Raw genomic sequence first — 72,089 nt, forward strand, 5'->3', positions numbered from 1 at the left:
AATTTTTTTTTTAATATTTTAATGGCCAAAAACATGTGTTTCAAGAACATCTCCCTCAACTAAATTTAACTTAAACACAGGGATACATTTTCTTTCAAAAAGCTAGTAATATTGTGACTATGTTAGTTAATCTTACCCAGAATAGTCTTCTATTATAGGTTACATACCATTACTATTGTGGATAATTAGATCTTTGAATTGTAAAATAGCAGAACACAATCTCTGTCAAATTTTGAAACAGGAAAGCGATGCATTTGTAATATTATTCTTTTGAATTGAGATAATTATGCATTGTATTGTATTACTTGAACTGTTTTAAAAAATACAGAATATTTTTTGTAAAATTTTTTTGTCAACTTTGGCAAATAAGGGGAAGCAACTCATATTACCTAAATTTTACTACAAAATATTTGCATTAATTAAACCACTTTCCACAAAATATATTTTGTATAGTTTTAGTATGTTATTCATAGAAAGTAACAGACTTGTTTTTCAGAGAAAAACCTTGTGTTGCAATTAGTTGCAGGTTGTTCACTAAATTGACTAGACTATATTACGTATAGTCTTACATATGCAACCGTACAGGTATTATATGTTAGGAAGGATTCGATTTCTTTTATGGAACACATAATATCATCCTTTGTTCTTTAGTATTCTCTGTTGTGTTTTTGGCACCGTTTGTCCGATGGTCATTTTTCATGTAATGTCGTGGCATTGTCAATTTGATTTCGATATATACGTTTGAATATTTCTTTGGTATATTGCGCTCTATTTTTTTTTATTATTTTTATTATTACTATTGCTTTAGCTGAAATAGCAATTGTCACTATATGCGATATACAATATTAAACTTTGTTTTACATCCCTCATGGGCGTGAGTAATATTATATACCGTTCGTCATATGTCATATTCTCCTAAAGTAAATTGAATTAAAATAATTTGGGGACAACGCCTGTACGTTATTGCAGTTATTACAAATGCTGTTTTAATTTCATCAACTATAAATAATTCAAGAAATTTGCAACAGATACACTTCACTGTTTACTCCCTACAGTAAAACATTCTTTTAAGATTATACAATATATTTTTCTTTGCTTTCGTCGCTTTATGATATTAAGTTGATAACATATTATCGTCTGAAGATCCTTTCAGAAACGTTACGAGGAATACTAAACATGTAATGCACGTGTACTACGAATTGTTCTTTTCAACAGTACATTACATGTGACATGTACCTTAAAAACGGGGTTTTGTGACCCACATTTATATATATTATGCGGATCATCGACCGGTATATATTTATGTATGTGACGTTGGCAGCCGGTTCATTATTCGATATTCGATATTCCATATCCAACCGGATGCAATCCGTCGGTTCGATATTCAATTTTTTTTAAAATCATAAAAAAACTTTATTTGATAACATTAAAATCATGATTTAAATGTGTGAAAGATGCGTAAGAAATCTTTTCATGACTCCTTGAAGTTATCGTAAAAACTTGTTATAACCTCTCATGTAAGTTCCATATTTGTCTGTATGTGATATAGGTTTTAAGCAATAGGACGACATAAAAGATGTAATTTTATATATAATATTTCTTTAAACAAAAACTAAAACCGATCACTCTTGAAACAATTAAAAAAATAATTTTAAATATTAATATTTATGAACCCCCCCCCCCCCCCCAAAGAAAAGTACAGCAAAAACTAGGAGACCGTTTTAATGACGAAACTAACCTCTTTTTTTTCAAGTTAAGACTTCAAGAGTATTGATTACAGTATCAACAAAATGTTAACATTGTTGTTTTTATAAGACAAAAATGTGTATAGGATAATAAGTTAATAAACATCTATCTGTGTAGAGGCATTTAGTGGTACAAATGTACTTTCGTTGGGAGCAATTCTCAAGGGAATGCACTTACTTGAGATCAAAGTAACCTGACATACAGTTCTAGTTGGTTATGTTTGTAGTATATGTAGCATGTAACATCGCTAAAACACTTGTATGATGAATTTACAATAAATAAACAAATAAATTAAGATAAACACATTTTACCACTGATGGTGCATTTGATCTCATGTCTCTTATTATTTTGTATATTCTAAAATGTATTCTTTCTTTCCTTCATGAATAGATGTTTCTCATATTTTCCGTGTTATTTATTCAACAAACTGTATTAGAAGCATCTGCTAGCTGTCGTTTATAATACATTGATCAATTGTCTCTATTTAGATGCGGTAATAGTAAATTTGACTCTGAAATTCCTTTAGTCATAGTACTTACCACATCATCAATTTAAACTTTTCATTAACTTAGTCATTAGATACAATAATTGTCAGAACGGGTATCAACTATTAAATATTAAGTGACTAATTACAAATTGACATGCGCAATTAAATCGGAATTTAATAATTGTGTTTTACCGCGATTTGTTTAAATATAGAGGGGAAATATTGTATTGACGGGTACGGGTCGTTTGAATATATAAAAGGGTCACACACGGGGACCAATGGGTATACTTTCTGGTAGTAAAGCATAGAGTCACTTTCTAGCTGTCGTGCAACCTACTTAAGATGGACGCCGAAATTCGATTTGAGATACAAAATGAAGTTCAAGCTGCATAGCAGACCACCCAGACAAACATATTGGATAGCATGACCACCTTTATGGGTAACCGCCTGAGAGGTTTCAAAAAAAATTTCAGGCCTACTCAAAAGGCATTAGCGGAATCCCAATTGGTAAAGCTAGACGAGACGTTGTCCGATAATTATAAGTTCAAGAAAAAGGAGAACGAGGAACAAAACAAACATAACAGTAAAGTTCTGGTGAAGTTCAAGGAATCTAACATCTCACAATTGACAAAATCGAGTCAGCCAAGGACAAGATAACAGAAATAATGAGTTTAATTAGAGACAGATAAAAGTTAATAAAACTATCTGACTCATCAGAAGCAGGTTGGGGAGTCGTTAAAGAATATACCGCTAATCCGTTAGCTGGAAATTCAGAGGACGAGAAAAGAATGTACCAAGCCCAAACAAGAGCGGAGGCGAAAATAAAGAAAATAAGAAAAAAAATGAAACCAGCTTCTATTTCACAAGCTCCGTACACTATTCCAACAAAAAAAATCCCATACCAACAGACCAGGGAAATGTTTTAACTGAAACATGAAGGGTCACTGTAAAAGAGAATGTCCAGAGGTGACAAGAAATTCAAGTCAGAGTCGACCAAGTGATACGTAGGTTTAAAGATTAATGAACATGCAGAGGCAGCTGTTTTGGAGAGTGGTGTTACAACAGACAGTCCTTTATATCAGCTTTATCCTAAGATGTGCAAATTACTGCTAGGAAGCAGAAGTGACAATAATATTAAATCTTATTTTTACGCTTTTAGACGTTGGGAACAGTATATACATAAGCGAGGTTTTGCTGCTTTACTAGCCCAACCTATTCATATTGCAATTTATTTTACTCATTTACTTGATCAAGGTTCGACTTTTCACCCTTTTGGCCATGCTAAATACGGGATTAAATGGGCACACGAGATCAATGGTTTGGTCAATCCTACAGAAAACTGAATTGTTTCATCCATACAGGTAGCTGTGGAACCGTAGCTCTTAGGTCCTTGTGCTATTTTTTGACTATTTGCGGACCATAGGTCCGCAAATAGTCAAAAAAATAGCATAAGGACCTAAGAGCTACGGTTCTGCAGCTACCATACAGGAAGCTGCACAGCTAAAAGCTTACATAATTGTTACTAAAAAAGAACCGGTTACTACTGATATGTTGATACAACTTTAAAAAATATTCAGATTCAAAAGATTTCTTGATTGTAAGGGATTTAACAATGACTTCATAAGGGTTTGCAGGGTTTCTAAGATATGATGAATTACGCTCTTTACTTTTTAGCAATGTTAAAGTTAAAGATGACTTCCTAGTTTTATATTTAAACAAAAGCAAGACTGACCAGTAAAGGTAAGGACCCAAAGTGTTGATTTTCAAAGGTTTTTCATGATCAGTGGCTTGTCCTTTTAATATGTATTGAAATATGTTCGGTTAGCAGGCTTATTATTTGTTTTAGCAGGCTTATTATTTACGGTTAATATGTACATAGGAATTGTATGATGTTTGAATATGCATTGTAATTGTAATAATGATGATAATATTTGGGAATATTTATAATACTGTCTGGCGTCCATCGAGCATGCCAAGCTGTCGGCAAACTAAGATAATGTTTGCGTTGTTATTTGTATGGAGAGTTGTCTCATTGGCACTCACACCACATCTTCCTATATCTATTATGTCACATTACTTTTTTCCTGATCCCCCGTTCTTTGTGTTTTTCTATCAAGCATGAAGGGCTGTTAGCAAACTAAGATTATGTTTGCATTGTTTATATTTGCCACGAGTATGTAGTTAATACTTGTGTTTTCCCGCGTTTCGTTAAAGTATAGCGGGAACATATTGCATTGACGGGTATGGGTCGTATGCATATATAATAGGGTCACACATAGTGACCAATGGGTATACTTTCTGGAAGGAAAGCATAGGCTCACTTTCTAGCTGTTATGCAACGAGTGAACACTCAATTTTTATTGTTGATGCACATGTATATACGTTGATATTTTTATTGCATTTAACTTGCCAATACACACATGTTTAAGGTGTAGGTCAGAGCACCTGGCCCTGGAGACGGGATTGCGGAATTGGCATCCACAGACACAGGTTTATCGAGCTTTTTGGTCGATTATATCGATTGTTATCTCTAATTGTTTCTGGCCGGTCCCGACCGTCTATGAAGGTATCCTTTTAGTCGGAAGTTTGGTGTATTTACGGTTAATATGTACATAGGAATTGTATGATGTTTGAATATGCATTGTAATTGAAATAATGATGATAATATTTGGGAATATTTATAATACTGTCTGGCGTCCATCGAGCATGCCAAGCTGTCGGCAAACTAAGATTATGTTTGCGTTGTTATATTTGCAACGAGTATGTATTTAATATATCATGGTAATGCCGATTGTAACTGATTGTCGAAAGGTGTGAATATAATATAAACGAATAAGAAGAAAAGGATCAAAAAGGTGTTACTTTAGTATTTTTTATTGTTATTATGTTGAATTTTCTTTATCATTTCATCATACAATAAAAACCACTTCCATTTTAACGTAAAATTCAATTCTAGATAGTATGATATATGAATGACGTTCAAAATGTTTGTTGTAGTAAATAATAAAGACCTCTCCTGTCCATTTTCCTGTGTAAAAAAAGCTAAGTATTAGGCAATACATTTCTAAATACTGATATTTGTTTTCCTACTGTTGCAAAGAAGAGGGGCAAACTATACCAGAGGGACATTCAAATGCTTCAATGGAAATTAACTGACAACGCTATGGCTTAATAATAAAAGGACAACCACTTGAATAATAGTAAACAAAACACAAATTGAAAATGAAGGACTTACCAACATACTAATACAAAATATATTGACATGTAATTTATCTGTATTCATTGTATTGAGCTTCAGCAACAGGACAAGTTGTTCTCTTATTTCGTACCGAGTGCAAGTAAATTGTATATTTTCGACAAAGACCAAAGTTGTTCTCTTATTTCGTACCGAGTGCAAGTAAATTGTATATTTTCGACAAAGACCATTCGATAATATATATTCGACAGTTGCATCAATCGCTGTTAACATAACGTGAATTATAAAATTCGGTAAAAAGTAAGTTAACGACTTTGTTATTTTTGCAATCAATACTCTCTAAGCAAAGTAAATACGCAAACCATAAGCCTCTGACTACTCCCTCTGTATTGAGAATTGAGGAAACCAATTATAACGAAGAGAAACAAGAACTTATTGATGTCCTGCTGGCATTGATATATTTTCAACTAAGCAATGTGCTACTATAACTACTTTTTCTTTATTGTTTGCAAAACCTGACACTAAAAGTAGCTCAAACGTTGCATGACTTCGTATTAATGTGTTTTTTCTCATTCTTAACCTATTTAATTATCATCGACTTCATTTAACCACATGTCGTATTGCGTTTCATTTTTCATTGATAAAATCCTAGCTATGACGCCGTTTTGCATGCCGTCTTTTGATTTCAGGATGTTAGCAAAAAAAGCAATCATTACTAATGACGTAAATTTTCAAATAAAAATGTTGTTCAGTTCATTTCAAACATGTCAAAATAAAGATTGAACTCCCTAACACAGCGTTCAGTCATCATTATAGGGACACATTGCTCGTATCTGGTGATATTTATCTTCCTCGGCATGCATGGAATTGTATTGCTATGAGAAAAGACATATCTTATTTTTAGTTCTAATAGATATGAATGTTGTAAATACCTACGCCGCATATGGTCGATTAAAGTCAAAGGTCAGCGACCTATTGTTTCTTTCAAATGATATGTAATTCAATGTCTGTAATAGAAAAGAAAGAACATTTTGTTTCTAATTTTTGTTATACTTATTAATTAAATTCGTCCACATTGCACCCATGAGATTCTTACAAAAAGTACAAATTGACATATGTGCTTCCAACGCATCATTGAAAATAATGCAGGAAAAAACTATTTAACACTAAAATGCCTCTTTTGTAAATATTGTGAGGTATTAAGGCTTTGCCCGAAGAGCATGTTGTTTTTCTTTAAGCGCTTCAGTTTTAAAATGTGCCCATAACTATTGCTTTTACATCCCAATAGCATTGCTTAAGAAGCATTCAATATTTACTATGACATTTTTTGCAGGGATATTGAAAAGAGTTTCTCTGTTTCACCTGTTCATTTTATTGTGGACGCTCGTGTCATCATGAGGCGCAAATTGTTTTAAATGATTTGGTAATGGTCTATTTTTAAAAGTAAATGCCGAGCTATATCGATATTTCCGCGACTAAACTTATAGATTATTTGGTATCTTACTTTTTTTGTAGTAAGTAACCTCATTCTATGAAAAGCATGTTTTTATTATGCTTTTCCTTTTAATCTAAAACTATCAACGTGGTTCCATTGAAATCTTTTAAAAAGTTATGATATATATTTGTATAGATTAAAAGCTGCAACTATCTCGTAGAAATCTTGGATAAACAGGTTCTGAAGATGTGTATATTCTTATAGTTTTGACAAACGTCTTTCAGTCACACTGAGAATTTTAAAATCAAGTGATGTGAAATGTTATATCGTTATATGTAATAATATCAAGCCAAATTGTTTGGCAATTGTATAATTGTCTATTAGTTTCACTGTGATATCCAAATTTAACTGATATGAAATGTTATATATAAAGACGCATGCCATGGATTGTTTTTGTTGTCGAATGTTTGTACACACATATGCCTCTGATAACAAACATATATAATTAAGACAAACCTATTTCAAAATCAGCATTCTTTTTCTTGTAAATATGAGCTGTTGCCTTTTCTACGCTAAACGGATTGTATGCTGGTATTACAGTTTAGAACAAATATAGGTGACATCAGAGTCAATTCCAACTTCGGTAGAGATTCAATAAGGGGCAAATGAACATCATTCGTTGTACTCAATGTAACCAATATCTACAATTTGCAATGCATTTCACACAATATCTAACTATAAAAGTATTACTTATCACCGGTCTGGTAAAATTTACTGACTTCACATATACATTGACACAACGACAAGTTCTCTTGTAATTAAAAAGGAACATATGCCTTTTTAGGGCATTTGAGTTCAATATTATATATAGGTAGGATATGGGAAACTTTCTTTCGTATACTGTTTAATTTTTCAAAATGAAATGCATTATTGACATTTTTTTTCTAATTGGCACAACAAAACCCTGTTGTTGTTATAAAATACCCTACACAATAAAAATGTAACCGATGGCGTACGCTGTTGTAATTTTATAATGTTTTGTTGTGCCAATTGTCAGTAATGCATTTCATTTTGTAACGTCGAGTTCCAAAATGGATTCTTTTTAAAAAAAAATCATGCGGCTGGTACTTTATAAACACATAGTAATTATATGTGTATACATATTTCCATGTGTCTTGAACAGTCTAGTTAACATTGTGTATGGTCATGTTCAATGGGATTTTAAATGATGCTTGAAGTTTTTACAACAAAAATAGAGCACAACACTTTTTTTTGCAACAAGTTACTATTATTATGTTGTGTTTTCCTCAGTTTAACTACCGGGTAATTAGTTGTATCTACAATGTTACTGTCAGAAGATAATGAGTTTACAACACACTATACATTATACGAACTTATACATCTGTCATTTTAGGGGATTAACTTACAAAAAACTCAAAAGCATTAATTGGCATTTAACTGTAATTATGGATACATGTATTACGATAATATTTGTAAGGTACCTCATATTGTCGCTGGGTTTCTAAAAAATGTTTTGCTTAGCTTAGACAACTCAAATGACTGGACATTTTGACTTACACTTGATAACAACTGACATGTGCTTGATCGGTACAGATATTATTTCTTGCAGCAAACCACCCACGGATCCATCAAACAGTTGTTGCAATGGATGTTTTACACACAGAGAGCGTAGATAAGGAGATTTAAAATTAATAATTATTAAAACTCATATCAGGAAAAAACATAAGAGACAAATAAATTACACATATCAACGAGTATACACTTGGTTTTTCTCATTTGATGATTTTTTTTTACGAAATTCAATCTACTGTTACTCAAAACACATATTGCTAAGTTTATGTCAATGTACAAGTTGCGATTGGTGGCGTATTGCAATAATAAAAACTTGCATTATAATATCCAATAAATTTATCTGTATGCAAAAATGGTGTTAACAATTTGGATAAGCTGTCATCATCTCAATTAAATTACAAAATAGCATTGATAAAACAAACATTTTCCAATAATATCTTTTCTTCACGCAGTGTGATATTTCTGTAGTTATTCTAACATCTATTAATCGGTGAATCTATGTTCATGATATGTGGGATATAAAATGATGTTATAATGGTTTGACGGATTAGTAATAGAGCTGATGTGGTATGCTGTCAATAACTTTCTTCATAATGTGTTTTAATAGGTAGTAGACACGATCAACTACATACGTGTCTAAATATAATAAACTATCACAAATCTTTGTGTTTGAGGATATACTGTATCTGTCTTTGTTCTAACTTTTGAAGATGTTATCTTTTCGAGCATCAAATATCACAAGCAACGAGGAACGTATGAATCCATTTATTGGACCAACCTTTGCAACTGTTGAATTGTATATAGATAGGCAATAACACCACATTGGATAAAATAAGCATTACTGATAAAGTTTTCGTATTATAACGAAATACCTCCTGCTTCTATATAATAATGCAGATGTCTTTCGTTGTAATACAACATGTTCATTATCATCTGTTGTAGCAAGAAAACATCAGAAGCATTGAGGGCCGCATTACATCAGTTATCAGATCAAGCTTTGCAACTGCTGATATTGATATAGGAAAGAAAATAACGTTGAAACAATAAGCACATTTGATATATGTGTTCTTGTTATAACGAAAAATCTTCTACTAATAAATGACAACATTAATATCTGTCATGTTAATAAGAAATGTCAGTTGATAACACTAACATGCAATTCTAACCTTGAAGTGAGAAGCACCATTAGAAGTGATAGCATCCATAATCATAAACAATAAATAATCTTGTCAGTGACTCTCCATTTTAAGTTGCATTTCTTATTCTTTGCAAATAATCGTATATGAAAGATTCCAGGCGGAATTTGATAAATTCACTTGTCATTGGTAGATATTTATTCGAGTTAAAGCTTGACACTTGGTTTAGATACACGTTTAGTACTTGAAAGTTTATGTTGATCTCTATAAGTATGTCATTTATGATGTTTTATCATGTTCTTTTGTGTATCAAATGATAAGCATAGGTTACATATTGCGGACTAGAAGCGAACTTGAACGGAGACTTTATGTTATATATTTACATATATCCGGATTATTCTATCTTGTTCATGTTTTAGATGTCCTTGACTATGCGTGTAATCTAGTTATATAGCTAAGCATATTTATCGATGTCTATCAATTCATTAAGAAAGGAGATACAAGTATTCCCGTATGGGTATCAATCATTTCGGACTAAACGAATTGACATGTAACACTATAATTTGTATTTAATGAATTATGTCGAGGTGAATAACTATTTGTTATTGAATGGTGCTGATATAATTTTCACGGATATAAAGGGAGAAGAATAATGAGGTTAGACTTTAGTATTTTTTATTTTATTTTATTTGATCTTGAAGTCATGTAATTTTTCTAAAAAGTATTTAAATATCATTTCATACCTTCCATTACACTAGTTCCATTTAGAAAAAAATCCAAAACAACCAACGTTGTTGAATATAACCATTATATCTAAATGCATTGAGGTAGAAATTTTAAACTGCATTGTGCCACCTGCTGACCCTTTAATGATTGCAAAGGTAATATACTGTTCCAGTACACTTTATCTACACATAGCAAAGGATTTGAAGTTCGCAATTAAATCGGACGTCATTAAAAATGTATGTATGCATTCTCTTCATGTTCATGACTTTGAAAAGGACTGCATTGCAGGTCAAGAAACGGCGAATATGACAATATTTCAAACGCCCTGCATTTAGAGTCTGAAGTGATAACATATAAGATAATAAACATATGTGGCTTTGATTACCAAACATATGCTGCTTTAAGAAAAAAATCGTCATTGAATTTCTAATTATGCCATTAACAATGGCCCATCACATGATGCATGTTAAAACACAATATTAAGTGTACAAAATAAAACAAAGTTTTTAAAGGTCTAGCGATCTCGTTAAATATCGGTTAGTTATATTGGTATACATTGTACAATCATATCTTGCAAACTAGTGACAATTTCATCATTGGAAATTGATAAACATATCTACTTGACTTTCGTATATCCCAAACAATTGATTTGTTTCAGAAATGTTTAACAATATCTCTTACCATACCCGTTATAGGTAAATTCAAAATGCTGCGGTATTTCAACAGTTCTATTTATGTGTGATTGATTCTATCGTTTGTGACTTAAATATGTATTTTTACCAATTGCTTGCACAAACAAAAGAAATACGGCACGAATGATGAGACCGTTGCTTAATATTACAAGTCTGCAAAATAGATTGAAAATGAATTTAAGGCTATATTAGAAATTGACTTGCTGTTTATACCTAATGATAATCCTACATCTGCTTTTATCTATATCATTTGACTTTTAATCTGAATTTAATTCGTCTCAAATCAAATGTGTTCTAATTTGAATCAACTGTTAAGCTTTTTTACTTCAAGGGAAACAAACAGCTTGATACTGTGCACTAATTGTATAAATAATTCGGTGAATGATATATCTTTATAGATCAAATTCGATTTATTTTGGAGTTTTTGCCGACATTACTGGCAGCAGGTCATTAATATATATTCGCTTTTCATTTGAAAGAAGTGAGAGTGCGAACGAATAAAACCATACTGTGATAAATTTCATAACTTGCCTAGTAAGTGGTTCATTTATTGTACAATGCTTACATTTCTATATACATATAAACATATATATTTTGGTACACTTTTATGTGTCGTTTGTTTTTTCCTGTTTTTGTAATTGTGATGTATGGTTATCTTTGACCTTTGTTTATTGATCACTTGATAGGTCATTTATTTTGCAGTAAGTCTTCTTTATTTGACAATTGATAGTATATTTGTTACTGAGAACAATGACCTTATTTGACTTTACGTTGATTTTTGTTTGCGTTTTGTCAATTGTTGGTGTACCACAATTTCAAGTTTGACATTTTGTTCAATAAACAACTGTGACATTCGAACAATCTGCAGTAAATAGAGTTGACATTGTGCCGGGTTTTGATTTAGTGCAGCTAACATTTGACTCTCATAACGATGATATTGAGGATGATACAAGCTGGTAAATTTTGATTACTTCGTTACTGCCTTTGTCGCACGAAGCGTTGCAATATTGTCAAAATCAAGTAATCTCCAAAGTAAAAGTCACTTTGGTAAATATAATAAAAATTAATTCGTCATATGCATCTCTTATCACGTAAAACTTCCTGTTAATATAATGTTATCACATCAATAATTAAATGTGGTAATATGAAGCTACTTTGAGCTATATAGCTTAGGAACAAATAATAAAGCATAGCAGCGGATTGCAATCATATTGTTTGATAAGAGTCGAAACAATTTTATCATGGTATGATATATTTCAATTCTATTAAAAATTATAAGCATTAAAGTAATGTCGCTATTACAAATAAAGTAGTTACAAAGATCTCATATGAAATTAAAGTACTACTGTTGTTCAGTTATTCGGTAAATGATCAAACCTGTGGCTGTAATGTGCCTACAAAGCAAGTATTAGAGCAAATCTATTACATTCAACTACATTAAGGAAGGAGGTAAACAAATACTCAGACCTTTACTTTATCAATTGTTCTAAATGGCTTGTATATAAATTTTTGCAAGATTTATGTTCCACAATATTTAGTCCGATGATATTTCTTCACATTAATTAACTTTTGATTATTTCGTTTTGTTACGTTATTGTGAGCCTTTCCTCGGGTAATGGTTATGTATTACAATTTATCCTTTTTTTTCTATTTAATACTTTCATTCTTTAATCTTTATTTTGTATTACCCCATGGTTTTTTTATATGTGTTTGTTTCATGTATCATCACCCGGAAGTAACTAATGAACATTGACATATATGTAACCAGCAAAACGCTCCAACAATTATTAACAGACATGGTACAAAGATGACACTTGTATGAGTTAGTTTATTTTGTTTTACTAGTAAATATATTTAATTATAACTTGTGAGGTGAACAGAAAATCACCTGGAATTCCTTTATTTTCGTAGGTACATGTATCAATGTTCGTGGATTGAGAACCGCTTGCATTTTCGTGGATATTATATTTCGTTGTTTTCCAAAAGTCTTCATTTATTTATACAGCAAACTTAAATTTGTAGTTTCTCGGCTGACCACGAAAATTCGTATCAAACGACTTCTAATGAATCCAAAGTAACAGGACTTGTTCCGTGCGAAATGATTCACCTAAAAACGGAGTACATCAAAATAAGCATCCTTTATCAGTTGATATTAGTTGTATCTTTTTTCTTGAAATCGCCAGTGCAACATTATTGTTTTGTAATTGAGAATATATAGGAAAAGTTTAAATTACAAGTCGTTGATAGTTTCGAAACCAATTGCAAGTGACCCAGAAATCAATGTCAACAATAAAAGATTATCAACGCATTTTACTAGAACAATCAGACGTATTGTCAAGTCTAGCTATTTATTTGCCATTAACAAAAAGTGTCCTTTGTAAACATGATTGTTTTTCTTGCACAGTTATCTACATGCGAAAAAGGATTTTTGTAAATACACTTCATTCTGAAACAGCAATTTCCAAAACGGAATTGATATGAATGTTCGTTGCAATTCAGAAAGCTGTATTATGTTTTTATATCTATTTCCCTCGTCTCTGTAAAAACCTAGTAAACGGTGTAAGTTGATCATGATAAGTTGTTGTTTTTAAATGATGCGATAATGCTTTGACAAACAAGTGATTAAAACATTACACTGATAGGGTTTGTAGCAAATAAATCAATGCATGTTGTGCATTCATCATTAATGCTTCCAGGTCATTAATAACATCTACAACGTTCGTGTCTAAGATAATGAATACACAAGACAGTATTTATGCCTTTACTAAGGTCAAACTTTGTCACTGCCCCAAATTATGAAATAAACCCAAATTGGAATAATAAAAAAAGAAGGTTATTCGATTTTTAAGAAATACTTAACAAATCTGTACGATTTTACCACTGACTCATTCATGCTAACATAAGTTTGTCATATATACATTACAATTGCTTGGAGTAATTTGATAAGATATAAATCCTATACACCATTTGTACATATGTATGATACAAATGTAATCAGTTATCATATAAATTCCTTTTGACATTCTGCATGCTCATACAGTATGTAAGATTCTATAACATATAATCACATAAAGTCGCGTATAACTAACATGAGTTACTTGATTTATAATCAATCAGCTCTTATAAATCATGGCTATATCTGAAATATATTCATTAATGGATAACGTAGTATAAAAAATCTGACATTTCCTAGTAAAATTGAATAGTAAATAAATCGTAATTATGTACTTCTTATTATTCTTGCAAATTTGTCGGTGATTTATGGTCATTAATGTGTCTCTGTGATAGTATGTGTATTCCTGTAAACGTAATCCAAGATTAGAGCTAAAATTCGAATTTGACAATTGTTCACATTGATCTACATTCACATTCGTCAATTATAAACGCCTTCTTAAATTTTATTTTTTGACAAATATCTAATTTTATATCAACACTGAATTGTTAACCTTTTTTTTCTTAAAGTTGATGTGTTGCCCTCCGTTTTGGTTTGTTACCTTAATTGGATTCAGCTAAATCGATTTATGACTATTGAACAGCGGTATACTTATATTGTCTTTAACTACTCCCAGCGTGCAGTTGACATTCTTATTAACCAAGTCGTTTTGTTGTCATTCGCATTAAATATCTAAAACTAAAACGCTTTTTTTATAAAGATAAAAAAAATTGACATGTCCACAAATGTCAAGAAGTTAATGGAAACAATTCTATTATAAACAAATCTAGACAACAACCAATTTAAATTGAATAGATTTCGTCGTATAGATCAAATGTGTTGTAAATGATTTAGCAGCATTGTTTTTTAAATGGAACAAAACAAGTAGGGATGTTTATACAATGATTACTATTACTAATCTTTATTATAAGCATCGTTGTGTTTGCTTAGTGGTAATATGTTAATCAGTCCATGCATCTCGCAGTTCAAATATATGCTCTTTGCGCCTGTCCCAAGTCAGGAGCCTCTGGCCTTTGTTAGTCTTGTATTATTTTAATTTTAGTTTCTTGTGTACAATTTGGAAATTAGTATGGCGTTCATTATCACTGGACTAGTATATATTTTTTATGGGGCCAGTTGAAGGACGCCTCCGGGTGCGGGAATTTCTCGCTACATTGAAGACTTGTTGGTGACCGTCTGCTGTTTTATTTGGTCGGGTTGTTGTCTGTTTGACACATTCCCCATTTCCATTCTCAATTTTATCTGTCAATACATTTGTTAAATACGATTTGATAAGTCGTTTGTACAAAACGAACGTCATGACTTCAGCATAGCTGCTGTATATAAAATATGAAAACTTCATTTACCACTAATCGGTGCCATATCAATCAAAAGTGTTTGTACGAAACGAACTTGATTACTTGATCATTAAACAATAACCTCAGTATATAAAATATTAAAACTTCATGAAATGAAAATCTGCAGCATATGGAAAAATAGTTATCTTTAAACGTTGTAATATAAGAATTATGTGTACGGAAATACATTATTACTCGGGAGGTGCCAAATGATCGACATCCGCAAAACAAATCACAAATCACCGTGTTCATGATAACGTCGATGTTCATTAAATCACTACCTGCATAAGCCATGATAATGAATTTATACTTCAATGTTTATGGTTCAATTATCCAGTAAAAAATGGATATTTCATATGAAGTAATGTCTGTTCATATTCATATGAATAACCTTTAATATACAAATAGGAAAATATGGTATGATTACCAATACAACAGCTCGTTATCAGAGACCAAATGACCTATAATCTTTAAATATAAGTCAGCATACGGCCTACAACAATAAGCAACACCTTTACTCAAGCACAATAAGCTCAAAATGACTAGGAAATGACAACCTAAAATCAATTTTATCGTATTGTGTTATGTATAAATAAGAAAACTGAAATCTAAGCAGCATTTATGTGTTAACAAGGCAATCCAATGATATGTTATTTTTTTATGTAGGTGTGTTGTTAACATAACAAGCAAATAATTTAAATTTCCCTCTAATTTTGTTGTTTTATCGTTGCCTGATTCACCCATACCCACGCCAAAAATCATGGTATAGTCGCCTGTCAATCTCTGTGCGTTGTATTTTGACATCTATATATATGTTTATTGGCATTTTGTACATTTTTACTTTGATCGTACTGCCTAATATCTTTTAAGATTATGGACAGTACATGATACTCGAACATATTAGGCAATGATGTCATGTGTAAGTATAGCGACGTTACGTGCGAAAGTCCATCCGTGTCAATCGATTAAATGCACGCAACGTCAGTTATACAACTGAAAATCTTTCCTCACGTTTTAAACATGTAAAATTTGCTGTACTAACTATTTCATTCTACTTTATATTATCAGCTCTCTCTAGTGGGGTCACTTGATACATTTACTGTTAAAGTCAGGATCAAAAGCAACAATGCCGTTATTCTATATATGATTTGCAATTTTATGATATTATTTTTTTTTTCATCAACGTTTTCTATTAATACAGAACATTGAACCTTTTTTATGGTTACAAATTTGATATACATGATTTTTCTTTTAACATGGCATGATGCTTTTTGCAAATATAAACATGATAGCAGACATGGAATTATTTTACTCACTGTTCAATATATCCCTTAAGAGACGTCACGCCAATCATGTCAATGTTATGTAATATTTGCAGAGGTTTTGAAATTAATAAACACATGTTTATATAACATATGTAATCTATATTTTGACAACAGTTTTATTCCGTTACGTAATCTCATGCTATAGTTTATCGGTTAAAATATTTTTGTTCTTAAATTATAATTTCAAGTCAAATGCCGATTCGAAATTCATTTTCTCCCTTGCACTAACATATAACTAAGCCATTGTTATTTTTGTTCTGTTCCTTAATTCCATAACAAACAATCATTGATGGCCTTTGGCTGTTGTCTGCTCTATGGTCAGGTTGTCACTTTGACCCATTTCCATTCTTCATTTTAATCAAATAAGACTTTACTTCAAGAGCAAAGCAGTATGATTATATGAATTTACTTAATTGCAGAAAAAAAGTGTATACCCTTTAAATTTATTTTTTTGTTTTGTTTGCTCATATCGATTAAGTATAGGATTCTGCTTAGCATTGTCTTATATCTCAATAGTTTAGCAATGATGAGGATTTACAAATCAGGTGTCATCTTGAATTTTAATGTCAATTAAAAGGATCAAATACAATGTACTGTGGATTTAGAATACTCATTGGGTATCAATTTTCGTAGATATCAAGGAAACAGGGCAACCACGAAATATCTAAGGAACGTGTACAAGCTCTTCCATGACCACGAATTGAAATATCTACAAATATGTAAGTTTTCCTGAATCCTCGGAAATTGGTTCCCACGAAAATAAATTAATCTACAGAATAAAATTAAGTAACTTGTATACGTCGTGAAGATGGCTTAACAACGACTTACAGTGAAATGTATATTTTTTTCAACATAAATCTTTAACTAACTATTGACAAACGTCCATTTTGTTTGAAAAACCCCTTAACCTCCCATTCTAGACCTTTGACGGTTTAATAGATACGAAACGTTCCTTAAAAGTAACGGAAACCTAAATCACATCAAATATCTTAAATAAAAAAGTCTGACATTATTCCAAGTCGAATGTAAAAAGAAGTGGGCACGATTGGAAATAAATGTAAATCTTAAAAATAATGATTGGTTGAAACTCTTAGATTCTAAAATTTATTTGTCAAACTGAAATCGATATTAAATGTGGTATGAACCTGATTACGGAGTTTATGTCTGTTAAAAATAATCAATTGTGCAATATGTACAAAAAGCGTGAAAGAAGGAGGAAAATACATCGATTTAACCCCAATGTAATGCTACATTGGGGATAATAATCTAACAAAGTGAAGCAAAACAAATGTTCTATTTGTATTTAAGAAAATACAACACACAACTTATAAATGATGATATTTAATCAGTTTGGTCTATAAAACATATCACAGCGTTGCCTTTTATTTTCAAAGTTATTTTCTAAATATCTGATAAAGGAAAAAGTAAGATGTAGCAATATTGAATCAATCTTTTCGCGCTGTAAAATACTGTAACAATATAACGAAACGGCAAATTGGAAGTTCACCATGTGTAAAGATAGCATAACAATTTTTAGATTGGAGTTTTAGTTTGTTAGATATATTACTAAGTTATCAAAAACGATATGTTGTGATCACAGATATGGGTTTATATTATGTGACTTAATAAGAACGGTTGACAATAAAGTATGATCCATTTTAGTTGGGGGTGACTTGGATGGATAGTTGACAAATTAGCAAAGTTATAGTTAGGACCGCATTCATCTGTAGATTATTATTGTAAGTCAAATATTTACATGATTTATTTCTAAATGCTTTTCAACTAATTCGATATTATGACTATCAAAGATAGAGAAAAATATATCTGCTGATAAATAATCATTTGGACAAAGAAGCATTAACTAACAAAACATATATTTGACAAGCGTTGTGTTCCTCCAGAGAAATTCAATTTGCAACAACGACTTAAATAGGATTTTAACACCGGAATGTTTTATTGTCCCTTCATATTTAAGGTTATAAGACTACCAGAATTTAAAAAAAAAATATCGTTTAACACTGTTATTCTTTATTCTCATTTCTTTATCTAGTTCTCAGTTGCAGTAAAAGAAAATCACATTGTAAATGATCATCATCCGATTTCTTCTTCTGAGATATTTCAAACTTTGGTGGTCTTCGACTGTTTCCAGAGATCGATTAAGTAGAGGACTGTTTTTTTTCTACTTTTTTTTAAAGCAATCAATCATGAAAGATAAATCAAAGCACGGATTAAATATTATCTACAATTTTCTTGTTCAAGTATTTATACCTCTTAAGCCTGGCGGCTTTCTTGACTGTGTGTTATTCGTTACTGATTGTCTTCATGTGTACGGCCTTTTCTGTAGTTGTCCTGTCAAATCGTTGTTTAAGAATTGATGAACAAATATGCCTTGATGCTGTTTGATATATAAAATGTATCTCTTCCCAACTAAACCTATCAAAAGTAAATGAATTAACAGTCTTAACTTGTTTCATAGACCGCGCTTTCTATTTGCAATTTTGTTTATATTATATTTCTTTTTAAATATCTACAATATAACATATAAATGATTGTTGTCCTGCGTAAAATTTTTTAAGGTTTGCAGTGCCTCAAATTAACATCTGCATTTAGTTTTAAAGATGGTGAAATCGTTAATGTGGCGATTAATCTATTTCCATCGTTAAGGTCACTCTGTTCTATCATATATAATCCGTCCAATACTGGTGAAATGCATTAAAAAATGATAAACTTTACGACGTCATAATGAAATATGTACTATGATTTAATCTGTCAGCTCACTATATCTGCTTATATTTACTTCATGAAAAATAAGTTAGCAATTTTTCAGATGCAACATACAGATGTTATATAAACAATATAAACAGAAATGTGTTTTTACTTCGTCAGAGGAAAATTATCATCATCTGCAAATACTATTTTATCGCTTCGTATCAGTTACCTGTGCTGGTTTTTCTTTTTCAGTCTTGCACCTCATCAGTCATTATCCTTATTTACTACTTGACTATTTAGGTTCACTACTTAAGTAAGTAAATGAAAGTATAACAAAATATAAGGGTATCAATTCATGATACAAAAACAGTAGACACAGCAAAAAAGAAAAAAAGAAAATTGAATGGTACTAGCATCGCTGTTCTTCGTCACAATGTCACAATGAGCCGTTCGTTTGGAGCAAACAAACACTACCACCTTACTGCAGTTTTTGTAGATTCATGTACATCATCAGTCATTATTTTAATTTACTTCTTTGATATATTTGGTTCATTATTAAAACAGGTAAATGATAGAAAAACAAAGGATGTAGGGTATCAATCTATTCACAAAAACAGATAACAAATTCACACATCATGTGTTATGTTCTTAAATTAGAACCTCATAATGACGAATTGCATTGTTTCTTATGCTTACTGCAATGTTGACATGTGTATTTGAATAAATAGAGATATGTGGTACTCTTAATTGAGACAAATACCCACCGACAAAATAACCAAAGAACTTAATGTGTATTATCAAACGCCGAATAAAGAATGGATTTAACAGTCTCTTCATAATCTCCATTTCGGTAAAATAGAGTTAAACTATACGAAATAATGAGTTTTGTTTGATACAATGGATTAAGACTTAGAAAAATGTTGATAATTTTCATAGGGAAATTTTGATTTATGATATATGATTGTTATTATACAAACACAGCAATTCATTGCTAAATTCCACATGAAGTTAAATCATTCTGAATTTTATTAACCCCGAAGTACTTTTTTTCTTTTGTTCAATTAATTTGACTTGATATCGAAAGCTTTACTTGGTCTACCAATCCTCTTGTTTAATGACTAGCGTCAAGTAAATATATTTTAACTCCTACGACAAAATAGCGTGGGATAATTACAGATTTGGTGGCTTTATTAGATGGCAAATATATAAATGGGAAATGGGCGGAACTTTGAGTGATGTTACATATCATTTGGAAGTTATTGATATGTTCATAGGTCATAGATAATCTTTTTCCCATTTAAATAATATAATTACTTTTCCCATTGCACCATTCCTTATAAATAATTAATAAGATTGATGGATTCATGTTATATGCTGGTACTTTATGGACATCTTTAAATCTAATGCAGATATTACATATTGTACATATGATAACTGAGAACTGTATGAATTGGTAATGATGTTGCCATGAAACATAATATGAGGCAGGCATTACCTGTGAATGGGGACGAAGTTTGTTTAAATTATTTTTTTTTGTATTTTAAATATTTGTTAAAAAAAAGATACGGAAATACCGTAACGTGTCCGATTTTAGTTCTGTTGATGGGGATTTTACTTGTGACGTTATTTAAGTTATGACGTCATGTTCAATGTAAACAAAGAAACGCAATGCATCAGGTAGGCCTAACGTTTATTCATACCAAAGACAATGATTAAAAATGAAATATTGGTATTGTGTTCCTTGAGTTCTAATTTTACTAGACTAATCAAAGTCTCACGACAACAAGACCGGAAGAAGGAAGTAGAGTTATGTGTTCTGCGCCGGTCCGGGATTTCAAAACACGACAAAAAAAAATTGGAACGATTTTGAGTTCATTAGTACAATGAAAAATTCGGGAAATTTTCCCGTATTTTTTTTTTATTGAATTTTCTACTGTTATTGGGGACTCCGTCCCCATATAAATTGGTCAAAATATGTCGGTTTTAATTTGACTCTCAGTTTTTGATTTCCACTTGGTATCTTAACCCTGTTTTTCTTTCGGAACATTGAACAGGTTGTTTTGTCCCTTATACCAAATTAAAGAGACCCTCATTGTGTTTACCAAAATGCAATGCTAGAATACGTTTCCCTTTACATTAGGCTTATATCATGATATAGAAAGAGATAATATTGAAAATTGTGATGCACGGATTAGTTTTGATCAGGAGGAATGTGTATTTAATGATTTGAAAGTCGTACTTGCAATTAACAACAATTATATGTATAAACGTGTGTGCCCGGGATATATATCACATAATATGATGTATTACTGCCTGCCTTGCTAATAACAAAAACCTTGGTGGTATCGTGGTAGAGTGTTAGCCGCGACTGTGGGAGGTCCTGGGTTCTAACCCGGACGGGTGAAACCAACAACTTAAAAATTTGTTTTCGCTGCCTCTGGGCGAACCACGGTGTATTACTGAGTAAGAATAAAGACAGATCGGAATACAGTCTTAATACTAATAATGTGTCCAGGTAGGGTGGGGACTAGCAGATCACAAACCTAGCAAAGTATGTCAGTCTGGAACAAAGCGATTTAATATTCATTTCGCATTAGCTTATTCTCGTCTTTCATATGTATTCATTTGCCACATGAAGTAAAACAACCATTCATTATCATTTCTGCTACAAACATGTTAGTTTCATTATTTTCGAAAAGACGTTGAAAGAAAAGTCGAACAATGTCTTTAAACAGATTTTTGTTGAGCGGCTAATCACTCAACCTGTTCAGTTTGTATGGCAACTAATTATTGTTGTTTGGTTCAATAAAAAATACAGGGAGTTCTGCACAAAATTTTAAAGATCAGAATTGAATAGTATCTCAATAGAATTTAATCTACTGCAAAACACACTTGTAATCATTCACCTTACACAACTGTTGTTAATATTTAGTATGAAATATCAGATGAGTTCTTCATAGTGTAATGTGAGATCAGCATGTATAATATTCAAATTAAACGTAAATAAGTGGGATATTATAAAACATGTATCAAATATATAGAAATTTCTAATTTCAAAACTATGTTAAAGTTATTGATTATTCTGTATTCTTAATAAAGCAATGTTGATATACATTTATAATTGAAAATTTCAAATGCCGACATCTGTATACTGTACTTGTCTTACTTCAAAAGATAATTGAATCCGTTTGATGTGTTTGAGCTTTTTATTTTGCAATTTTTCAAGGGTAATTCCATTTTGAAGGTTCCTTGGAATCAGCAGGTAGATTAATCGATGAGTGATAGATTTCTCTCATGAGAAATGTAAAGGTCCAAGTGAATACGCTATACAGAGAACAATACATGTTGTATTTGTTAAATGGGACAATGGAACTGACAAAAAGTTTAAATGGACAGGTAACTATCAGATAAATAGTTTGCGGCGGTATTCATACAGCATAATTTAAAAAGAAAAACGGATGCAGGGACTCAAAAGTGAAATTCAATCTAATAAATCAATGACAAACTGACACGCCATAGCAAACAAGGATCAACCAAAAAACGATCAACAATAGTATACAAAACACAAGAAAACATAAGACCGTTAGGATAATCAAACCCTGACTATTGTGTTGCTCTTGTAGTTACAAAACACGGATATAACCGGTTATGTCACATTCGATAAAATAAAACGTGATTTTGGTTAATACAAATTGTCTTTTGTAAACCAGATAAACAGTAACAATCAACCAACTCGTGTTGACGTCCGTATAATTCAAGAAAATGATGCCTTCAATTTCATCCCATGTAACCATTGGTTCAATAACCTCCTTGTAAGCTGCAACCCTCCATTATGGTGGTCCTTATATGCAATACATGCTCTGGAAGATCGTTCTAGCTATTCGATATGCCGGAGCTGGTAGAATATTGCACCATAGAAATGAGAAGTTCACATTTGGGAAACTGAAATCATCTCTTTTGTCGTCAAGTCTTTTTTTGTAAACCTAACCCTTTTATCTATTTTTAGTCAAACAGTTAATTCGTTTCTACATAGAAACAGTCAACATTGAAAGCATTCAAATCAATAAAATCATCATTAATACCAGAATTAAATTTTGTACGTCAGACACGTGTTTCGTGTTCACAAAAGTAAAATGACAAAAATACCGAACTCCAAGGAAAATTCAATTCTGAAAGACCCTTATCTTATCGAATGGCAAAAGCAAAAGCTCAATCACAGCAAACGAATGGAAAACAACAGTCATATTTCTGAGTTGGTACAGGCATTTTCTTCTGTCCAAAATAGTTGATTATAGCTAATCATCTCACCTGTAAGACAGTAGCTTAAAATTCAATTATTTTGACAACAAAAGACTCATAAGTGACGCTAAATTAAAAAAAACAGATGAAAAGGCCAAATGGATTATGAAGTTGAAGAGTAATGCTTAATTTAAAAGATGATAAACTTGTTATATAAGACAATATTATCAGAATGTATTTAAATAACTACTCTTGCTACTGCCATGTCCCATGCACTTATCGAAGCAACAGTCCCGTTATTTTTCAATTCGATTTGGAATTAAAAAAATAAACATTTGTGGTTTACTTGGCCTGAGCAACATGAAAGTCGTGTGTGGAGAAAAGTGCGTGCCATTGTAGAATCGCTAAATTAATATGTTTTGTTTTAGAGAAACTCGTGCTGCTTTGTTTTAGTTGTGTGCTATTTTATATTCCAATATCTTTGTTGTGTCTATAGGAAATGTCATTAGTAAACATAATTTTAATATAATTTACCATGTTTTTTTTTGTGTGCATCAGATTCAGAACGAAAACGTGTAAATCTAGGAAAAGAAAAAGAAACCCCAGTATACGGGGTATATATCTCCCAATTGATACGATATTCCCGTGCTTGCATTTCCTATCATGATTTTCTTGATAGAGGTTTGCTGCTCACAAGGAAGCTATTAAACCAAGAGTTCCAAATGGTGAAGTTGAAATCATCCCTTCGTAAATTTTACGGACGCCATCACGAGTTGGTTGACCGTTATGGAATAACCGTTTCACAAATGATATCGGATATGTTCCTTACGTCGTAACTACAATCCCCTTCCCTTTCATGAATATGACCTACCGAATTAGACTATTTACCGGATTTGTAATCACTTAAGCAACACGACGGGTGCCACATGTGGAGCAGGATCTGCTTACCCTTCCGGAGCACCTGAGATCACCCCTAGTTTTTGGTGGGGTTCGTGTTGTTTATTCTTTAGTTTTCTATGTTGTGTCGTGTGTACTATTGTTTTTCTGTTTGTCTTTTTTATTTTTAGCCATGGCGTTGTCAGTTTGTTTTAGATTTATGAGTTTGACTGTCCCTTTGGTATCTTTCGTCCCTCTTTTAATAAATAGTAATAGTGTGACGTTACAGTAATGGTGACATTTTATATAATCCTCAAATAGCTTTCTAATTCTTAAAAGTAACATTTAATTGGAAAAAAACAAGACAAATTGACCTTTTGGAAATAATTGTTGTATTGGGTTTGTTTTTTAAGATGGATGTAATTTACTTTCAAGCCAGTTGAATTAATCAATACTGACTCCATACGGCAAGTATAACAGAAGTTGTATCAGAGTGTTAGAAGTAAAAGTTTTGAATATGCAGGATAAAATAGTCGTTTTGTGGTATTTCATCTCGCTTTGAATGACGACTTGATTTTTTCCAAACAGGTCAGTTTGTTTAAATTATATTTTTTTTTTTAAATTTGCAGAATATATCTGTTCGATCTATTCTAAGTACGATAATTATATGCTTCGTGATCTGCTTAGGTTTAAATAGATATTCTTACTTAAATTATCATTATAAGAATGATTGTTATTAATACTTTATCATTATTTATAGATCGTTATTACTTAAATTTTCATTTTTATGAATAATATCATTATCGAGCAAATTGTTTTTTTATATGTCTTAAGCCTTTTTAGTCTATGAAGTATCTTGCCGGCTCCTTTGATCATACTGTCCGTTTTTATTTTAGAATTGGAATAAAAGCAATCTTTCCAACTTTCTTGTGAACTATAACAATTCGTGCAAATTCAATCGACACTAAAAATTAATAAAAACCTTCACTTTTACCAAATGTATCTTGAAGACATATCGATTTGTTTTTGAAGCGGTTATTAGAAGTGTAAAAGCAAGGTTTTGTGTCTAAAGAGATCATAAGCAACTTAGTCAAAATAACACTAGGTCAAATTAGCGTGGGGGAGATTTATTCAAAATTTTAGATTTACAAATTTTTTTGTTAAGTATCTGTAACAATTAATGTCAGTGATGCAGTATTGACTACTGGGCTGATGATGCTATCTAGTGGTGAAGTATTGATTACTAGGCTGATGATGCTATCTCGGACTAGCAATCCGCCAGCAACGGTGTCCGTCCAGTGCACGAAACAACTGGATCGTTTAAAATCCAGTATTTGGTATTAGGAATCAAGACGAACATTGACGGAATTCAAATTGAAGAATTCGAAGTACTTATTTTCATATCAATTGTTTACACTCGATGCCTATTATTATAAAGCCATTCATCACAATTCACATTGTTCCTTCATCATGTTTATTATTTTGTTGTTTGAAATATGTATAACGTTAGATTTCAGACAAGTGATTAAAAATAGCTTTCAGATGTTTAAATAGCGTTACAAGTTCAATCCTAATGCCATTGATGAATTAATAATGGTTATACAAATTATAAATTCAAGATGCTTTTAATTTTGGCATTGTAGAAAACAATGTATTCAAGTAGAAAAAGGAATGACCAAACATCTTAACTTGACTCCACGGCCCATTGGGTTTACCATTTACATTATGTTTTATATCTGCGTTCGTAACTGATTTCTATGTAAATCGTGTACTTTATCAAATCGACTTGCTCTAACTATGGTCATTTCATTGCAAATGACAAGTAATTGATTGTCCGTCGACTTTAAATTATGTTCAATTTGGATCCATAAAGGGATATGTAACCGTAGATTTTTTTTAATTCAAAAGATATAACAATGTATAACCTTTGGTTCAATAATGACACGTTTTCTTGAATTTTTGCTAGTACTTTTAATATGTATCTTTTTTTTAAGCCGGCAACAAGGGAGGGATTAAATATTGTAATGCTGAAAACACAAACAAATTCTTAATTTAGAATAATAGGGTGTTATGATTGCCTTTAAGACAACCCTCCACCAAAATTCAAATGACGCCGTTTTTTTAACAAATTTAGGTTAACATGTAAAGATATATCCACGACAATATGTTTGTTTACAGTTTTCAACCGACAGTTTATCGAGATAGAGATTTTCGAATAATGGGGGGCCTTATATAAAACAATATTTTTTACAACCAATTTGAAGTTTTTGAAGTTTTTTAACCATAACTTATTCTTCCATATATATTTAATGTACTTTGAATGAAAAGAAAAGTTACAAAAAGCCTACAACATGAGTATAAAATGGTCTTAGGCCATGTACGACTGATAATTATTTAGAGTCAATTATATGAGATGTTACAAGAAGTTTGATTGCACAAAGACTCTTGAATTTAAATTTGTATGCAGACAATATGGTCTGATGCACAGTTTTTAAACTTTTTAATGGAAAAGTTTCATGTGGTTTTAGTCTCAAGTGGCATACCTTTAAACCACTTACTATCCGAAAGAAGATACTTAAGGTTGTATATGAAATGAATAAGGTGCAATGATCATTGTAAAGTGCTTTTTTTTAAAATACATTTTGAACATTTTCTCTGTGATACTCTACTTTTTCTCTAGATTCAGAGTTCACAAATGCATGAAATGGTTAATAAAATTTGAATCAAGCATAAAAACACAAATATTAAAACATAAAAACCTGTCAGATAGAAAGTCAGCTTGTCTTAAAGCATAAAAATTGTTGATTATATTTTGTAATATCTGACCAAATGATACCCTCAACATGAAAAATGGCGATTAATAGACTGATATGAATAGAGGCAGCAGTAGTATACCCCTGTTCAAAAGTCATAAATCGATTGCGAGTAAACAAATCCGGGTTACAAACTAAAACTGAGGGAAACACATCAAATATAAGTCGAAATTGTAGACTCCACTTGTATACGTTTGTCGTTTCGTGATTGGGTTCTATTTAATGTCTATTTTCTTCAAAGTTTTCAATGAATTTAAAAAGGATCTCGTTTCATCTGTATAGTTCACGGTCGTTTTCACTTTAGAAAAAAGAAGAATGAAACAAAAAGAAAACTAATTATTCATGTTATTCCATTGCATTTTTTTTTCAAGTAGATAAAATTAAAAATATTATACATTGTTTTACAAATCTATCAAATAAAACTCATTTGATTAATAGTTAGTTGTAACCAATGCATCATTATGGTCGGTCTTTACATAGTTCCTGTTGTAAGGTCTTTGTGGTACTGTGTCGTCCTCATTAACAAAACAAAAACTATTACATGATTTTCTTTTATACAGGAAACAATTTACAGTATGGAATATTACAACAATACAACGACACATAGTAATCACAGCAATGGAACAAGTACTATATCAGATCATTATAAGGTCAGTTTAAACGAGCGTCAGTATCCATCTTGAATATCACAAAAATGTAGACAGAAACTGCAAATAATAAGCAAAACAGAGTCTGTAAAAATATTAAGATGGTTAAAACCACCAATTGACTCCTTCCAGGAGTTATTGCCCTTGAATGGCATAGTTTTTCTAATTTTGATGTTGCTACATCGTTTCAACCTTTAATATTATTATTAAATTCAACGAGAGTCAAACGATCGAAATTGTCTATTGACTATTGTTGACCAAATATTTACGTACATGAACAACACGATTGGTGATCCATGTAAAGCAGGATCTGCTTAAACTTCAAGAGCACACGAGGTCTCTCTTGATTTTTTGTGGGGTTCGCATTGAATAAGAGGATAAAATGTAAACAAAGTCTACAAAATGTTGAAAAAAGTAAAATCATAAAAATACTGAACTTCGAGTAAAATTCAAAACGGAAAGTCCCTAATCAAATGGAAGAAATCAAACGCTCAAACACATTAAACGAATAAACAACAACTGTCATATTCCTGACTTGGTACAGGCGTTTTCTTATGTAGAACATGGTGGATTAAACTTGGTTTTGAAAACTGATACATTATAAGTTTGAAAATGGCTTAAAAGGAGAACACGCTACTTAAAATAAATTTATGTGAATTTCTTTCTAACCGTTTAGGGGTGTTCCATCCAATTGAGCTCTCGACTCTTTGATAAATTATGTATTTTGATTTATCTTGACTATTATCTATATACAAATATATCAATTTATCGCTACGATATAGTTCATTGCACCGATGCAGCTAAAAGCAATCATCAATCAATCAAACAATATATCACGTTGTCATGTATATTTGTCTGTTAGTTTATTGTGTTCACATATGGAACAACAAATATCACTCCATAACTTATTTTAATAAATTTCATTGAGGGAAAGGAACTGAATTTCTTAATTCTAAAAGTGATCGATAGCTTTCTTTTCCATTTTATTATAAACCAATTACCCAAGATAAGGAACATTTTAAACCGTGTGATTTGAAAAAAATGCCAAACAGTGCTTTTGTGGTGTTGTTTTGTACTTTAAATTTAAAATTCGCACCATTTAAGTACCAATAATAACCCAAAAAGCAATACTACATATTTAATATTTGTCAAACATGCATATATGCAGACGTAAGGGAAATCAAATTTGATAAAATTTTGAAACGCAGCCAAACTGTCTATCAAATGATGCTTGTTTAACACTTATATTGAATGTCTACAAAAAGTTAGTGTTGACAAGATTGATTATTGCTTTTAAACAAATGACAAACTCTCACGAAAGTTATGGGCAATTCTGTTTTTTTTTTATCAACCGTTAAACAGAATTGTTGCAAGATTACAAAATGAATCTTTTGTCAGTCTTTTTTTCATTTATTACTTGCCTTTTATTTATGTTTAATATATATTAATGTTTTGGAATAAATGATAAATATTTGCCAAAATACTACATTTTATAATGTTTACCTTGAACAAATATAATAATAAGAGTCCTAATCGAATTTTTCAAAAGTTACATATTTGTAACATCGTGACAAAAAAGAAAATTCATTAATTTCGTATGCATAAAAACGTAATTTAAAACAAGGACTTTGTTATTATTGTGGTTTTTTTTTTGGTTTTTTTTGTTTTGTTGTTTTTTCTAACAAAAATTTTAACATATAGTTTTTTTTTTTTATAAAAATCAATACTTCAATACATACTCAGGCTGACTATTTATATTTTGAGAACACGCGCATTGTCATTTAACATGCATCTATAACTGTACATCTGTATGAACCAAAAAGTCAATGACAAGCAATCCAGTTATACAAACAACCTTGACATATTTAGAGGTCAAACACATTCATCACGCACATGTTACTATTTCGTTTAAGGTAAAGGTTGGCGCCTGTTAAAACGTTTAAACACAAGGCAGCACTCGCACCCGCAAAGTGGAAAGTTATTAATATAAGTTGCAAAACTTGTTTCCCAATCCACTATAAATAAATATGTTTAAACTAATAAGAATAAAGGTTATGTAGGGTTTTGCAATTTTTAACATAGCGAAATCGGCATAGCGTCAGCACATAGGTTACTATACATGCCCATTTACGTTGGCGGCATGTTTTAACAGCCATTATTATGTACATCTCTGAGTCTGCGCTAAGAAAAAAAGATATATCGATAATATTATCACGGTGTTGTTTACAGAGCGAAAGAAACAAGTCATATTAGAATTTCGGTTTAATTTCACAGGGCGTACCTAGATATATTGTTAAAACCGTTTCCTCAAATAACAAACACGTACGGTATGGTAAAAGACAACCACACACAAGGTTACTGACTAAGTACCGGCACATCAACATATGACAGAGAAGACTAGCGTTATGAAATCTCAATCTCGCTGTTTCAAATTTTAGGAAGGCTTATGTTTGATTTGTCTGGTCTTGATGTTGTCCACAATGTGAGATCAAGCGGATTCTCTATTGCAATTTCATGGACCAAATCTGATCCAGTACTTTATAAAAAAAACATTTCATGCATGAACCTGTGTATGCTTAATCATATTTTATCTATTATCGGGTAATTATCGAAAATAATCCCTTCAAAAAAATCTCAATACCTTACTTTACATCAATTCAACAAGTATTGATGACATTTTATTGATCACAATGTGTAATCTGATTATCAACTAATATGAAATATGTGTATTAACTATGTAAGATGTGTATTAACTTTTTAATATTAGTACTGACTACTATTTTGTTTTGTAGGTGATTTTAAAATGGCTATCATTTGTGATTTTCCTTGGTATAACAGCATTCAATACACTTGTTATCGTGTTGTTACTATCACGGAAGAAGAAGACGAGGATGGGATTTTTCGTTACTAACCTTGCAATATCAGGTATAACTATTATTTCGTACTTCTTCGCCGAATGATGCCTTATTTGTATATACATAACGACGGGTGATACATGTGACGCAAGATCTCCTTTCGGACACTTCAGATCACTCGTTTTGTTAAAGGGTTTTTGTTTGTTTTCTTTGCTGTGTTTTGTATACTGCTTATTTTTTTTCTGTCGGTTTTTGTGCGGTTTTTTTTTTTGTATGTCATTGTTTTGAGTTTGTATTCGACATATGACATGTATGAGTTTGAATTATTATTTGATATTCAATAGACTATCTTTTAATACAACAATATGATGTGAAACAATGCATTTTTAATTTACTAAAAGTGTGGGAAGATGATTCCTAACATCTTGAATATCTGAAATCAAATATTCGTTATGTTAATTACAAAAGAGAGGCGAAAGACTCCAAAAAGGACATACACAATCATTAAAAATGAACTAACAGAGCCATGGCAATAGAATAAAACGACCAAACCACACATGGAAAACTAAAGACTAATCAAAGCATCAAAGATCTGTTTACAACGTTAACTTGATAATCTTTGAGAATGAATGTATTTAAAGAACCAGTAAATCTACATGGATCTTTTATTAAGTTCGAGATATCAAGAAAATTTCACCGTTAAATTGATATATTATCTATACAAATATTTAGTAAATAACTAAGCTACGATAGCAAATAATCAATTGTTATAGAATCTGTGTCTTGATAATTTACCAATGATACATGTATGGTGTTGAAATTAAAGATATCACTACCGACATGAAAAGGTGAAAGAGTTGGGAAATATACACGCACTTCAAAGGGTCCAAAGGAACATTCTCGTTTAAAATAGGAACAATTAAAGTATAGGGTTCCCTTTTGTAACAATGATATACGGCGAATCAAGAAAAAAATCATCATTATATGACGTGACAACATGTCGATGATCCAATAAAAACGCTTTCAATTTGGTTTTACTAGGACGAGCCATGCAAACAGTTTTAATGTAGTAAGATGAAGCCAGAACTTAGGTACACACCTAAAGCCATTAAATCATTACCATAATCGAAAACAAATATGTTACATACTGATACAGGACACAACATCTTTTCATATTCTTGACAAAACGGAAAGCAAAGAAACACTACTTTGGAGGTGTTCTAACCGAAACCTTCAATATGGACTATTGCTAACACATCACTGCAATAGCAAGGTATTTCTAAATATCCTCGGAAAATGAAAAACGGAAAGTCCGTTATCAAATGGCAATACCAAAAGCTCAATAACATCAAACAAAAGGAAAACAACTGTGATATTCCTATAGATAGTTTGCGTTGGCAATGTGAGATTAGGATGTTATGATATAATTGTGAATATCGGTCCGGTTTTAATCCCTTTATCAAACAAAATATAGTCGGCTTACACCTCTGGCTGATATTCAAGTGGGATTATATCAGTGTTAGATAAGGGTATTATAATGTACGGTATCTATTACTTGCTGTTTAATTGTAATTTTAAAGTTGACGCTTTTCCTTCAGTTTTTGTTTGTAACACGAGTTACTTTCAGTTAAATCGATTTATTACTATTTGACAGCGGTATATTGTTATTGCGATTATTTATAACAATTCGCTTTGGGAATTACAGCAAGATATATTTAACAAGTGCTTTTCTCCGACATATGGTTTTCAAAATTTTTAAAATACGGATCGATTCTAAAATTGGAAGGATAATAAATGGCACAGAAAATCGAGGTACGAAGAAAACGTTTAAAAAAACATTTGCATTACAAAGAAAATTCATATTTAAGAAAGATAAAGATATGAAATTTTCTTTTCCGGAAAGGAAACCATTTTACGACCCCAACATAAGTATCTTGGTGTTTTGTACCATTCGAATATTTATCAACCCTACAAAGCAATAGACCATTTTCATATTACCAACTTTTGACTCCGGGTTCTACAATTTTTCGACAGGTTACCTACTCTGTGGTATGACATTCAGGTACTCAGTCAATTACGATCAACCAAAAAAGGTAAAATCAAATATATATCAAATTACTATTTTCCGATGATTAAGTCATGTATAGAAAGCATGTAAAATTGTACCGATCAAAATCTTGAATTTACTTATTCATTTTATTGGCATTGCCCTTGCTTGACCCAGTACCAGGATGTCCTACCACAGAGAAGGTAACTTGTCGAAAAATATTAATTTCGGAGTCAAAAGTCGCTAATATGAAAAGTTGACTATTGATATTTTTTCTAATTGTAACCTTTTTTTATTTACAGATCTCTGTCTTGGACTCTTTTACGTTTTTCCCGAGTTGGTATTCAGCAAATTTGGAGTTCCCTGGAATAAATATGTCTGCTATATAGTGTACGCATTTTTTTCACAGTGCGCAGCTTATGTATCTATATATGCGATAGTTGTGATGTCTATAGATAGACTCTACGTTATTGTAAGACCGTTATCTGTAGCCACTAAAGGACAAAAATATCGATTTGGTTTGGCATCAATTTCTTGGATTACTGGAGCAGTTCTTGCTATACAGTACGTTGTTCACATTAAGTCGTTGAAGACATCATGTTATCATTTTATTCCATACAAGGAGGTGAGTTTTAGAGAAAAATAGATCTGATGGAATTCGTGTTGTTCTAATTTTACTTAATCTGTAAGTATTTTGTGAACTAATTATGTTTTTACTTTTAGGTAGGTCATTGCGTTGGTTATAGGATTTTCCATACTTGTTTTTGATCGTACCTCGTAATCTTCTCCCACTTCCTGCAAATGTGGAAAGCTTCTTCTTACAAAGACTATATCACCTTTAATAAAAGTAAAATATTAACATAGTTTTGCCTTTTACAAAGACTATTCTCTCATTTATCCTCGGTTGGATCTTTAGAAATAAACTAGACCAAACAAAGCAATTATAATCTTCTAGATATAACAGAACGATATAATTAATTGAAATGAAAAACAAAGTATTTAGTGTGTATATATGAAAGCATAAAAAAACAATACATAACAAAATACAAAAATAAGGAGATGTGGTAAGAATAACAATGGGACCACTATCCACCAAAGTTCAAATGAAGTGGATACAATCAATTATAGGCTACCATATGGCCTTCAACAATGAAAAAAAACATTCTGTATGATCGGTTATAAAAGGTCCCCACATAAAAAAATATGAAACAAATTGAATTGAGAAAACTAACGGCATATTTATAATATAACAATTTACAAAAAAACTGCATACACGAAACAACGACAATACGTTCACTTGACAGTTTCTTCACCTGTGGCGATTATATAAAACTGTGGCGAATTTCATCTAGTTTTACAATCAGTAAAAAGTTTAACTATTCCCTTCTATATCAAATATCCTCAATATTCGTTTAACTTTCAAATTGTTCAATGAAATAAATTGACTGTTCTATATATATATCAAACAACTCTAATAGATGCGGCTACATTTATGCTTACATAGATCATTTGAACTTTTTTGCATATATTCCAAGATGGTCTTTTATTTTTCAGGCAATGATCTATATTGATACTTCAATAATGATAATAATTCCAGTAATTGTAATCGTTATATGTTATACTGGTATAATAATAACAATCCGTAGACGGGAAAAACGTGGATTTATTCCGGCAAACAGAAGCGATACAGGTAATAATCGTCAATTGATTTGTCATCCTAATTTGTTTATACACAGTGCATATTCCCTTTACTCAGAATGGCATACTTTGAATGACAAACATGTCTTACTATTATAAGCAAATTATTCGATATTATTCATCTATAAACTTTGACCAAATCAGAAACTCGAATTCTGTTATCAGTGTTCCCAATGTCCGTTTTGCTCAACAAATCATACAATTGAATATCACAGCTTTACTGACATGACCTTAAAAATATCTCTATTATAATTTAGAATTTTTTAAATACTAAGGCTTTTCTACCTAAGGAAAAGTTTACCTTATCTGTATTTGACAAAACTTTTAGGAATTTTTGGATCTCAATGCTCTTGTAATTCGTACTTTATTTGGCCTTTTAAACATATTTCGATTCGTAGGTCACTGATGAGTCTTTTGTAGACGAAACGCGCGTCTGGCGCAAATATAAATTTTCAACTCCTGTAACTATGATGAGTTTTGTTTTTCCCTAGATAGTGGTAGGGATAGAAATATAACACAAATCTTTTTCAAATGTCATGTATTTTTCCCCATGAAAATGCAAATTTAAACATAGTCTAAGTACATGAGTCTATACAATCTATAAGAGGACTTGTGTTTGCGGGACATTGATAAAATATTACCCATATTCATCGAATACAAAGCGTGGTTTTATTTATCATCTTAATGTCATCTCGAGGCAAACAGTTTATGATGTGTGCCTTTATTGGAAGAGTTCCAATTACGCAGCCCGGTTATTCGTAATAACGATACAAATGAAGGGTTTTAGAATGTGTAATACTAGGTTGATATCTAAGTAAATATTTTCATTTTTATATTTTCTACAGATAAAATAATTCCAAAGGAGAGGGTGATTTCAAATGCAAAAATCAAGACCATAAAGCTACTCCTAGTTGTTGTGTGTGGCAAGTGACTATTTATATTTTGCATTGAATATACTCAGAATGAAAATACTAAAGGTACAAATGAAAACATAACTAGCAGAAAACTACGTCGACTAAACATTCAAAGCGAAAAGACATACGGGGTATTTAGTTCCGTCCTTAGATCTTGATCAGGGTATTAGTGCACACAAGAACGCAAAAACAAATCAAAACCTCTATTACTTCCAAATAAAAGACACACACAAAGGTACAAGTAAAGAGAAAATAATACAGCATCAATGAATGCAGTTACTGAAAGCAAACTCAAAGTACTTTTCCTGATTCTTCGATATCAATATTAACCATCGATTTTATACCAATAGCTTTAATTCAGCAATGAACAAATAAATTCATTAAATTTTTATGCGAAATTATATTAAACGATTTATGTTTTACATCTTATACAAGCGCTTTAGTTCTAATGTAATGGATGCAGGGATGAAATATGAATTTATAGATGAGAAGCTGTGTTTATTTAGCAATTGTGGTGCTCGATTCAAAAATAGTTGAAAGTCGAAATTACTTACTTAGTTGATGAGTTCATTTTTTTCGCGTCTACAAACGTTAACTAATAAATAAATGGCTAGTGTTTAGTTCATTCGCATTTTTTATTAGTAATTTTTTTCTGGTATCAGCTATTTAAATATTCATCTGGAAAGGTGTACCTTACATTTTGATAGTCAATTCTTTCATTTTCCTTTTAAAATTCTATACAATGATAAGCGACACCCTTATTTATAATCAAATTTCTTAATGATTTTAACTTTCTTTTTCAGTTTATATATTATGTTGGACGCCGATATTTGTAGATGCATATTTACAGTTTTATGCAGATATAAAAGACGGACTGATATATAATGTGTTGTATACATTTGCACCATTGAACAGTTTTGCAAATCCATTAGTGTTTTTGATATTTAATTTCAAGATGTTTCGATCAAAAAAGAAAAAGATTGTTTCTCATTTAATGCACATGAATACAGTGAAAACTTCATTAGGATCAAAACGTTAGGAGTTCTATTAAAATGAATTATTCATTTAGCAATAATGCAATTTTAAAGAAATGGACAAAGCCTAAACATATTTTATTTTGTTATTTGACTATACCAAAGGATGAAGAATCCTTAGGAATAAACTCATTAATCGATCACTAATTGGCAATAATAAAGCAAAAGAAAAGAAAAACGACAACAAAAAAAGCAGACGCACAAAATAAAACATGGAAAAATTACTGAAGAATGAGTAACACGAATCCCACCAAACAACCGCTGGTGATTTCATTCATACATTGTTACAAAAAGAACATTTATTATATATTAGGTTTTTTATATAACCTGTATTCTGAACAAAATCATAACAAAGACGTATTTGTAATTTGTTTATCCATTTAACACCTTTCGTGTGATTTGAAGTGGAGTGGGATTAAAGTATTTCAATACAAGATTGTTTTAATTGTTTTAATAGAATTTTTTGTCAACAATAAAAATAATTAACTAATAATATAATCATGATAATGGTAAATTTATTTGCTATGTATTTGAACTTTACAAGTCTGCAATATTGAAAGAATAAAATATTGAAGTGCAATGACTTTTTGAAATACGATTCGCTTTTTCTTGCACACGATTGTAGTCGAAACAACTTGATTGAAATATATCAATCAAAATCATTGTAAATAGATAATAAGGTGTGGTATGATAACCAATGATACAACTTTCCACCAGAGACCAATGGCGTAGAAGCTAGCAACCACAGATCACAACTCGTACTTCAACAATAAGCAACGCCAATATCGTGTAGCAAGTCATTAAATGCCCTTACATGACAAACTATAATCAATTCAATGTAGAAACATCAACAGCCAAATTTGTAACAAAAAAACTAAACGAAAAGAAAATATTACACACATCGACAAAAAAACATCCACTGAACTACATGCTCCTAAGCCGGAACAGGGACAAACGGATTGCAGCGGGATAAATAAAGGCAACAGTAGTATACCGCTGTTCAAACTCATAAATCCATGGACAAAAAACAAAATCGGGGTAACAAATTAAAACTGAGGGAAACGCATAAATATAAGAGGAGAACAACGACACAACACTACAATGTAACTAACACACACAGAAACGGACCAAACATCAGACAACATCCCAAGAGAATAACAAATATAACATCAAAACCAAATACATGAATTTGGAATAGACAAGTACCGTGACACGTCTTATCGCAATGTCAATTTACACTCAAAAATAAGAGAAAACAAACGACGCAACGTTAAATTGTAACACACACAGAAACGAACTATAATATAACAATGGCCATATTCCTGACTTGGTACAGGACATTTTTAAAGGAAAAAACGGTAAAACATGGTTTACGGGCGCACAACCCACCCACCCCTAAAGGGGACTGTAATGCATAAGCAAATTGATGAAACATAAATGTTAGCCTGCAAAGAGTTGTCCAATCAAATGTACATGAAACACGCACAACCTATTATAAAGACTTAAGATACAAAGTACTAATTTGAGAGTACTCGCAGTTCACGAAAGCTAGCCCAAAGATAACAGCAACCAACACAAACAAAATGTATCATAGACTTGCATGGTTTATGATAGGTAAAACGCTATAATATAATTGAATCATCATTCGCGATCATGTGTAGATAAACAGAATGATAATTTCGTAGTGATGTTATGTAGGAAGAAATATAATTACATTAAAATGGATATAAACATTTGATAACTCATGGAAATATAGATTCATACGCTGTAACAGGTGTGTAACACAATTTCACCAATCGCGACAATTCAATTTTAATATTTAAAGTGCGAGGCTAGCCGAGCTTCCTAAATGATTAAAATTTAATTGTCGAAAGTTATAGTGTCGGAATCTGTTTCTCTTATGATTGTTATCCTTCCTTTTCAAAAATTTGCAGAAAGTTGTGTTCGGTATATGTGCCGTCATCAGGCATAGTTGCCTTTTCCCATGACGTCACACTAGGAAAATTCAAAAGAAACCAAGACAGTTTGACGTCATAATTAAATTTCGACCAATAATGTGCGGAGAACAGATATTTCACTTGTGAGGATAATATCTTTCTCACACCGATCACGAAATGTGATACTGCTCTTGAAGGGAAATGAATATTCTCAAATTGCACTTCTTATAATTTGCATTGTGTCTAAATGATTGTTCATGTACATGTGTATTCGTCTGCTGAAACAAAAGAGCCGCATTACGTGTCAAATTATCCAATTGGGTATTTAGCAATGTTTCATACATATTAGAATAGACAATTCAATAAAACATGTGTCATACAACATCGTTCAGATTTTCATAAGACAATATGCTGTCTATATTTGACGATTGATATTAATTTTTTTACATAATTGTTTTCTTTAACCCTTCAAGAGTATGTATTTCAAGTAGCTCTTATATTTTTTTAAATTATTGATTTTGAGAACATATCTCTTATTATCCAATTCAGCATTTGATATGACAACAGACGCCTAACGTGTTTACATTTATAATTAAGCACAATTTAAACATAACTTTGCGTTAAACAAAAAGATGTTTTACGGTTTAATTTAATAACCGATGGTTCATCCCACCGCTATTGAACATTACTTTTTCTAAACGTAATGAAATGGAAAAAAAAAACATAATCTTTTATTGAATGTTGAGATTAATTACAGAAATAGAAAACAAATATGCCCGTGTCACACTGTCCCGATTTTTACGCCGATGGCAACACGATTATGGAAATTTTCAAAATCGGGACTGATCGTATCCAGATCGGGCTATTCGTAGTGCAATCTTTAACCATCGTAGAACCATCGGCTACTTTTTCTAGCCTTCGGGGACAACTTCGGGAAGGGTTCTAAAATTTTTAACATGTTAAAAAATCCCCGAAGGTGCGTCCGATGTTGAGGGTTCGTATTGAGTTCGTATCACCATCCTCATCATCGTAATGTCACCGGGAATGCATCTTTGAACATCGTATTGCATTCGTGTTTCCATCGTTTCAATCGGGCAGTTTTGACATTACGATGTCTACACGAATGAATCACGAAGCTACCCGAAGGTCTTATGATGGCAACACGACTTCGTGAAGACCTCGTAATCCCGTCGTGTTGCCATCGAATAAAAGTACGAAGGCGACAAGATGGAACTACGACGGCAATAAATCCAGCTAAATGTAAGTTAATTTTCGCGCTAAAATACATTTAAAGTGCCATGCGCAATATGCACTGGTCAGTCTAATACGACAGTTAAGAAAGACGTTCACAAAACATGGAGCTCATATCATATGATTCTATGAGAACAAGAAATGCGACAGCGTTGTTTCTATTAATTCAAATGGAACAAGAAGAGCAGCTATTACAGGCTCAGGATTTACTTTTACAAGTAAAATATTATTTTTTGTCAATTTTTCATATCAAGTCACATAATGAAAATCATAAACGCGCCTCGTACACAAACACTACAGGTACACGTACATGTATATAGGGAAACCAACTTTTTCTTCATTATTCTGATTTTTTATGTATCGTATCAGTTGTTGTCACACGAATGTTTACTCCATAACCATAATTTTGTTTTCTATATGTCATATTTTGCCGCATTTGTTGCTCTCCGCACATCCTTCCTTTTGTCTATATTATTATGATATTCTCCTGGAAAGAACTCTTTTTGAATAAAAGGGATCAACGAACCCATTGCAGTTTTTTTTTTACCTTACCTTTAAGATAGATTATCTAGAATAGTGCACACATTTTACTGTTCAAGTGAACAATATCATATATATTCAATATTGATCAAACAATTTAAAATGCTTGAAGCCTTCGGCATATAATTTAAATGCACCGTTAGCTGTACACGACGTCTTTTAGACATCGTATGGCCATCGCGCCATCATCGTAATCCATCGTGTAGCCTTCGTAATCCATCGTGTAGGCTTCGGCTGAGATATGAAGCTTAAATACCCGTCTTCGGTTAACCTTCGTATGTCCATCTTTTGCTATCGTATATAATTTCGGCAACATCGTATAGACTTCGTTATTCATCGTACTTGCTTCGGTCACTTTTTGGTATTTTAACGAGATCGGGACCAACTTCGTACGAACTTACAATTTTCGCATTCGGGTGTCCATCGTATATAAAAATCGGGACAGTGTGATACGGGCAATAGAAAAAGCATACACGATACCAACTGTATTGCACCAGGTGTGCATTTCGACAATTAAAGTCTCTTCAGTGATGCTCGAGGCCAAAATATTAAAAAAAATAAATCTTAATTTAAACGTCGAAGAGCTTATCAAACCAAAAGTTTCTAAAGTTAAACCAAATCCGGACAAGGATCCAGCCATTTGCACGACAGAGAAAGTTGTAAAGTAACAGTTCTGACGATTAAAAGATGATATTAAGCATAAGACTGATATCATGTCTATATTGTCAATAAAGACACAAACACATATCATTGGTCAACCTATCGTGATGGTTTAGAAAAATTACATGCTTTTCGGTGTACATGTCGCAACAATATACATATGAGTTAGTGTATATAAGCTAACGTGGTATCCCTGTATCAAATAACTTTAAAAGATACTAACACATTTTTTTTCAACAATTAACATACCGCATAGTCAGCTATAAAAGGCCACGAAATGAATATGTTTGATGACAACATTGGTATTTCAAATAAAACTATGGCAACGTTGATGCATTATTACCCTCCTCTATTTTCCAAAAAGATGAGGGATATCTACCATTTGTAATGATCATATGATCATATTGCAAGAATTTCAAGCCTGCCATTTTTATGACATCATATACTAGGTAGAATGGGAAATTAACTAAAAATACCTATCTTATATTTTTACATTTTGTATTATCCTAAATTAAATTAAATGAAAAAGACTTGGATAATGCCTGAACATAATTTCAGCCAGCAAAAAGTATAAAAAAGACTGCTAACAATAAGTGTGAAATTATTTATTGGGGTACGAAGTGGGATTTATTTACCCGAAATTAAACATACCCCGGACGACCTTTGATGACGTGAATTCTCAAAAGCAAAAGTCCCCTTTTCACCACATTAAATTCTTTGCAAATGGATATTGACCCATCATATCAGGAAATGAAACGACTTTATAATAATGTACCTCACTAACAAAACGGAAAGGTAGAATAACATTATAAATCAACCGCATTAAGTGGCCGGTAAATGAAAATTGGTAACATAGCTGTCATAAAAAGGTAACGCCAATTGGAAATGATTCGTATTATGATTTGAAAAGAAAAGAATTCCTGACGAACAAAATCATGAAAATTGTATTTTGAAAATTCTGCGCTAATTTTCTTATTCAGAACAAAAAAGGGAAATTGAAATATTGTGATTTTAAATACGGTCAGAATGCCTGCCAAACGAAATTGTATTTAGATTTTACTGCCACTGTCTTTTTTTCATTTTTTCATTGAATTGTTCAGCTATAACATAAGCACTTTGGTAAGGACTTCTTGTCTTTTGCAATGGGCTGTCTAATGCATCAGAGATGCAATATAAAACAACAACAACACACTTATTGTAATATTAAGTAGAAGGAAAATGATCTACATCTGTAAATATAATCATATCGATGTGTATTGGTTACTGGAGGCGTTTTATTCAGAGTCATGCAACTCATCAGTCATTTTTATATATTTATAATATTAGGTAGAATGGGAAATCAACAAAAAATACCTATCTTATAAATATATAAGTGCTTGTAAAGTAATAGCTAATTGCATAGCATGGATCATTAAAATACAGAATTTCAATTTGGCCGTTTATTGTCTCGTTTGAATTATTTTACATTTGTCATTTCGGAGCCTTTCATAACTGACTATAATAAAAGGATTGTGTTGGCACACTTACCCTAACACTGTTTGTTCCTGTATCAATTTAGGCTATCTTGATCCCTTATTGTTACTTCTTGTTTGTCTTGTTTTTGCGTCTTTTTCATATTTTCATTGCAGTTGAATATTTGTTGTTTGTAATATCTGATATACTTTCTATATTTAAAAAGAAGATGTTGTATGAATGCCAATGAGACAACTCTTCACAAGAGACCAAATGACACAGAAATAAACAACTATAGGTCACCGTTTAATTATAAACACTTTAATGTCTTGCTTCCTTAATAAAATAATTTAATGATATGAAAACAAAGGGTATGGGGTGTCTATCCATGACACAAAATCAGTACATGAACATAAAAGCACAAAAAGCAAACGTTGAAAGGCTTAAATAAGTAAACATTTTTCGCAATTTTAGTGAATATATAAGACTAGTATAGATCATAGATTATCGGGTTCTCTACACATTGATATCGTAATATATCAGCCGCGAACCACAATGTGAACTTTTTTTGGCGAGTGAGCGCAGCTAACGAGCTAAAAAAAAACTTCACATTTTGCCGAGCGGCTGATATTTTACGATATCTATACGAAGAAAACCCGATTATCTGTTTATCGTTCTATGAATGGTATTTTCCCTCTCCCTAAGACAGTTTAACACTTGACGAAATCAAGCTTGATACCGACACCTCACACATTGTGACGTCGCTGATAACTTCTCCTCCGACATTGTGACTCGATGATAATGTCTGCTCTCGTCTCAAAGCTGTGATATATGAATTACGGAGCGACTGAGCAGGGTGATATGGGCGTAGGAAAGGACGATAATGGATGTTATCATACCTCCCGATTTATCATTGAAGATCAATATTTTGACCATTCGTTCCAAATGATGTTATATCTTAAATTACTTTGCTCGAGTAATATGTCATATATAAATATCGTATGGAGTACATGGTTTTATTTTAACCTTACGACATAATGTTTAGATAAATAAAAGGGATTGTGTTGACGCACTTACCCTAACACATTTTGTTCCTGTATCAATTCAGGCTATCTTGATTCCTTATTGTTACTTCTTGTTTGTCTTGTTTTTGTGTCTTTTTCATATTTTCATTGCAGTTGAATATTTGCTGTTTGTAATATCTGATATACTTTCTATATTTAAAAAGAAGATGTTGTATGAATGCCAATGAGACAACTCTTCACAAGAGACCAAATGACACAGAAATAAACAACCATAGGTCACCGTATGACCCTCAACAATGAGCATAGCCAATACCGCATAGTCAGTTATGAAAGGCCCGGAAATGACAAATGTAAAATATTTCAAACGAGACAATTAACGGCAAAATTGAAATTCTGTATTTTAATCATCTATGCTATGCAATTAGCTATTACTTTACAAGCATTTATATCAATTTATAATTGAAAATAAGTCGACGGTCGATGTTACAGTATATATCAATGAGGCAGGTCTAAAACGATTCAAAAACCAAAAAAATGTGAAATAAACATTTGATATTACGTCATAGATAAGATATATCAGAATGTCAGGTTTAAATTTGACACCAGGCTTAGAACAATTCATGTTTATGAACACAAAACTTTCCATGACAGAGATTGAAACGAAAATTATGACGTATATCTAAAATTAATAAGTAAGACATTTTTTCACAATCAACTATATTTATAGATTATCGTTGATCATCTCAACGAGATTCATTTTCTCGCTTGAGCTAGTACAGCGAAAGTGAGAAAAGCAATCGAGTTGAGATGACCAATGATAATCTGTTTATCGCTATTTTACCTATGACGACGTTGTCAATTTCATGTCAATTTCGTTAGCAACGCAACGTGGCCTCCTTATTTTCTAGCGATAATTTTTCCATCTCAAGCGAGAAGCATGATATGAAAATTATCACAAAAAAAGATCAAAAGAAAAATGCACAAAATAGCGATAAAAACCGATATCACCATGACAACTAAATGAAACGTTATGATTGGTAGAAATCATTTTTTGTATCTTAAATATTAAAGTCAATCAAAAATCGATAAGTAATTGTTTATGAACGTTCCTGGTGAAATCAAATCCAGAGTATCGCTTCTGTTGCATAACGCTTGTGAAGTGTTTTTTATTTTTTATTTTACCTTGATTATTACCTTGATTTACTTTAAGCGTTTATTTGTTAACATCCGTCGTTATTTGTCAGAAGAGACTTAAACACTTGCAAAAGTCGGGAAAAGGCATCAATCATCGAGTCACGACTTATTTCTACATTGTGGATTATACTCGAACAAGGTAATGTTTTACAAAAGCTTTATTCCAATTTTAGAAAATACTTGACACACCTTGCTGTTATTAATTAGATGTTTGGTTATTATTGTCATGTCAAAACACAAATAAACAATCTGTACTATCATCTCAAAAGTGTTTATTCTTTTCATGACACGCATGCTTTAAGAAATGTAATGGTTTAACAATGTCTACTTAACCTCTTTTGTTCGGGAAAATATAATTACACATAATGAATTTAATTGATACAACGTATTTCAATTTACGAAATGTTTCTGATTAGATAATGCAAATGTTCAATTTCCTTATATATGAATCTTGTTATGTACACATAGTAATGTATGTTTGTTTGTTTGTTTGTTGTTGTTTTTTCTATTTATTTTAAAAATATTATATTCAGCTGTTGAAATCTGTCATTATGTATAAACTACAATTATAAAGCATACAAATCCATTTGTGAATACATATGTGTAGTATTTATTAATCTTTGCATTCATTTTTTTTTAATATTTAGTTTAAAACATATGAAATAAAATGCCATGTGTAAGTACACAACGAGATATAACAGGTGATAAATAATGATATAAAAAACACAATTGCAGCATCAATAGAACTTACAGTTAGTAATTCTATTGAACCTTAATACTTTTTTGACGTACACGAAGCATTTGATATCTTAATCAGCAAATGTTAACATGGTGAATTTGAAATCAAATAAAAATGTTAAAGACAAAACCTCATAATATGATTGGATATACGTGTCAATGTTCATTAGACACTTTCTAAGTTTCTCCTCTCGAATTGATTCTTTCATTTTTTTTTAAATCAACGTGTGTATTGCCTAGTCACTGTTCTACATCAGTCAAAATTCAATTTTGATTTCAAAAGGTTGTTTTGTTAAATTTTGTTTCGTTATAGTGAAAGCACAAATAAAGGCGACAATGCTTGATCATGGCACATGTCAAGAACACCATATGTTTGCTTATCAATACAAAATACAGATACTTTTGCCCTTTACCATGTTTACATCGTCAAAACATCATCAGAGAAAAAGCTTCCTCCAACATTAATTGTTCAAAACGATAATTTCACCACTCTCGTCATCTACATTTTTTAAATTAAATACGCTAGGCATGCATTGAGTTTCCAATTTGAAATTGTCCTACGGTAGAAGGCTTATGAAGGTACACAGGTAAAGTCATGCTTCGAACGACTGCAGTGACAACCATCAAACGTAAGATTTGTAGAGAACCTGTCACAGAAACTCCAATGCATACTCATATGATAAACCAAACGTATTCATGGATAATTCATAGGAATAAATGGAAATATTTAGCCTTCTTAATTAAGAAAAACCGACAAAAATAAGCAAAGGTTTCACGTGTGGTGTCAAACTCCAAATAAAGCATGGATTTTACAGTTTCTCCCTGATCTCAATTGCGGTAAAGTAGAATTATATTGTACGAAATAATGCATTTTCTTGATGGATTAAGATTTTTTTTTAAACCTGATCACTTGCATAGGAAATACTCATTTATGATCTAATATCGTTAATATGCGAAGAAAGCAATAATGCAAGTTAAATCCTTTTGAGTTTTTTGTGTCCCTAAGTATCTTTCTTCTTTTTGTCAATTTATTTGACTTGTCGTCGACAGATTTGGATAGGTCTACTAATCCTCTTGTGAAATTACAGGCAACAAGTAAACAAATGTTGAAAATATACTGTAACTCCTACGACAAAATAGTGTGGGATAATTACATATTGGGTGGCTTTATTATAAGGCAAATATATCAATGGGCGCAACTTTGAGTGAGGTTACATATCATTTGAAAGTTATTGATATGTTCATAGGACATAGATAATCTTCTTCCCATTTAAATAACATGAATAATGTAATTACTTTTCCCATGATGTTGCCATGAAACTTGGTCAAAACATGTAGATTTTAATTTGACTTTCAGTTTTTGATTTCCCCTTGGTATCTTAACCCTGTTTTTCTTTCAGAACATTGAACAGGTTGTTTTTTCCCTTATACCAAATTAAACAGACCCTCATTGTGTTTACCAAAATGCAATGCTAGAATACGTTTCCCTTTACATTATGCTTATATCATGATAAAGAAAGAAATAACATTGAAAATTGCGATGCACGGATTAGTTTTGATCGTGTGGAATGTGAATCTAATGTTTTGAAAGTCGTCCTGGCAATTAACAACAATTATCTGTATAAACGTTTTTGCCCGGGATATATATCACATAATATGATGTATTATTTCCTGCCTAGCTAATAAAAACAGCCTTGGTGGTCTCGTGTTAGAGTGTTAGCTGTGAATGCGGGAGATCATGATTCGAACCCGGACGGATAAAACCAAATCCTTTAAAAAAAAATTCCTGCTTCTGGGCGAAGCACGGTGCATTACTGAGTAAGAATAAAGACAGATCGGAATACAGTCATAATACTAATAATGTGTCCGGGTAGGCTGACATGTCTTTCTGTGGACTAGCACATCACAAATCTAGCAAAGTAAGTCAGTCTGGAACAAAGCGAGTTTATATTCATTTCGCATTAGCTTGTTCTCGTCTTTCATATGCATTGATTTGCCACTGGAAGTGAACCAGCCATTCATTATCATCTTTGCTAAAACACGTTAGTTTCATTATTTTCGAAAAGACGTGGAAAGAGAAATCGAACATTGTTATTTAACAGATTTTTGTCGAGCGGCAAATCAATTACTTTAAACCTGTTCAGTGTGTAAGGCTACTAATTATTATTGTTTTGTTCCATAAAAATAAAGGGTGGTCTGCACAAACTTTCACAGATCAGAATTGAATAGTAAGTATCTCAATAGAATTTAATTTACTGCAAAAAAAACTTGTAATCACCCACCTTACACAACGGTTGTAAAGATTTAGTATGAAATTCTAAAGAAGAGTTCTTCATAGTGTAATATAAGATCAGCATGTATTATATTCAAATCAAAAGTAAAAAGTGTGATATTTTGACGCATGTATAAAATATATAGAAATTTCATTATCATCTTTGCTAAAAACATGTTATATTCATAGGTCATAGATAATCTTCTTCCTATTTAAATAATGTAATTACTTTTCCCATTACACCATTCTCTATAAATGATTAATAAGATTGATGGATTCATGTTATTTGCTGGTACTTTATGGACACCTTTAAATCTTTTGGGCCTTTTTAACTTTTTTGGATTCGAGCATCACTGATGAGTCTTTTGTAGACGAAACGCGCGTCTGGCGTATATACAAAATGTAGTCCTGGTATCTATGATGAGCTTATTTACAACCATTGGGTCGATGCTGAGGAGATTAATTTCCCCGAGGGTATCACCAGCCTAGTAGTCAGCACTTTTTTGTGCTGACATGAATTAACATTGATATGGTTATACAGTGAAACCTGTCCAACCCGAATACCCACGGGACCTTGCGTTTTGTTCGGTTTTCACAGGTGTTAGGATTGAAGAGGTAAACGGAAGTCTACATCAAAATAATTTTGGCACTTACTGACAAGGGAAGATAGGTGACACAGTAGACGACAATTTATTTTCATGAAGATTTAGATGTAATTGTAAAAGTCTAGGCAGATGAAGATAGACGTATTATACCTTTTTTTTATAAAAATCAAACGCCACTCTGTCAATCACGCTCCCCATTGTGTAAAGGTATTAATCGTTCAATGATGTCCGACTAGGAGCAATTTTGCTATTTACAATTATTTTCTCATCCGTTAATTCACTGACCAATTCAGATTTTCAGTCACTGTCAAATGACGATTCCGTAGTTGAATAGAGATCGTCATTTTCAATTATCTGTACACACGAGATCTCGGAGTAAACTGGCCACCCGCTGATTGATACTTTGCCACAATATAAGAGCGAAACAACAGCAGGGGTCCAGTTTATTCTCGGACTTTATCGTTGATAAATAGCTAACGGAAGTCTGCAGGAGCATCTATATTATATATATAGGGGCTCTAAAGGGAATCCGGCATCCCGTAAATATAATTCGAAAGCCATTGACCTGGTTTTGTTGCACGACTTTTAATCCAGTGAAACGGTTTAAAACTGTTATATAATTAAACAGTTTAGCTACTGAGTGACAGTTACGAATTTATGGTCGTAAATATTTCAGTGGTAAAAGGGAAAGTTCCAGTCTTGTCCTTTTCGGCGATAGGGGCAGCGGACCAGTTTAACGTTTCTTTACAAAAAAAAATTTGATCGCTGAATACATAGACACAAACATGCTAATTAGTTTGTAATAACAACTCACCAGTTCATTAAACCTCAAATACCCTTAGGGATACTCTGTCATTATTTGTTTGTTTAATTAAACAATGCAAATAATTAAAAATACTGTTTTGTTTTGATTGCTATCGATCGATTTTGACACGTAATTTTTAAATACATATTTACTAACGAGCCTTCAAAAAGCGTTCGGAATTCGGTGTTGACAGGGTTCGGTTTTTTCAGGTTACATTAACGTAAATAGATAGGGAAATTTTGTGGGACATTGAAAATTGTTCGGTTTAAACTGAAATTCGGTTTTATCAGGGTTGGGTTTACCCAGGTTTCACTGTATTTATAAATTACCTGTTTACAAAATTTAGAATTTTTGAAAATCTAAGGCTTTTCTACCTCAGACATAGATTACCGTAGCTGTATTTGGCAAAACTTTTAGGAATTTTAGTGCTTAATGCTCGTCAACGTCGTACTTTATTTGACCTTTTTAACTTTTTTGGATTCGAGCGTCACTGATGAGTCTTTTGTAGACGAAACGCGCGTCTGGCGTATATACAAAATTTAGTCCTGGTATCTATGATGAGTTTATTCTTACTTCAAAACTATGTTAAAGTTATTGATTATTCTGTATTCTTAATAAAGCAATGTTGATATACATTTATCACTCAAAATAACACTGCAACGTCGTCATGAAAATGCCTACATCTGCATACTGTACTATTCTTACTTCAAAAGATTATTGAATTCGTTTGATGTGTTTGAGCTTTTCATTTTGCTATTTGTCAAGGGTAATTCCGTTTTGAAGTTTCCTTGGAATCGGTATTTTTGATAGTTTACTTTTTTTATCATATCGACACATGCGTAATGAACATTTTTTTGTTGTTTCTTTCTTTCTTCGACTTGTTGTCAGTAACAAAGTATAATTCTTGAAATGAATATGAAACGTTCAAAAATATGAAAATTGATATCTAAGGGAAAATAGTTTGTATTCAAATACAATCAAGTAAATTAATTCGATTGTTTCAAGAAACTTAAACTGAATATCCAAAACAATATCCTCAGTTTACCATTAGTTTAAGATTTAAAACAACTGTAAAATTTTGTATAGCATAGTCGTTAATTTACTACGACTTGTATGTCCAAAAGGGAAATTGAAAAAAAAATTCATTCAGCTAGCGATGCAGACTCAGTACTGTCACATGGGATTTTAAAATGCGACACAGATCCTACTTGACAAACTTCCAGTATTGAATCTATGTGTAATAAAAAACAGAAACAAATCAATAAGACGAGTATGACAGTGAGATAACAAATGGTTTTCTGTTTTGATTTGAATTACAGACTATTTTACAGTTTTTTTACAGCTTAATTCTTCGAAGAACTACGCATTTTAACTTTTTGACATTATAACCCGTTTTGATTCAATAGTCGTATTCCTTCCTTTTTTTGTAATAAATAACATTTTGACTTCCCAATGTAGGTTTGAACATATATTTGCCAGTTATGTATATTTTCTATATGTTCATATCAATATTATTTGATCGGGTATTAAATTATAATGTGTTTATTGCAATACACTACATAGAAATATATGACTAAATTCGGTTTGAGATTCATTATACATGTTATAGGAAAATAGAAATACGCTCTATACTCTGGTGCTTTCAAAGTGCTTTTCTGAATTTTAAAAAGAAGTGGGATATTAATATAGTTCAGTTTTCGTGAAACAACATTCAAACAGCACCTGTATATTGTGTACTATTATAAATCTCCGAGATGATATGATAGTCCAGGGCACCTGTTTCTGTGTGTAGCAACATTCCGACCATCGAAATTTTTTCAGAATTTACTTTCTTCAGGAACGATCATACCTACAATTTGAAAGACAAACAGATGTTTTAACAATTCATCTCAAATTGGTCTGGTCTAATTCTCCTAAGATCATTTTTTGCCTGAGAAAGTGTTTTTAGAGTACTACCATCTTGATCCCAGTTTAACCAACTATTTCAAAGACGACAACGTTGTTTACTGCAATGGCATTTAATATGAATATAAAACGTTCTCCGAAAGTATTTCACTTGCTTGTAAATCTCTATCGTTTCAATGATATTAAAGTAGACTTATCTTTGAGGATAACATTGGTTTTTTTTTCTAATTTCTCAGTTTATCTGAAGGTATCATGTTAGAAATCATGTCAGTACAAAAGCACTGCCTACTTCGAAGAGGATAAAATGAACGAGTGCCAGTTTCAGCGGTATTCATACATGTCATATAACATAATTTAATTAAATATGAAAAAAAACGGATGCGGACACCAAAGGGAAATGCAAACTCATAAATCAATCACAAAACAAACTACACCATAGCAAACAACAATAAACGAAAAATCGCAAACAATAGTACACAAAATGCAAGAAAACATAAAACCGTTAGGGTAATCAAACCCTGCTCATAGTAGAAAGTTAAAAGCAAAGTTTTATGTATAAATAGGAACTTAGCAGACTAGCCAAAACTACACAAAGTCAACCTAGCTTGTGGTAGTTTTAACCACAGTCTTATTTAATATATCTTAACTTACAAACATTTTTGAATATCCGTTATAATTCATGTCAGTGATGATGAACTAACTACTGGACTGATAATACCATAGGGGACTAGCCATCCGCCCGCATCGGTATCCATCTAATGCCCGAAACAAGAGGACCATTTGAAATCCAGTGTTTGTAAATTAGGAATCAATAGGAAATTCAAATTGAAGAGTTCGTCATTCTAATTGGAAATTATTTTGTTTTACTCGATGCCTATGTTTATTAAGCCATTCATTATAAGTCACATTGTTCCTTTATCATTTTGTTGTTTGAAATATATATAATGTTAACTTTTAGACAAGGGATTAATAAAGGCAACAGTAGTATACCGCTGTTCAAAACTCATAAATCCATGGACAAAAAACAAAATCGGGGTAACAAACTAAAACCGAGGGAAACGCATTAAATATAAGAGGAGAACAACGACACAACACCGAAACGCAACACACACAGAAACGGACCAAGCAACAGACAAAACACCACGAGAATAACAAATATAACATCAAAACCAAATACATGAATTTAGGATAGACAAGTACCGTGCCACATCTTATCTCAAAAATAAGAGAAAACACAAACGACTCAACGTTAAAATGCAACACACACAGAAACGAACAATATTATAACAATGGCCATCTTCCTGACTTGGTACAGGACACTTTTAAAGGGGAATAAAAGTGGTGGGTTGAACCTGGCTTTATGGCATGCCAAACCTCGCACTTTAATGGCAAAGTTAAATATAACATTGAAATGACAACATAAAATTACAGGACTACAATACAAATAAAATGGAGACCATATTAGACAAAGAAAAGCATGATTAATAGATAACAAAAAGCATCAGGTTTAAAATTCAATACGCCAAAAACGCGTCTTGTCCACACAAGACTCACTAGTGACGCCCAGATATAAAAGATCGAAAGTGAAAAAAGTACAAAGTTGTACAGCACTGAAGATCAAAAGTTGAAAAGGTTTTGCCAAATACGGCATTGTTTGTATGCCCGGGATAAGAACATTCTTATTATATAGAACAATTTATGCTATTGCAAACAGTAAATTTTAACAAATGAATATGAAAGAGATGCACATAATGAAACTGAAGTATTAACTAATTACAGAAAACTAAACCCGAATACATAACGCCCAGATATAAAAGATATAAAACTGGCTAACAAATTGTGTAAATATTGTTACGAGTTTAATCCTCATGCCATTGTGGACTTAACAATTGTTATAAAAATTGTAAATTCAAGATTTATATACGTGTTTACCAAAAATATTTGCATTTTAATTGTTGCATTGTAGAACAAAATGCATTCAAGTAGAAAAAGGATGACATAACATCTTAACTTGACTTCACGGTCCATTGGGTTTACCATTTACATAATCTTTTATATCTGCGTTCGTAACTGATTTCTGTGTAAATCGTGTACTTTTCTCAAATCGTCTTGCAATTATTATTGTCATTTTATTTCACTTTAAATTATGTTCAATTTTTTAAATATTTGAGGATATGCCACCGTCGAATTATGTATAAGTTTAAAAGATAAAACCATGGATTCAATTATAACACGTTTTCTTGTTTTTTTGCTATTACTTTAAATACTTATTTTATTGATTTTGTATTTACATTTTATCAAATTTATTCGTTCAGTTTATATTCATTTGTTTTTGTTAATATGTCTTTTGATTGAGTTAAGCCATTTCAATTGACATTTTATAGTGTGTCCTTTTGATGTTGTGACGTCACACTACTGTCTCAGATAAGGGTAAAGGTTGCCGCCTAATGAAACATTTTAACCCGCTGCATTTGTTTGCACCTGTCCTAAGTCCAGGAATCTGATGTTCAGTAGTTGTCGTTTGCTTATGTGGTTCGTTAGTGTTTCTCGTGTCTCGTTTTTTATATAGATTAGACCGTTGGTTTTCCCTTTTGAATCGTTTTACACATGTAATTTGTTGGGGTCCTTTACAGCTTGCTGTTAACTTTTTTGGATTCGAGCGTCACTGATGAGTCTTTTGTAGACAAAACGCGCGTCTGGCGTATTTACTAAACCTAGTCCTGGTATATATGATGAGTTAATTTCGGTATGAGCTAAGGCTTCGTATTGAAGACCGTACTTTGACCTATAATGGTTGACTTTTACAAATTGTGACTTGGATGAGAGATTTGTGTCATTGGCACTCATACCACATCTTCTTATATCTATATGTTTTTATAGCTGGCGACAAGGAAGCGATTAACTATGGTAATGCTGAAAACACAGATCAATCTTAGATATACATTATTTGTTATGTTTGCCTATGAGACAACTCGCCACCAAAAGTCAAATGACGCCGAAATTATTAAAGATAGGTTAACACATATCAACGTATCCGCGAAAATATGTTAGTTTACAGTAATCAACTGACAGTTTAATCTGGTTCATAATGGTTGTGAATTGATAAAAGACAATGGTAAGTATGGTTACACTCAATAAGGAGCTGCTTTTTGCAAATTCCTTTATATAAATCATGGATTATATTGAATATAAACTGTCAGTATGATTACATAGATAACGCACAAAACATATTTTGCTAACTGTTTATTGACTCTCATGACATGCATTTCTGACCAAACTGCACGATTCAATAAAAAATTTGGTAGGCCCGGATTTACAAATCATTTAATGAAAAAACAAAGTGGTATAATTAATTTTCTTCAATTGAAGTAATTATTAGCTTGCTCTTGTCATACTTTACCATAAAATAAAATCAGATTCCGGAAAGATTCCTCATAGAATATTGGAATTTATCCTTTTGAATAACCTATAATTACTTGTAAAAATAATACAAAAATTGGACTATCGTAGTCACGAATGTATCTGATACTTATACAACAGTCTTTAGCTTTTATAACAATGATTTATTGTCATCTTCTTATTATCCGTTATGGTACATCTATACTTAACTTACAATTTAATGGTTAACGTTTTTGTCATATATAATTTGAACTTGGACAGAAGGACTTGTAATAATCCCGATATTCCTGTTTGTTTCAAGATAACGAGTATAAGTTTGTGTATCTATGGTAGCTAGAAGACCACTATTAATCAATAGTCGTCGTATTTATTAAGTAACAAAAGAATACTGTGACATAACAATACTGTGATCCGAGGCACACAAAGTCAGAAGAAGTTCGTTTTAACGCGTTCGTTTTCAAACTAATTGTACACTAGATATTTCCAAAACAGATAATAGTATTTTCTATCTTTGTCGTTTTGTTTAAACCTTGATGCAATTGATTGTATCTGTGTTTAAACTTTGTTGAATGTGTTCAAAGCCTTTGTCGTATTTTAACTTTCTTGATTTGTTTTGTTCTCAATGCTCTATGCTCTATAACTTTTTGCTTTTTACATGTTTTGCTTTGAGCGCCATGTGTGAATCTTATAGACGAAAATTATCATAGGTTGTACTAATTTAGAATACCGATATACATGATACGTTTCACAAACGATAAGATCCTAAATTGACAATATCAACGGTATTTACAAAATATGTTGAGTTATAATATGTGTCGTTGGTTGCCATGAGCTCCTTCTGGTTTAGAATTGTGTCAGCCGTATAATGAATTTATCGCACATGGGACTTTTCCTGCTTACTTGTGTACAAAAATTAAAATACAAAACATTAATCGATGACGTCACAATTTATAGCAAACCTGACGTCATGAACCCCATATGAAAACTATTGACCCCATACAAATCCATAGGTGTCACCACGTGACTGCGTATACCAATCATATCCGAGATACGTTAAGTTTTAATGTTTGTAAATGATTTCAATAATTATCCGTCATCACTGTTGATTATATTTTGTAATATCTGACGAAATGATACAATAAACATGAGGAATGGCGATTAAAAGCTACGAAATGTCAGACTACTTTTGTTTACGTTTGTCGCATATAGCGAAGAATGTTTCGTGATTGGATTCTATTTAGTGTCTATCTTTGTTCATTCATATGACATCAATTTTCATCTTTTTTTGCTTAGGTCGCGGTCGTTAAAAACTTTTTGATGAAATAGCACGACATAAAAAGAAGATCAATTACTTCCATTGCATTATTTTCTTAGCAGATTAAGGTAGAAACAAAAATCATTTCCATTGCATCATTAAGGTAGAAACATTATACATTGTTTAACAAATCTATCAACTAAAATTCATTGATTAAGTGATAATCAGACTGATACCAAGGCAGTGGTAGAAACATGAAAAACAAAGACCCACTCAGGTTGACATTTATGTATTTTTAAAATGTATAATGATGTCAGAATACAACATTCGTTTCCTTTTCCTTTTCTGGTAATTCAAGATATGATTTGGTTGAAATGCACGAGAAATTACGAAGTAGGGTGAGCTACTTCCGTAATTACCCAACATGCTAAGTTAAAGTTATCTAGAGAGTTCTCGAATTACCAGAAACATAGAAACAAAAGACCTACTATTCCTAACACAGGATGAAAGTAACATAAAAATAGGATGGTTAAGTCAGTCGGTTTTTTTCGGCCATATTTTTTTTTCTTTCAAAATTGTCTGATTCTTACAAAGACTGGCACTTAACTGCCAGCTGTATAAAAAAAAATATCCGTCGTTACTGTTTTTTCTCAATATTGGAGATTACACTAGAAACAAATCTTGTGTCAAAGTACAAACCATTCTATCATATCCGCACAGTTTTATTGCATTCTTTGGTTGATTTTCAAAAGCGTACATCGAAACGTTGTAATTTATTAAAAACTTCTTAAACGACAATACTAAGTAACACTTACTAAATTTCGTGTTTCCAAAGCGGTTCTCCAGATTTACCTTCATAAGAAACGCTAAGACCCTAACATTGAAACGCTTGTGGTACAAATATACGTAGAAAAGTAAGTAGTTATATATCAAAAAGGGACCTTAATTGAATAGTCAAACGCATTCAGGGTCATGTTTGCTTGAGGGCGTTGGAACCTTAGTTTTTTAAACAATGGGAAAACTCATGATAGAAACCAGGGTTAAATGTTGGTAAGCCAGAAGCACGTTTTGTCTTCAACAAAACTCACCAGTGACGATCGATCGCGAACCAAAACAGTTAAAAGGCTGAATAAAATTAGAGGTAGAAGAGCATTGATATCTTCATAATTATGACAACAATCAATGATAATAAATGTCAACATAGAAGTGCTGACTACTAGGCTGATAACGGAAGTTTAACCAACGTCGTTACATTTTGGGGTTGTTTTTTTATCATGTTTAGAGTACAGTTACTTCAATTTGTTTGATAGTCTTTTAGACAATGAGAAACATTATTGTTATCCAGTAATTCTTTGCTTGTAAACAATTCATTTACAAATATAATACAAAACTCGTTAAATATGTCAACAATTCCTGGCCGCGATTTACGATAAGTCTTACAAAATCAATAAAATTGATTGTAAGTTTACTGAATGTTCATGACTTAGAGTCAATTTTATTATGCAAGTCAGCAGATAATAGTGCAGTGTAATGTTATCAAACTATCCATGCAGATCAGATATATGATATATCATAGATGATTTCTTTCCATTGACATGTATTTTAGTCTATTTAAATTATGGCCGAGGCACAGTCTTAACTCTAAACATGCAATTCGTTGGAATGAACAACAAGATAACCAATGCATCCATTATTTTCGTTGTTCACATAGTTCCTGTTGTAAGGTCTTTTGGATGCTGTGTCGTCCTCAAAAATAAAACAAAAACCTTTATTTGAGTATTTCTTTACAGGACGAAAGTAACAGTATGGAATATTATACCAATACAACGATACATAGTAACCACATCAATGGAACCAGTGATACATCAGAGCATTATAAGGTTAGTTCAAACGAGCATCAATATCCTTCTTCAACCACCCTAAAAATAGACAGAAACTAGAAATAATTAGCAAAACAGAGTCTGCAAAAATATCAAAACGGTTAAAACCACCAACTAACTTCTTTCCAGTTAGTGCCCTTGAATGACATAATTTTGCTAATTGCGGCGTTGTTGACTCTTTTGAACCGTGAATATTGTTATCAAACAGTCGTCAAAGAGAGTCAAATGATCGAAATTGACTATTGACTATATTCGACTGAACACGATGTGTACTTACATGAGCAACATGAAGAGTGCTTAGTTTTCTATGTTGAGTTTTGTAGATTATTGTTTGTCTTTTTCTTTCTTTTGTTGTCCCTTTAATGCACATTATTTGCTTATATGATATATCCAGAAACTTTTAAGTCTGTTAAAACATTATTGGCCCTCTGTGTGCTTACTTCAATTTGAGAACTATGTTGCAAACAATTAATCAATCAACATGGTTTTTGTTACTTAAAATAAAGAACAAAAGAATACAATGTAAATAAAAAGATCAATATGTTGAAAACTGATGCAGTAGAAATGTTGGCATGACGTAATAGGAGAACACGCTACTAAAAATAAAGATGTGTAAATTAAAAAAAAATCTCGCCAGTTAGGGGTGTTCCTTCTGATTTAAGCCGTAGATTTTTTGATAAATTATATATTGTGTTTTATCTTGACTGTTATCTATAAACAAATAGATTAATTCATCGCTGCGATATAGCTCTTTGCACTGTGCAACTTAAAGCAAATATAAATCATACAATATGTCAATTTGCCATATATATTTGTTCACATATGGAACGACAAATATCACTCCATATCTTGTAATAAATGTCAAGGAAACTGATTTTTGTTTAAATCTAAAAGTGATCGATAGCTTTCTTTTCTATTGCATTATAAATCGATTAACCATGATAAGGAACATTTTAAACATAGTGATTTAAAAATAAATATGTCAAACAGTGATTTTGTGGTGTTGTTTTGTACTTTGAATTTCAAAATCTAACCATTTGGGTACAAATAATAACCCAAAAAAACAATACTAAATATTTAATATTTGTCAAACATATATAAAAAGTAAAATCACAAAATTTATGAACTTAGAGAAAAATCAGTTCGGAAAGTCCATAAAAATCACATGGCAAAATCAAATGCAGACGTAAGGGAAATCAAATTTGATAAAATTTTAAAACGCAACCAATTTGTTTGAAGGGATGCATGTTTAACACTTATATTGAATTTCTACAAACAGATTTTGTTGACAAGATTGATTATTGCTTTGTTTTATCAACCGTTAAATTAAATTGTTATAATATTACAAACTCAATCTTTTTTTCTGTCTTTTTTTTCATTTAATAACGATCCGTCGACTTGCCTTTTATTTATTTTTTTATCATATAAGATGATTATAATGTATATTAGTTTTTGAACATACAAGCGTTATTTTATCGGAATAAATGATAAATATTTGCCAAAATACTATACTTTATCGGTTAATGTTGTTTACCTTGAACAAATATAATAAGGAGTGTCGTAAGTCGAATTTTTCAAAAGTTAAATATTCGTAAATTCGTGACTTGGAAGGAGAGTAGTCTCATTGGCACTCATACCACATCTTCTTATATCTATTATGTTTGGTTTGTCACATCTTAGTGTTGTCCAAAATGTGAGATTACGCGGACTCAATGTAGCGATTCTATGGACCAGATCTGATCGAGAGCTTTTTTATATTGGTTCCTGTGTATGCTTAATCATATTTTATCTATTATCGGGTAATTATCGAAAATAATCCCTACAAAAAACTCTCAACATTACTGTAAATCAATTCAACATTTATTGATGACATTTTATTGATCACCATGTGATATGTGTATGATCTATGTAATCTGTTTATCAAGTAATATGAAATATGTGTATCAACTATTTTATAATTGTATTAGCTATGTTATAATTGTATTAACTATTTTATAATTGTATTAACTATGGAATATGTGTATTAACTATGCAATATGTGTATAACTTTTTAACATTGGTATTAAAAATTATACAATTTTGTTTTGTAGGTGATTTTGAAATGGATTTCATTGGTAATTTTCCTGGGTATAATAGCTTTCAATACACTTGTCATCGTGTTGTTACTATCAAGGAAGAAGAAGACGAGGATGGGTTTTTTCGTTACTAACCTTGCAATATCAGGTATGACTTTTATTTCATACTTCGTTGCCGAATGAGGCCATACTTGTACATACATTACTAGTACGACGAATGATACATGTGGCGCAAGATCTCCATTCGAACACTTGAGATCACCCGTTTTCTTATAGGGCTGGTGTTTCTTTTCTTTTTTGTGTTTTGTATACTGCTGATTGTCTTTCCGTTGTTTTATGTTCTTTGTCATGGCATTGTTTTGAGTTTGTATATATCATTTGATATTTAATCGACTGTCATTTAAAACAATAAACAATATGATGTAAGGGAAAATGCATGTATAAGTTACTTAAAGTGTCGACTGATGGTTCCTAACATTTTGAATATATATCAAGTATAGGGTTCCCTTGTGTAACAGCGGTACAAGGCAAATCGAGAAAAACTCCTGATCATATGACGTAACACATGTCAATGATCCGGTAAAAACGTTTTCAATTTGGTTTTACTAGGACAGGCCATTCATAAATTTTTAATGTAGTAAGACGAAGACAGAACTCAAATATACACTAAAAGTCATTAAATCATTACCCTAAACGACAAGAAAGAGTGAAAGTCATGTGCTTTGTCTATATAGATATAGGAAGATGTGGTATGGGTGCGAATGAGACAACTCTCCATCCAAATAACAATTAAAAAGTAAACCATTATAGGTCAAGGTACGGCCTTCAACACGGAGCATTGGCTCACACCGAACAGCAAGCTATAAACGGCCACAAAAATTAGTAAATATAAAACGGGAAAACAAACGGTCCGACTTAAGACAGGTGCGAACATTTGCAGCGGGATTAAACGATTTAATGGTACCAAACCTTCTCCCTTTTCTGAAACAATAGTTTAACATCACAACATAGAAAAACACACTATAAAATATCAATTGGAAGGCTTAACTCAATCAAAAAATATATGCTTTTTTGTTTTTCTTTGTTAACATATTTGTTTGATTTTATACTGATTAAGGTTATTACACAATGTTGACTACTGTACCACTATTTTTAACATTTTTACCTATTATGTCTGTTTGTTTTGTTCACACATTGTTGTCAATATAGTGGATGTTCTTGCTACTGTCATACAAGTGAGAGGTTTAGCTAGCTATTAAACCAGGTTTAAACCACCATGTTCTACATAAGAAAATGCCTGTACCAAGTCAGGAATATAACAGTTGTTATCCATTCTTTTGATGTGTTTGAGTTTTTGATTTTTCCATTCGATTAGGGACTTTCAATTTTGAATTTGCATCGGAATTCGGTATTTTTGTTTTTTTAACTTTTTTTGTATACTACTACAGGACACAAAATCTTTACAAGCTTTTGACAAAACGGAAAGATAAGAAGCACTGCCTAAAGAGATATTCTGACTGAAACCTTCAATATGGAGCACTGCTAACACATCACTACAATGGCAAGGCAGTCCTAAGCATCGATTATGCTACATCTTATTTAAAAGTAACAAAAAATACCGAACTACAAGAAAATTCAAAAAGGAAAGTTCTTTTCAAATGACAACTTCAAAGGCTCAAATACATTAAACGAATGGAAAACAACTGTTATATTTCGATAGATATTTTGGGTTGACGATGTAAGATTAGGATGTAATGGTATCATTTTGGATATCGTCCGCATTCGTTCCCTTTATCTCATAACTGATAGTCGGCTAACACCTCTGGCTGATATTCAAGTTATGGGATGATATCAGTGTTTGATAAGAGGATTCTCGTGTAATGTATTAATTATTTGCTGCTTTATTTTAATTTTATAACAATTCGCTTAGTGTATTACAGCAAGATATATTTAACAAGTACTTTTCCATATAATTACTGGTTTTCAAAAATAAGAAAATACTGATCAATTCTCAGATAAGAAGGATAAAAAATGACAGAGAAAACTGAGATAAGAAGAAAACGATAAAAATAATAATACATTAGCACACAAATCATTACAAAAAAAATATATTTGAATAAAAATCAGAAAATGAAAAATATGCGGAAAGGAAACCATTTCAGGGTCCAACATAAGTATCTAGGTGTTTCGTGCCATTCGAATATTTATCAACCCTGCTTAAGCATTTGTTATTTTTTAATTGTAGTTATTTTCTATTTGCAGATCTCTGTCTTGGACTCTTTTACGTTTTTCCAGAGTTGGTATTCAGTAAATTTGGAGTTCCCTGGAATAAATATGTCTGCTATATAGTGTACGCATTTTTCTCACAGTTCGCAGTTTATGTGTCTATATATGCGATCGTTGTAATGTCTATAGATAGACTCTACGTTATTGTAAGACCTTTATCTGCAGCCTCTACAGGACAAAAATATCGATTTGGTTTGGCATCAATTGCATGGATTATTGGAGCACTTCTTGCTGTACGGTATGTTGTTCATATTAAGACGTGGAAGACATTTTGTTATCATATTATTCCATACAAGGAGGTGAGTTTAAAAACATAGATTTGATGAGATTCGTGTTGCTTTAACTAAATGTTTTTGTTGTTGTATTTTGTGAACTTATAATAGTGTTACTTTTAGTTTGGGCATTGTGGTGGCGTGAGTTGATTTAGATCGAACCTCATTCATTATCTTCTCCCACTTCTTGCAAATAATAAAAGCTTAGCCTATATTACCTTATGTATTGTTTATTGATATTTTGACGTTTGCTTTAATAAAAGTAACATGTTCACATAGTTTTGCCTTTTCTAACTTATAGTCTCTAGATTACCCTTGAAGATCTAGATCTTTGAAATAAACTGGGATTTTTGTTATGGACCAAAAAAAGCAATTATGATCTTAACAATATATAAAAGAACGGTAGAATTTCTTAAAATGAAAAACAACGTACTAACTGTGTTTATATGAAAGCATAAAAAACAACGATATTTAACCAAATACAAAAATAAGGAGATGTGGTAAGGATGCCAATAGGACAACTATCCAACAAAATGAAGTGGATGTAGGCAATTAAAGGCTACCATGCGGCCTTCAACAATGAAAAAACCTCATACCCTGTGGTCGGCTATAAAAGGTCCAAACATGAAAAATATGAAACAAATTGAATTGAGCAAACTAACGGCCTAACTTATAACAAAACAATTTACGAAAAACAAATATTACTGACATGAACCAATGACAATACGTTCACTTGAAAGTTTCTTGACCTATGGCGGTTATAAAAAAATGTGGCGAACTTCATCTAGTTTTAAAATCTGTAAAAAGTTAAACTATTCTCTTCTATATCGAATATATGATTAACAAAATTATTAATTATTGTAAACATAATGCAGACCATTTGACAAAGATCAGCTGAAATGCAATCGCATCTTTTCGTCTATTGCTGAATTCAATTCACCTTTAATATTCGTTTAACTTTGTTGAATGAAATAAATTGACCGTTATATATATCCACTGATAAAAATCTAACAGATGACGTGACATTTATTTATACATAGCTCATTTGATTTTTTTTCATATATTCAAAGATGGTCTTTTATTTTTCAGGCAATGCTATATATTGATGCAACAATTATAATAATAATTCCAGTAATTGTAATCGTCATATGTTATACTGTTATAATAATAACAATCCGCAGACGGGAAAAATGAATGTGGATTTATTCCGGCAAACAGAAGCGATACAGGTAATAATCTTCAATTTATTTGTCATCCTAATTTGTTTATACACAGTGCATATTTACTTTCCTTAGTATGACAATATTTGAACGAAAATGAGTATAACTATAACAAGCAAACTATTCGATATTATTCACCTGCAAACTTTGACGAAATCAGTAATTAGAATTTTGATAACGGTGTACCAACTGTCTGTTTTACTCTGCTCAGCAAATTATAAAATTGCGTATACAAACATAACTTCAAATACGGTTAACCCGGCCTTAATAACTATGACCCAGATATATCAAAGACGTTATAAGTAATCGAATGAGTCGACGTTCAAAAGTTGACCCAAACTTTTTAAATGGTTTAAAACAAACATATCGATTATCAGATTTTCATCATATTCTTATTGTAAAATATCAGCTGCTCTACACAATATGAAGCCTTTTCCCGCTCCACCAATAAAAAGCTTGATATTCTGACTCGCAGCTGATATTTTACAATATAAATATGCGGACACCCTGATGATCGGTACGTATCTCTATTATAATTTTGCCCTAGACGGTTGTAGGGATAGAAATACAAATCTTTTTCAAAGTTTCCTGTATTTTTTGCATCAAGTCTTACTACATGAGACTACACAATCTGGAAAGGGTATTGTGTTTGCGGGAAGTTGATAAAATATAAAATATAATCATTGATTACAAAGCGTGGTCTGTTTATCATCTTAATGTCATCTCGAGGCAAACAGTTTATGATGTGTTTTACGCATCCCGGTTATGCTTTATATCATTATATAGATACGAATGTAAAATTTCAAATTGTGTAATACTAATTTGTTATCGAACTAAATATTTTTGTTTTAACAGCTTCTACAGATGAAATAATTCCGAAAGATAAATTGATTTCAAATGCAAAAATCAGGACTATAAAGCTACTCCTAGTTGTTGTTTGTGGTAAGTGATACATTGAATACCTCAGATTGGAAAAATAAAGGCAACAGTAGTATACCGCTGTTCAAACTCATAAATCCATGGATTAAAAACAAAATCGGGGTAACAAACTAAAACTGAGGGATACGCATAAATATAAGAGGAGAACAACAACACAACACTACAATGCAACTAACACACACAGAAACGGACCAAGCATCAGACAAAATCCCACGAGAATAACAAATATAACATCAAAACCAAATACATGAATTTGGGATAGACAAGTACCGTGACACGTCTTATCGCAATGTCAATTTACACTCAAAAATAAGAGAAAACAAACGACGCAACGTTAAATTGTAACACACAAATCATTTGAAATTGCTATTATGTTATTTTAAGATCTTATGATTCTCAATGTTTATTCTAATAAAACAGGAAAAAAACGAAAAGGACAAATGAAAACCATAAGATGAAGAATAGACAACTACATCGACAAAACATTTAAGACGAAAACCCATACTGGGGATTTAGTCCACTCTTTGGATATCGATCAGTGTAATAACAAAAAGTAAATAACTAATATACCGTAATAAAATGCTCAAACGCATCTAACGAATAGAAAAACAACTGTCGTATTCCTGAGTTGATACAGGCATTTCCTTATGTAGAAAATGGTGGATTAAACTTGGTTTTATAAACCTCTCACTTGTATGACAGTCGCACAACATTCCATTATATCGACAACATTGTGTGAACAAAGCAAACAGACGTAATAGGTGCATACGAGAACGCTAAAAATAATCAAACTCCATAGATACAGAAAATAAACAAAAACAGAGGTGCAAATACAAAGAAAATAAGACAATATGAAGGAATGAACATTTATTGAAGGCAACCTCAAAGTATTTTATTATGCTTTGATATAAATACTGCCCTTTAATTTATTACCAGCAGCTGTGTTTCATAATGTCATGTTCGGTCATAGAAGACATGATCTAAAGCCATGTCCAAGAAAATTCATATAAAGTTTTAATGCGAAAATAAATGAGTTATGTTATACACTAAATACAAGCATATGATTCCTAATGTAATAGATGCAAGGATGAAATATAAATGTATGAATAAGAAGCTAGGCGATTTGTTCATCAGTGGTGATTTATTCAAAAACAGTAGAAAGGCGAAATCAATTACGAAATTATAGAGCATTAAAAACTACAATTTCTGCAAAATTTTGTCAAATATGGCTAAGGAAATGCATGTAAGGGTTAAAAAAAATCTTAATGTTTCGATTCATTAAACATATTTTAAACAGCAAATTTACAGAAAATGAGAATTTAAAATTGCTAACTACTGCTCTGGTGATCCTCTCGGGGACCAAACATCTACCAGCAGTGGCATATATCCAGTGGTTGTAAGAACTTATCAAATATGCCAGCCTACAAGGTTGCTCTGAATAGGTAAGCAGATCCTGCTCCACATGCGACACCCGTCGAGTTGTGACAATAGACAAAAACGACAAAGAGACAAACAGTCTACAAAACACAACATAGCCAAACGCGCGTTTTTACAAGGGATAGCGCTTTAAAACCAGTTTTAATCCACCATTTTCTACATTTGAAAATGCCTGTACAAAGTCAGGAATATAACAGTTCTTGTCCATTCGTTTGATGTGTTTTATCATTTGATTTTGCTATTTGATTAGGGACTTTCCGTTTTGAATTCTCCTCGGAGTTCAGTATTTTTGTCATTTTACTTCTTTTTTGTTTTGTCTACACAAGTAAACTATTTGCTTCTTCGAGTGATTTGGTAAACTGCAATCCCTACATTTTTATCAATGATATACAAATAAGTAAATGACTAGTCATTAGTTCATTTACAATTTTTTATTGGTTGTTTCTCGCATGAATTGTTTAATTATTCATCTTGAAAAGTGTACCTTACATTTTTATAATCAATTCTTTTCGCTTCAATTTCCTTTTAAAATTCTCTACAATGTAAAACGACACCCTTATAAAGAATCAAAATTATTAATGCTTTTACCTTTTTTTTCAGTGTATATATTATGTTGGACGCCGATATTTGTTGATGCATATTTACAGTTTTATGGAAATATAAAAACCGGATTGGTATACAATGTGTTGTATACATTTGTACCATTGAACAGTTTTGCTAATCCATTAGTGTTCTTGATATTTAATTTAAAGATGTTTCGATCAAAAAAAAAAGACGGATTCTCATTTAATGCACATGAATACACTGAAAACTTTATTAGGTTCAAAACGACATCATTACAGGTTTTATTCAAGTGAAGTGCCCATATAGCAATCATGCAATTTTAAAGGAAAGTGATTAACATGAATAATGCCTAAACATATTTTATTTTGTTATTTGACCAAAGGTTGAAAGATATACAGGAATAAACTCATTAGTCGATCACAAATTGACAATGGTATGGCAATGAAAATAAAAACGACAAACGACAAAAAACAATCAGTCTTTAAAATATAACATGGAAAAATAACAGGAGATTAAGTAACACAGATCTCACCAAACAAGCGGTCGTGATCACAGGTTCTTCCAAAGGGTTAACATATCATAAATGTAAAACGCCCGTCATCAAATGAATAGCAGTTTCTATCGTGCGCCATGTTCTTGGAAGGAAATTGATTAAAAAGTGACAAAGAAATGCACTGCAGATCGTGGAGATATCTCACGTTATAGAAATTTTATGGTGCATTTCATATAAACATGGGTAAAAAAGAACATTTGAAATATAGGTTTTTATAAAACCTGCATTCTGAACAAAATCAAGACAAAGACTTATTTGTATGCTTTCTATTTATTAACACTTTTTGTGTGATTGTATGCGGAGGGGAACTTTATTATTTCAAATCTAGATTGTTTTCATTATTTTAAAGGAATTTTTTTTAACAATGAATAATAAAATGGTAAATTTACTTTCCTATTTATATGAACTTTACAAGTCTGCCATCTTGAATGAGTAAAATATTGAGGTGCAATCACTTTTTAAAATACATATTGCTTGTTCTGCACACGATGATAGTCGAAACAAACTTTGTTGAAATATATCTATTAAATTCATCGTAAATAAATATGAAGGTGTGGTATTATTTCCAATGAGAAAACTTTCCACCCGAGACCAAATGACGTAGAAGCTAGCAACCATAGATCACCACTCGTCCATCAACAATAAGTCACACCCATATTGTGCAGCAAGTCATTAAATGCCCTAACATGACAAACTAGAATAAATTCAATGTAGAAACACCAACGGCCCAAGTTATGTAAAAAAAAATAAACAAAAAGAAAATATTACACACAAACAAACAACAACCACTGAACTACACGCTCCTAAGACGGGACAGGTACATACCGATTGGGGCGGAGTAAAACATTTTTTGCAGGCGCACACTCCAGCCTACCCCCTTCATGGTACAGTGATGCAAAAGCATAATGATGAACCATACATATCATCCGAAAAAAAGTTAACCCATTAGATAAACATAAAGAAAAAACAACTATCTTAAAGACTGAAGATACAAAGTACTGATTTGACATTGTTTGAGAGTACTTACAGTTCCTGAAAGCTAGCTCAAAGAGAACACCAACCGACACAAACAAAAGTGTATCAAAGACTTACATGGTTTATGCTAGTTCAATCGCTACAACGTATAATGCAATTGAATCTCACAATTCGCGATCATGTGTAGATATAAACAGAAGGATAATTTCAAAGTGATTTTATGTAGGAAATATAATTACATTAAAAGGATGAAAAAAATTGATTACTCATGTAACATGCAATTTATCTCAATACTTATTTTGTAGACGAAACGCGCGTCTGGCGTATATACTAAATTTAGTCCTGGTATCTATGATGAGTTTATTAATGCTCTTCAACTTTGTATTTATTTGGCTTTTTTAACTATTTTGATCTGAGCGTCACTGATGAGTCTTATGTAGACGAAACGCGCGTCTGGCGTATAAAATTATAATCCTGGTACTTTTGATAACTATTATTTATTCAAACTGCTCATAAAGGGAAAGGAATATTCTCAAAGTGCGTATATATTAATTTGCAGTGTCATGTAAAAATATTCCTCCGCTGAAATAAAAAAAAAGCCACATTAAAGTGTCATATTTCAAGATTATGTCTATTTGGGTCGATAGAAATGTTTCATACATGTTAAAATATACAATTCAATTACACATGTTTCATGCAATATCCTTCCGATTTCGTAATACAGCAGTCCCACTAGGCCACGATCGCATTACGATCATTGAAAAAAATGAAAATTTTGACGATCGTAGTTCGATCGTGCAGATCGCAGTTAGGTCGTAGTGCGGTCGAGGTGAGGTCTTCATGATCGTGATGAGCGTGGCCAACTTTGAATATGAACATGATCAAAACAATCGTAATGCGGTCGTGGCGAAATCAAGTCGTAGTAGAAGCCATGTGAGAGCGCAGTAAGGTCGTGGTATGATTACAAAGGTCGTTGTACCATCGTAGCGACAGCGTAGCGAAAGCGCGATTCTAGTCGGGGATACTGCGCTACGTTCTCACAACGACTTTACTACGACCTCACTACGACCAACACGTTCTTACCGCGACCCAAATACGCTTCCACTACCACTATTCCACCTTTATACCACGCTGTTCACGACCACAGTACGATTTTGGCACGCCCATGTCATCCTCACCACGCTGTTCTTACGACCCGACTACGTTCATACTACGATCTTCATGCTCATTGTCATTGTCATATAAAATTTACAAAAGCTCTCCAGCTGTTTTTTGTCTGTATGTAATTTGGACCTCTTGTCCTTTATCTCCAACGACTCAACCATTCTTGACACATCTTTGTCATCCCTACTATCGATCACTAAAGCATCGTCATTTGATCTTGATGGAACACCAATAAGTTGTGATTTAGGTCGGTCCGACATAAATCTTCTGTATCATGATTCGTTACTACCAGATCTTCCCCCTGACTCTACCTCTATCCTTACCCTTACTTAGATTTTGGTTGCATGACTGACTACGTATCAATGAGAAAACGATGTTAACGTAATTGCTGGGAGCGTAGTAAGATCGCGGTATGAACATGGTATGATCGTAGTATGGTCGCGGCATGAGCGTGCTATTATCGCAGTAGAAGCGTGGTAAGATCGTGTTGCAATAAATCGTCGTATGGTCGTAGTGAGGACGGGATGAGCGTAGAAAGATCGTGATAATCGTAGCGAGGTCACAGAATAAGCGTGGTGAGAACGTTGTAAAATCGTAGCGATATCGTTGTAGAAGCGTAATGAGGACGTAGTAGCAACGTGATTGAAAAGAAACTTTACATGATCATGCCGCTCATACTGCGAGCTCACCACGCTCTGAATTTATTTTAGATCGTGGTCTAGTGGGACTGGGGCTTCAGACAATATTTTGTCTATATTTTATATTTGCGTTTAATTTTTTACATATAAATTTGGCAGCTACCATTGTATGTATTTCAAGAAGCTCCGGTCTCCTTTCAATCATTGATTTTGAAAAATATCTACAATGATCCACTTTGGCATTCAATATGACAACACACGCCTAATTTTAATTTCACATTTCTGATTTGTAAAATGTGAATTAAGACACAACCACATATCATAGGGCAACAATTAGTGACCATACAACATATGATATGCTTATTTCAATAGTCTATACTTTTTGTTAATTAGTATTATGCGTTTGGTACACATGTATCGAAAATATACATATGAGTTATTGTATGTAAGTAAACGTGTTTCATCTGTATCAAATGACTTCATTTGAAATTACTAACACCTACAGTCATCATTAATATGTCTCACCATCACATTAGCTGTGGTAGAATATTGTCTGATAGGGGCAACATGACGGTTGTCACATTTTGAGCAGAATCTGCGTATCTTTACGATGCAACTAAGATCACCTCGGTTTAGTTTTCTATGTTGTGTTTTGTGCACGGTTGTTTGTCTCTTGGTCGTTTTTCAGTTTTTGCATGCATGGTGTTGTCAATTCTTTTCGACTAATGAGTTTGAATATCCCTTTGGCATCTTTTGCCTTTCTTTTCGACATAGATGTGCTTTTTATTGAATAAGAGTAATCATGTATGCACTTCATTTTACGCCCTTCGATGGCGGAAGCAATATGATATACCAGTGTTTGTATGACCATTTATCCTGCCATTTGTCTATCTCTGCGTTCTTCTTTAAATGTCTTGCAATGTATTCTTGAACGAATATTGTAGCAATGTATGTCCCATGTTAATATATATTGTGTAATCCCTTGCAATTGTTTTCGATGCTTTTCAGAATAAGCGTTCCAAACTAGAGACTGGTTGCGTCTACAAGGAAAGCGTCCTCTATCATGCATTCATCACCCACTTTGTAAACCTAAATAAATTAAGATGGTAATTAGTATGTGGATAACGGTGGAGATATCAATTAAATTGAGAATGGAAACGGGGAATGTGTCAAAGACACGACAACCCGGCCAAAAGGCAGAAAACAGCCGAAGGCCACCAATGGGTCTCCAGCACAGCGAGAAAATCCCGCAGGCTTTAGACAGTTCAGTGATAAAAAACGTCACACTTAACTCCAAAACATATAAATGAACTAAAATTAAAAGTATACAAGACTCACAAAGGCCATAGGCTACTGACTTAGTACAGGCGCCAAAATACATGAGATATCAACCCTTCCCTATACCTCAAGCCAATGTAGAATAAACAAACACACAGCAATACGAACAGTAAAACTCAGTTTAAAAGAAATCCGAGTCCGATGTCAGAAAGGATAACAAAAGAAACTTAGCAAAATGATAATGATAAATAAATTAACAAAGGACTACTAGCAGTTACTGACAAGCCAGCTCCAAACCTCAATTAAACTGATTGAAAGATTAGGGAACCATGTAACTACAAGGGAGTGGAGGTTTATGGTTTTTTCCTTAAAAAAAATATTCTGATCCCAATGTGATGAAAAAAATATTCTGATCAAGCAGATGACAATACCATACCTTATAATGTTAAATGTAGAAAAAATAATTTGATTAATAGATAATAATAAAAGTTAAATGGTTGCTCCCTTATGTCATATGAAAATCAAGCACAATCCCTCCTGTTAGGGATTTAGTATCATGTCATCATAAAATATATGGGAAGAACATGACCCGTATCATGCCAACAACTGGTTTTAGAATAAATGTGTTTATTTCCAATGCAATCTTCTCTTATCAATACACGTTTATGCAGTCATTTTGGATGTCACGGTGTGATAACGCTTTCTTTCATGAAACGAGGATGTTACCATTTCGAGACTGTAACGGCAGACTCAAAGATGAAGCCAATTAAATCAACTCTTAGCCATAAAACTATTTGATAAGATGATAAGAATGTTTATTTGTTTCCATTCACAAAAATCTTGATCATTTCCAATGTATATAAAATCATGTTCTAATATTAATATGCTTGATGACAACATTGTTATTAATATTAAAATGCTTGATGACAACATTGTTATTAACAATGTGGTAACGTTGATTTATCCCCCCCCCCCACCCCAATTCCAAAAAAAACAATCGAGGGATATCTACCGCTATACACAATGAATAGATGATGATACTGCAAGATTTTCAAGTCTGTCCTTATTAATGACATCATATAGGTAAAATGGGAAATCAACAAAAACTTTCGATCTTATATTTTACATTTTGTATTCTCGAAAAATAAAATTAAATAAAAACGATTTGGAGACAACGCCAGGACATGATTTCAGTCAGCAAAAATTTTGTTTCAAATTCATCAACTATAAATAATTGAGGAAGTTACCACACATACCTTTCAATGATCTCTCCCTAGATTAACACATGCTTTTAAGATTATACAATCATTTC

General features: G+C 32.0%; 1 protein-coding gene across 1 annotated transcript; it reads left to right on the forward strand.

The window, feature by feature from the left end:
• The first annotated feature begins 24,904 nt into the window (after window positions 1-24,904).
• Window positions 24,905-36,955, forward strand: LOC139503764 (cardioacceleratory peptide receptor-like). The gene is made up of 7 exons (XM_071293640.1): window positions 24,905-25,038; window positions 27,824-27,913; window positions 30,703-30,835; window positions 33,115-33,437; window positions 34,367-34,502; window positions 35,356-35,433; window positions 36,228-36,955. The coding sequence occupies exons 2-7, from the start codon at window positions 27,839-27,841 to the stop codon at window positions 36,461-36,463; spliced, it is 981 nt and encodes a 326-aa protein (XP_071149741.1). The 5' UTR covers window positions 24,905-25,038; window positions 27,824-27,838; the 3' UTR covers window positions 36,464-36,955.
• Window positions 36,956-72,089: the final 35,134 nt, after the last annotated feature.

The sequence above is a fragment of the Mytilus edulis genome, chromosome 14 (genome assembly GCF_963676685.1).
Source record: "Mytilus edulis chromosome 14, xbMytEdul2.2, whole genome shotgun sequence".
Lineage (NCBI taxonomy): Eukaryota > Metazoa > Mollusca > Bivalvia > Mytilida > Mytilidae > Mytilus > Mytilus edulis.

Coding starts and splice junctions, on each gene's coding strand:
- LOC139503764 (XM_071293640.1), top strand. CDS start 27,839: ATGGAATATTACAACAATACAACGACACATAGTAATCACAGCAATGGA. Junction 27,914..30,702: donor CTATATCAGATCATTATAAG/GTCAGTTTAAAC, acceptor TTTGTTTTGTAG/GTGATTTTAAAATGGCTATC. Junction 34,503..35,355: donor GGCAAACAGAAGCGATACAG/GTAATAATCGTC, acceptor TATTTTCTACAG/ATAAAATAATTCCAAAGGAG.